Here is a 72,089-nt window from a genome sequence, read left to right as displayed (position 1 = left end):
TAAAGACTTGACCAGATGTGTCGGCCAAGCAAGGAAGGTGTGAATTTTCTGCCCCACTAAGGAAACCTCATCAATGGGTATAGGAACTAGAGCATCTGGATCTTTAACCTCCTCCACACCCACCTTTACTTGGCCAGGCAACAAAGGAGTGTTATGAACAACAATGGATCCCTCATAAACTCTCCCCAGGGCAACCAAGTGGGCAGGATTTTCTTCGATGTACAAGCCGCACCTATCTGAGTCACCCATCTCAGGATCGTTTCCTGAGGGATCAATACAACTCCCCTTTGTGCTTACTCGAGGATCTGAGGGACCAACCAGAGGTTCTGGAGGAAGTGCAAGTCCCTGAGATTGTATCTTGGACTAAAACTGAGACTGCATCTGGCTGAACGATGCCATGAGCTGCCGAGTCACTTTTTCTATGATCGACTCCTCTAACTGGTCCCTGATTTGTTGGGTCAGCTGCTGCAATTCTTCAAGAGGCAGCAAGGAAGAGCTGCGGGACGTCCGTGGAGCCGATCCGAAGTATTGCTTGATGGTGACACCGGCTCTAGTAGCACGGACACGTTCAAGGTGCTCTGGACGTCCAATAGCAGCGGTGAGAACATCCTGATGTCCATGGGGGATGAAGGATCCATGTGTCGCCTGCTCCTTAAAGGAATCCTGCACAGAAAAGACACAGTTTACATGGCATTCACAAAATATTGAAATATAATTTTAATGGTTAGTTGAAAATGACTTACGATCTTCTCAGCGATTTCCTTTGCGGCCTCAGTCGTCATCTCCCCTGTTTTGTTCGTGCGGGCCATCTTCCACTTCACGTGGCGTCTGACGGGGGATGGAGGGTCGATGATGCCATCAACGCTTCCTGACTGTGCAGTTTCATCCAGCTTCTTCTTCGTCTTCTCAGCCAGGAGCTTCTACTCCAAATATTCATAACCCCCACGAGACAAAACGTGGGGGGCAGTGTTCTATTTCTGGATGGCCTTTGCCTTTTTCCACACATCCTGCAAAAATAAAACAATAACGTTTCAAATTGCTAGAATGAATTATAACAAGTTAATGTTTTTTTAAAAACAACTTAAATGGCAAGGTACATACGTCCCAAGAAAGGTCTCTGTGAGTCTGGCAAAACTGGGCCCATTTTGTGTAAAATGAATACTTGTTTATGTCGTATCCTTGCCAAGTTATAACATTTCTTTTAGGCCCGTCAGCTAGTTTTCTTAAAGTTTCTAAAGCATTTTCATCTGCAAAGATTGTATCTTTAAACCAATCACAGAAAGTCTTGTTATGCTTTTTCAACACCCAATTCTTTGACATTTTTGGATTATTCTGTTTGACTAAAGCTTCATGCTTAAATATGTATGGCAAAACTTCATTACTGTTGTTCAAGACATACAAGTGAGCTTGTAACAAATCTTCTAGACTTGGAGTGATCACATGTAGTCCTCTTGAACCCTTACCACCCACTCTGTCATCATGCCAAGACTCAGGAAGGCCAACAGGTTTAGCCTTCTCAATGTATTCTAAACAAAATTCAATGGCTTCTTCTGCAATGTACCTCTCAACAATAGATGCTTCTAGATGATATAGATTCTTTGTATACCATTTTAAGATCTTCATGTATCACTCAACCGGGTACATCCACCACAAATAAACAGGACCACAACATTTGATTTCTCTGACCAGATGCACAATCAAGTGAATCATGATGTCAAAGAAAGCAGGGGGAAAATACATCTCCAACTGGAATAGTATAATTGTGGCCTCATTTTCCAGCTCATCAAACTTGACAGGATCAACGACTTTGCTACATATGGCATGGAAGAAAAAATGCAGGCGAGTTATGGCTAACCTGACTTTGTTTGGCAAGATATCTTGTATAGCCACAGCTAACAATTGTTGCATCAACACATGACAATTGTGAGACTTTAACCCTACAAGCTTAAGCTCCTTCAACTGCACAAGGCTCTTAATATTTGAAGAGTATCCTTGTGGAACCTTCACCCAACGAAGACACTGACAAAAACTTATCTTCTCCTTTTTGGATAAAGTATGACAAGCTGAGGGCAAGTAAATTTTCTTCCCATCAGACCTTGGATGCAACTGTGGTCATATCCCCATCTCAGCTAGATCTTGACGGGTATTCAAGCCATCCTTCGTCTTGCCTTGAATGTTATGGAGCGTCTCAATCACGTTGTCACAAACATTTTTCTCCACATGCATAACATCAATACAATGTCTAACGTCTAGATCAGACCAGTACAGAAGATCAAAGAAAATTGACCTTTTCTTCCATATGCAAGTCTTACTTTTATCCTTCTTTTGGGTCTTTCCAAATACAGTATTCAGGTGTTGAACCCGCTGGTATACCTGCTCACTAGTCAATGGTATCGGTGCAATATCATGCTCTTGACTTTCATTAAAAGCTTTTTTCAATCGTCTGTAAGGATGATTGGGTGTTAGAAAACGGTGATGCCTACTGTACACTATTTTTCTTCCATGTTTTAGTTGTATGTAGCTTATGTTTTCTTCACAGATGGGGCATGCATGATGACCCTTAACATTGTAACTGTTGAGATTCCCATATGCTGGAAAGTCATTAATGGTACAAAAAAGCATTGCACGCATTTCAAACATCTCCTTGCGAAACGCATCAAACACTAACACCCCCTCACCCCACAACTTTCTCAGGTCTTAAACCAACGAACTTAGATAAACATCAATGTCATTTCCTGGCTGTCTTGGGCCCGATATCATCATAGACAACATCATGTATTTTCGCTTCATGCACAATAGAGGCAAATTGTAAATTACTAGCAGAACTGGCCATGAACTGTGTTGAGTGCTTAATATGCCATATGGATTCATTCCATCACTGGCTAGTCCAAGTCTAATATTTCTTGGCTCTTTCCCAAAATCTAAATACAAACCATCAATCTTTTTCCACTGCGAGCAATCAGCTGGATGACAGACCATTCCATCAGAAATCCTTCCATTTGCATGTCATATAAGGTCTTTCGCGTCATCCTCGTTAGCAAAAAGACACTTAAACCTTGGAATGATTGGAAGATACCACAAAACCTTCGCTGAAGGGCCCTTCTTTGAGTTTTCATCATAACTGCTTCCCTTTTCATCCTTCACTTTGTACCGTGAAGTCCCATAGATAGGGCATTTGGACATTTCTTGGAATTCATGCCTGTACAGTATGTAATCATTGGGGCAAGCATGAATCTTCTGATACTCCATACCCATCGGACACAGTATCTTTTTTGCCTTATAGTAAGTTTTAGGCAGCGTGTTATCCTCTAGAAGCAGATTGTGCACTACCTCAAGCAATGAGGTAAAACTTTTGTCACTCCACCCATACCTGGCCTTCACATTAACCAAACTTAATACCGCATACAGCAGGGTTAAGGAATTCTTGCACCCCGTATACAAAGGCTTCTTTGAATCACTCTGCAATCCTTCATACACAGGGGCGTGTGCTTGTTGAAAAGACTCTTGTCCAAGGTCACCAATCATGTCCTCCAAGCGATCTCCCATTTCTACATCAAATGGTTCATATTGGGACCCACTCTGCATGTCTGTCACTTCACCATGCCATATCCACATCGTGTAATTCTTCTTAATCCCATCACACAATATATGCTCTCGTATGTCGTCTAGTAGTTGTCGTTTTCTGTTCAAACAGTTGATGCAAGGACAATAATATTTTCCTTCTTCATTCGGTTGACCTCTTTCTAAAGCAAATTGCAAGAACAGCTCAACTCCATCCTCATATTCTAGGCTCATGCGACTTTGATTCATCCAACTTCGATCCATCTAAGCAATTCCATGCATGAAAATCTCACTTTTTTATTTGTAGGTGTGGCCCTATCCCATTTAGGAAGGTTGTCTTTTATGTTAGCTTCAAACGTCAAGGTTAGCATTATTTTGAAAATTTTGACTAAATTTCTGTAGCATTTCAGATTGGCCTCCAAGTACACGACATGACATCAGTGAAATTAATTTCCCGATAATCAAGTATGCACTCAGAGAACAACTTGAAATGCATTGTACCAAAATTTCATCAAATTAGTCAAAATAATAATAACCTTAACGAATGAATCTAACATAAAAATACCAGTCTCCCCAAACTGTCCAAACCAAAAATTCAAGACTAAATACAATGACTAATGCAAACTGTCTGCAAGAATCATTGCATTCAGTCTCAAACGAAAATCTAAGGTTCACTCAGCATGAACAACAGTTGTTTATATAGCAAATTACATTGATGACATACAAGAACATACACAATCTAAATTTCGATTACAGACTAAGTGTGTGTGTGTGTGTGTGTGTGTGTGTGTGTGTGTGTGATGAGGGTGATGAGGGTGTGTGTGTGTGTGTGTGTGATTAGGAATTCATCACTCTCTCACTAGTAGCAAGAAAAACACATAGGGGAGAGAAAATGAATGAGACAAAGCTAAGGAGTATTGGTTTAATATGGGACAAAGTGAGGTTGACTAGGTCGGAAGTGAGGTTGAATAAGTGTGTGTGTGTGTGTGTGTGTGTGTGATTAGGGTTTGTGTGTGTGTGTTTGTGATGAGGGTGTGTGTCTGTGTGTGTGTGTCATAAGGGTGTGTGTCTATGTGGGGGGGGGGGGGGATCATTCGAGGGTAGCAAAGGATCATCATATTCTAAACATCATTAGCCACACCATGCACTCATATATTGCTGGCATACAGAGATTCCTAGAGAGAGAAACAGTCGCTACAATCGCTAAAATTAGGCCTTACAATCCCTATGCACAAACAACATATTCATCCCCTAAGGCCTTCACGACAATAGCATATTCATAAAAGGAATTTGTTTATCAACATTTCCCAAGAGGCTGATGTAGATAAAATTGTTACTACTCATTTCATTCTGCAATTTTAATGTACATTAGTTTTGATTGTTTTGGGCAGGGAAAACAGCTGAAGAAGGCAATTAGTAATATCGTGTACATAGAAGGCAATTATTTTGAAGCTGATGTTACTACTGCTGCTTCATATTTTAAATTATGAGAGTAATATTTGTTGTTCTATAAGTTGTATTTGGTTTGGACAAACTAGTGTCTATTGTCTTTTCCTCTGCAGGATTCAAGATATGAAGCAGGTTATTAGTAGCTATTATTAAAAGCAGGCTTTAGTTTTTTATGTGCTCTCTATTAGGCTGTTGGTATAAATCATAGACTTCTACAACTATACAATTAATGCTTACAAAAACAATTTCAAAGTATTTTTCGAATCAAAGATATAAATACCTGAGTTGGAGGCTTAAGCACACTTGACTTTCCAGCAATTAGCGCAGGAGCACTTTTGGAAACAGCAATGAGCACAGGATCAACAATGGCTAAAATCACTCCTAGTGGAATGTGAAAATTAAATGACAGTAGGACTTATAATCAATTAACATAGGTAATAAGTGAGGTTGTTATGCATACAGGCAGAAGACAATGAGGTTGTTAACCATACTTGTAATATATGTTTTTAAAATATGCTCCTAGTTGTAAGGGACCTCCTAAGAATAAGAAGAAGGATATGAGGATAATAATTTTATGCTTATCAGTTAACCAACTTCACCATTAATTAAATTTAGCTACACTCTCAAAGTTTTGGTAGAGGAGAATTTTGCCACAAGTTGAGACAGGTTTGACCTTTTAAGACAAGAAGCACAAAGTTGAAACTTGCACTTGACTAGGAATAACTCACTAGCGGGTTAGAGTGACTCGAGATTCTTGCCAATGGCTGAATAGAAGCCAGCCAGCGCACGATCAAAACAATTTTCGGTATCTGTTTGATCTCTTAATGATTGGGATGCCGTAAAAGTGGATACAAATGTCTCTCCCCAAACAAAATGGAAGAAGAAAGAGGTGCACAACCCAGTCCATAATGAGGAAATTTGCATAACCAAAATGGAGAAAATTTTCTAAAATGTTGTAGCACAGAATTAAATTAGTGATTTTTTATTCTTTTATAAGAAAATAGCCACGAAAATGCAACAGAATAAGCCTACTTCCTAGCATTTAAAAGGGCAAAATTCAAATGCACTTGAGCTATTCTTGGTAGCCTATGTATGTAGATATTTAAAACAAATAAGAAGGAAATGAATAATTGAATTTAGAGAACAAGAGTGATGAGGTGTTCAGATGGATGTGTTAACATGAATGAAAGTTGTTGGTCTTTAGCATAATTAATCAAATTAAGTGTGATGAGGTGTTCATATGGATGTGTTGGGGGAGTGCCCGTCTTCTACCAATAATTGGAGCTTCTAAGACTTAGTTTATTTCAGTTTAATTAAGGCACCAATGATGAAACTTAATCTAGTGGAAACCTATCTTTACACGTATGAAAAAGAAGGGCATGGGTTCTAAGGCATGGAAGCATGTTTGGTGTCCCCATTAAGCATCCCAATGTCTTATTCAAAATAAGCACTTTGAGTGGATTCCAACTCCTCCTCAACCATTTATAAGATTCACAAAGTAGTGGGTTTCCCTTTCACACACCTAACCCTTTGAAAACAACCCATTAAACTAAAAATCAGATCTCTTCCATTTTATAATATATTACTATTTTCAAAATCTGCTTTGATGATATTTGATTGAGGTGGGGCTCTAACAAATCTGGGTGCCTAGTGGTTTAGTACACCATCTCTTTGTGAAAAAATTAAAGGTTCTATTTCAGTTCAATATCCTAATTAAACAAAGGGTGGGGCTTCCAATTGTTAATAGTAAGGGATCAATGTTGGGAATTATAGTCTATATCAGCCCTCTGCCGTATTAAGTGTTTCTTTTAATTAGTTTATTAATGTCCCAGATCTTCACTTTATATCAGCCCTCTGCCGTAATAAGTGCTTCTTTTTTTCTACAAAACACAATGCACATTTGGACCCATGTGGCAAATTAGGATAAAGAGACCCACATAGAGAGAAACCCAATTTTCACCAAACAATATCTTATTTTTGGTTCAAGTTTCAAAATTTCAGGTCATGAAAGTGTTAATTATTGAAAATAACCAAAGACCTAGTAGATGTGAGAATTATTAACTGGGTGTTGAAGTGGCCTTCTAATTCTAATACTAATATTAGCTAAAAGTGAGCAAAGCAAGCAGAGATTTTTGACACAAATGTGGCTACTTAGCAGAGAAATGGCACCCAGTTTTTCCAGTGAGAAAAAGTAATAGTAAAAGCATATAGGTATAGTCAACAAACTTGCGGATAGTCAACAAACTTCCAGTGAGAAAAAGTAATAGTAAAAGTGCAATATACATCACAGAATAGCCATAATAGAACTAGACCAACATCATTGGTGAGAAGAGTAGCTTGGGTAGTTTATTGACAATGTGGAGCATCTAAGTGTAACTGAAATCAACAGTTTTGCTAGCTTGAGCATTGGGTTTATGTGGCCTTGTGCTGGGTATGGGATACACACAGAAAAAAATAGAGACAAATCAACAGAAGTAGCAACTTAGCATAAAAAACTATAAAACATGAACACCCACTCAAACTTAGCATACTTCTACCATCGTGCAATAACCACATCACTCCTTCCAAACTTAGCATACTTCTACCATCGTGCACACATGTACAACAACCCACAAAGAAGACAAAGTTAACCTACGTATCTCGCGGTGAAAGCTTTGAGCTTTGAGCACCCACCAGTGTTTCAGCACCCTACTAAGATCAACTCCTTAACATCGGTTTTGTCAAAACTGATGTTAACTCTATGAAGTTAACATCGGTTTTGCCAAAACCGATGTTAACATATTCATCTTAACATCATGTTAACATCAGTTATTTAAATAACCGATGTTAACATGAAGTACTTAACATCAGTATTTTTAAAACCGATGTTAATTGAGCGATGTAGAAAGCCTTTTTTTTTAGTAGTGCTTTGTCGTGATATCACATGCAGATGAAGTACCACCAGCTGCATTGATCTAATTAATTATCTATTGCCGATGAGCATCTTATTATATAAACATCATAATTAGCTTTTAAGATGACAATACAAAAATTGGATATATTGAAAATATTTCATATTATTGCAATAGGAAAAAAATGATAATAAATAAGCAGAGAATATCACATAAATGGTGTGAACACTTATGGTTGTACTACAGAATTTCTTCAAGTTGAACACAATATTCAATCAGTAATATTGGTAATATTAAAAATATAATGTCCTATTCCTAGAAATGTCACTAACTAGGAGAGAAGTTGATAACAAATAAACAAATGTTAGTTCATTACTGCTTCCATGAAGTAGCCATATGCATGTAGTTTCCTAAAAGGTACACAGGCTACTTAGTATGATTGTTCTTGTATAAAAGGGCTCTTATGAATGCTCAAAGTGTGTTATATCCTATGATACTATCTCAGAAGTATTTACTGACAGAAGCTCAAATAATGTTCCTAGTACCAAAACTAAAAAAATTGCTTCCAATTAGCATACTTCCAATTACAAACTGCCAATTGAATTCCTTATTTTCCTTGCTCATTTTTTATGTTGCTTGCTATGGCCAAAATGAACTGAACAAATGTCTCCTCATAAAGACTAATTTGTACTTAGAACAAAGACCATGTTCTCATGACCTACAGGACTGCTAATAATACTTTAAGACTCCCTTGATACCTACCCATGGCGTTAGCAATTAATATCAATTGTGTTCCAATCTCTTTTATCTCTCTTTCTCCCTTTACATCAAAAATCTCATAATTTCAATAATATGAACTCAAATTTTCTCAATATACAATAAGTAGAGACTATTATCAAATGAGTCTACAAGCAGTGAACAATAACCTTGGTTGTAATACAAAATTCCATGTGTTGGATCAAGTGGCCTCGGAATAATTAAGAAAGGGGGGTTGAATTAATTATTAATGAACCTTTACTAATTAAAATTTTATCCTTCTTAATGTTACTAAAATCAATTAGGCTTTTACTATAATGTTAAGAAAGTAAAGAATAGAAATAGAAACTTAACCAAAAGTAAAAGCGATAATTAAAGTGCACAACGGAAATTAAAAGTGTAGGGAAGAAGAAGACAAACACAAGAGTTTTATACTGGTTTGGCAACAACCCGTGCCTACATCCAGTCCCCAAGCGACCTGCGGTCCTTGAGATTTCTTTTCAACCTTGTAAAATCCTTTACAAGCAAAGATCCATAAGGGATGTACCCTCCACTTGAACTGATCCACAAGAGATGTACCCTCTCTTGTTCTCAATCACAACAACCCAAGTAGATGTACCCTCTACTTGTACCACAAAGGATGTACCCTCCAATGTGTTAAGACAAAGTTCTCAGGCGGTTAGTCCTTTGAAACTTTGTGAAGGGGAAACAAAAGATATCTCAGGCGATTAGTCCTTTGAAATCTTTTGTTTATGGGAAAGGGAAGAATCAAAAGAATTCTCAGACTGTGTCATTTTGAATTCTTTGACAAGGGAAAAGGGAGACACAAAAGAATTCAGGCGGTTAGTCCTTTGTTCTTTTGGAAAAGGGAGAAGAGAGACACAAAAAGAATTCAGGTGGTTAGTCCTTGACGAATTCTTTTTGGCAAAGGGAGAAGAGAATAAAAAAGATGAATAGCACACTTTTGTTTTCTGTGAAAGAACAAAGTTTGGAAACCAGAAAACTCAGAAAGCTTTTGGCAAAGGAAGAAGAAGAAGAAGTTCAAGAAGATGTTCAAAGAGATTCAAAGGTTGTAAAAGAAAATATGAAAAAGTTGTAAGTAATTGTTTTTTTTAATGCAAGTCAAGGTCTTGCTTTTATAGACTCTTCATGTTTGATCAAGAAAACCATTAGAAAAGTTATAACCTTTAGAAAAATCTGAAAATCATTGGAAGAGTTATATCTCTTGATTTTTATTCAAAACTTGTCACTGTAATCCATTACCAAAACCATGTAATCGATTACTCAAAGCTTTTTATGAAAGGATATGACTCTTCATAATTGAGTTTGAATTTCAACGTTCAGATACACTGGTAATCGATTACCAATATCTTGTAATCGATTACACCATTTTGAAATCAATTGGAACGTTGCAAATTCAGTTAAAAGCTTTTGAAATTAAACTTTGCCACTGGTAATCGATTACAAGAAACTGGTAATCGATTACCGGAGAGTAAAAACTCTGGTAACTTAGAAAATTTTGAGAAAAATTCTTTTGTAAAACAAAACTGTGCTATGTTTGTTTTTTGAAAAATCTTTTCAATACTTCCCTTGTGAAGTCTTCTTGATTTCTTCTCTTGAATCTTGAAATCAAACTTCTCTTGATTCTTGAATCTTCTTGATTTCTTCTTGTTGACTTAATCTTGAAATCATTCTTTAGGCTTTTTGTCATCATCTTTGTCATTATCAAAACTACTTGAATCAACTTGATTCATCATCATGAAGCTTGCTTCTACACCATGTTCATAGCCTAAGCTGTCCCAATATTCTCCAAGGGCAAATACAGGATTTGATGCTTCAATATACTCTTTTACATATGTACCAGAGAAGCCTCTGCAGGCAGCAAATAAGGAGTTATTAAATTTTACGTTAGAATATAGCAAACATAGAGAGACACCAAAAAAGTTAGCAAGCATAGACTACTAAAACATTTTAGATGTTAGGCTCCTTGGAACACATCTTATTATTCACTCATGAGACCGTTGATATGAGATATGAAGGTAGAGCTTTCGTATTAACAATTTTTATTATTTAGCTAAACTATTTTTGTGTACAAACTAAAATTATAACAATTTTCTAGAAAGAAAGTTCCCCTAAAGACAAATAAATACTTCAGAGAAATGAGTCTTCTTTATACTATGATGAGCATGTTGCTAGCAACTATTACAAACTCTAGTTTAGCATTTTCCGATGGCTTCTTTTTGTCAAGGAAATACTTACCTCAAAGCTTAACAAAGAATGGTTTTTACAACCTTAGCATGCAACCTCTACTTGATAGATCATCCATTGGGCTTGAAATGTAATTGACCTACTTAAACTAAAGGCTACTTTAATTTGTTAGGCAGAAAATTTAGCAAGAGCAGCAAAGATCGAATCCTAGACCACTTGATTTATTGCTTTGCTCTCCCACTACATTGCTGCAGTGACTACAAAGGAATTGATCCTTATAAAATGCATTATAGTAGCAAAACAAAGTTTGCTATCATGAAGCAATATACACAAAAACATGGACTTGTAACATACATCGCAAGTGCGGAGAATGGAGATGGTTATGCCAAATGATTGGTTTTACTTAGGAATTCCTTCTAATTTTTTTTGTTTACTCCAGAATATATAAAGTGATAAAAGAGCATTAATAGGACTTAATGAGTAAAGACGCCATCCATCAAAATCTATATCATTGTGAAGCCAGTTCAACTACCCCTTGATATCTTTCCTTACAAAGTCCTGAGAATGATCAGTATTGGGTGCAGCATGGAAGATATCACCTACATATAGCATTAAAAAAGTCTAGATAAGTAAAACCTCCAAGTATTATATGGTAGAAGGATCTAGTAAAGTGTTGTGTAGTCTTATATTGACACAAGAAGAGTGTACTCTTTTTAGGACCACATCAACCTTGGTTCAAAAAAGGCAAAACACTCAGACTAATTACAAAATAATGGGTTTTAGAGATTCTTCATTTTATTTACTATTACTAATATGATTAAGCTTCAGTTTAGTTGTAATGACAAGAAACAGCCTCAGAATGTCTCATGTAAATTACATATTAAAAAGACAAGATTAAACTAGTGCATCATCTGTATAGGATATATAAATATACCACTTGAAGGATTCCCACGCCCCTGATAATTTGGATCATCACATACAATGGCTTCAAGTCCCCAAGCAAGCTTGCCATAAAAAATGTTCTAAACACTTTAACATTCCATTTTTCATAAAATAAATTAAAAATAATTTTAATTAAAAATAAATAGTTATATGAAAATAATGAGGTTTTGTAATTAAATAAATAGAAAGAAATAGTTTTATTAATTAAAATAATAATTCTAAAGTAAATAAAATAAATATATGTTCTTGTAAAATAAAAAAAATATTTTATCTATTCATTTGATAAGGAGTAAAATATAGAAATTTTTTATAAAATAATAAAATAAAAAATAGAGTAAATAATAAGTTCAGAGTACCCCAACTATAAATAGAGACATACTAGGTCAGTTTTACATTTACGATATGTTTTTACGCTCTTTAATACTCCCAATTCCTTTTTCCTTTTCCCTTTTCTAAAACTTTCTCTTTTTTATATACACTCAAACCTGTTCCATTAAAACTATGATTCTGGACTTGTTAACCGTTAGATCATCGTAAAATTTGAACACTAGGTTTAGAACTCAATTTTACCCATCTCAACCATTGGGATTTGCGATAAAGGGTCTAAGGTGAGAGAAATGCCCCTCGCATCGTAGCTTTCTTTTTCCCGCATACACCCAAACCTATTCCCGTAAAACTATAATCTTCGATTCGTTAACCGTTGGATCATTGTGAAATTTGAATATCCGAATTAGAACTCACTTGGACAAAATCTTGATTATGAGTTGATTTTAGTTTTGGTTTCACTTGGTTATTCTCCAACCCATTAAAAGAGAACTTTCAAAGTAAATGACCGGTTGAAACTTATTTTTTTGATGATTAACTGAGGTTATAACACAAACGATCGGTCGAAATTCATTTTAACATTGATTAAGTGAGATTAAGGCTAAGGGTAGAAGAATGAAGATGAAGATGAAGACATGCAAAGCAAGGATGGACCCCTAAGGGTGCATAGAATGAATTCAAAGCTTCAAAATAGAAAACTAACCGATCGAAGTTCAAAGAACGATGAAGAACGGTCACGAAATTGATCATGAAAATGTTACGGAAGCGCCTTGGCCTTGATTTTTCTTCTTCGTTTTCCTTATTCTCACTAATTTCAGTGAAAATTTCTTATAAATGATGCTAAACCCCTTCCCTTCAGCCCCTCACGCCTATTTATAGGATAATGAGGGGAGGAGGTTTCATGACAACTCGCCTAGGCAAGCTAGTTGCTTCCTCCAGAAGTAACTTGCTCGCCCAGGAGAGCTTAGCTCACCCAAAAGAGCTGATTGCTTCACCTTTAAGTTTTCTAATGTGATGCAATCCTACCCCCCAAGGGCATTGGATAGAAGACTCGAAGAAGATTGGACCAAAGATGCAAGAGAAGGCCCTAGGGTTCTCATGAGCCTTAGGGTAGATTTCGGGCCCATGGGCTAAGTATGAGCCTACTTATCTTTGTACATATTAGATTAAGGTTTCATTAATTTTGGGCCTTGTATTTAGGGCTCCATAATGTAGTTAGGGTACCCTAGAAATGTAGGATTTTTCAGTCCTTGTATTTTAGGGCACCTAGACTAGTTTTTGTATTAGGGGTAGTTTTGTAATTTCACATGCACTAAGTGAATATTTGATGTGTGTAGTTGGAAATAAATTTAATTGAATTGGTTGAAGCCCAATCCAATTAAATTTTAGAGGGGGAGGTGAGCATTTGCTTACTACACCTCATTGCCACATCATATAATCACACTTTGTGCATGTCTTTCATGCTTTACATGCCTCATGACACCTAAGCACACTTAGTGAAGAATCTTGGAATTGATCTTGGATTAGTGGGCTGAACCATAACTAAAATTCACTAATCATAATTAGTGAAACTTTGGCTCCACAAATTCAATTTCAAATTCAAGTGAAATTTGAATTGAAATTCAAATTCCACTCCAATTTTGTGTGACACTTAGGCTATAAATAGAGGTCATGTGTGTGCATTTTTTTCGACTTTGATCATTTGAATATTAAACTTCAGATTTCAGAGATCTTTTAGAGCATAAAATTTCGTGCTCTTCTCTTCCTCTCCCTTCATTCATCTCCTTCTTCCTCCAAGCTCTTATTCATGGCCTCCTATGGTGGTGAGCTTCTTCTAGACTCATCTTCTCCTTGAATTGGCGTCTCCTCTATCTCTCTTCCTTCTCCATTCCACTGCCATTCATCTTCCAAGAAGCAAAGGAATCCATTGATGAAGAAGATCCTAGGCCTACAAGCTCCAATGGAGCTTACATCATGTGGTATCAAGAGCATCTTCATCTAGGTGATGTTCTTTTGCTTCCTCTATCTTTTTGTTCGGTGAATTCTCTTTAATTCCTTGTTCTTCATCTTATTCTCCATGTATATCCTCCATTGTCTTGTGGTTTGGTTCTGTTTAGAGTAGATTAAAAAAAATAAACTGATTAAATCTTAGATCTACACTTGTTCTTGCATTTCTATGGTTCAAATTTTGTAGATCTACTCTTGAATCATGTTTTTGTGTTGATTTTAGGTTCTATCATTTTTCATTCATAATATTCTTGTGATGAACCTTAGATCTAAATTTCTTCCAAAATATTGATTAGAAAAAAAACACAAAAATCTAAGTGTAAATCACTTAATCCATGTTGTCTTGTTTAGTCATAGTAATTGTCACATTATGTTCTAAGTTTGTGTTGAATTTTGATTTTGTTGATTGAATTATAGATACATTTGTTCATGTATTCTTGTCATTCTTAGCCTATCTTTTGAATTTTGAGTCTAATTCATGCATGTTATTTATTTAATAACATGTTCTAAATCAATTCCTAGAAGTCTTGTTGTTGAACTCTTGTTTTTTTTTTCTAAGTTTCCTACATGATGCCTATGATGAAGTTGAGTTGTGGTGCTGAGTTGTGGCTGGATTTGTGAATCAAAATAAGTCTAAAGCTCTCTTGAATTGTGTTATTCAAGATAATTGAGCATAAGCAAACACAAATTGTAATTATCCAAGCCTTAAGAAACATAAACACTACTCTTGATTTCTAGGTTGAAATTGTTGGTGCTGGCAGCTTGAACATACGAACTTGTATAAATTACTGGGAATTGGTCAGTACGTGTTTTGAGCTGAAACTTTTACTGAATTTTCTAGACATCTGGACCAAAATTATGAAAAAAGAACCAAGCGATTATCAGATTTCAGAGCTCTTTTAGAGCACAAAATTTCGTGTTCTTCTCTTCCTCTCCCTTCATTCATCTCCTTCTTCCACCAAGCTCTTATCCATGGCCTCCTATGGTGGTGAGCTTCTTCTAGACTCATCTTCTCCTTGAAGTGGTGTCTCCTATCTCTCTTCCTTCTTCATTCCGCCGCCATTCATCTTCCAAGAAGCAAAGGAATCCATTGATGAAGAAGATCCTAGGCCTACAAGCTCCAATAGAGCTTACATCATAATGGAACCAGGTGGGCCCAGGGGCTATAAAATGTCCCCAAAGTGACCATTTTTCCCTTCTTTTGAATATTTTACACATTTCCTTCCGAAACGTCACAAAACCCTTTGGATTGCACAGCGATTAGTGTTAAGCAGCTCAATTCGGCCGGCAAGAATCCAAATATTAACCAACGATCATCCCCGAATGAAATTAGGGTATGAAAGTTGCCCCTCTTTACTTATCTTTTATTGGAGATAAAAAGGAAGTAAAGATAAAAACACTAATTTCGTTCGAGCGATCGCACCACCCGATCGACCACTAGCCCGATCAGCGAAACCTGCCAAAAGAAAGAGCATGAGAGGCATCAGGTATATCAACAAAAGACCTTGAAGTCTTGCAAAGTAAGGGAGACATCAAAGTCTCAACAAAGGACTCTAGTAGCCTGTGAAAAAGATAAAGAGCGGAAGACATTGATAGTCTCTGCATGCCAACGAACTTGCTTGTCTCTGGAAGGCAAAGAGGACAGAAATAATCTTGAAAATAATAAAAGCGAATGACCACGATGGTCCCTGCATGCCATCGGACTCGATTGTCTTTGGATGACAAAGGGAGACTACAATAATCTTGAAAACAATAAAAGCGAATGACCATGATGGTCTTTGCATGCCATTGAACTCGATTGTCTCTGGATGACAAAGGAGACTAAAATAGTCTTGAAAAAAATAAAAGTGAATGACCATGATGGTCTCCGCATGCCATCGGACTCGATTTTCTCTGGATGACAAAGGAGACTAAAATAGTCTTGAAAACAATAAAAGCGAATGACCATGATGGTCTCCGCATGCCATCGGACTCGATTGTCTCTGGATGACAAAAGAGACTAAAATAGTCTCGGTCGAAAGACATTGAGTCTCCAACAAAAGGGAAGATGACCATATTTCTCTTTGCATGCCATTGGACTTGATTGTCTCTGGATGGGAAAGGAGACTGTAATAGTCTCATTCGAAAGACATTGAGTCTCCGACAAAAGGGCACATGACCATATTTGTCTCTGCGTGCAATCAGACTTGATTGTCTCTGGAGGGGAAAGGAGACTGTAATAGTCTCGGTCAAAAGACATTGAGTCTCCAACAAAATGGCAAGTGACCATATTTATCTCAACGTGCCATCGGACTTGATTGTCTCTAGATGGGAAAGGAGACTGTAATAGTCTCAGTCGAAATGCATTGAGTCTCCGACAAAAGGGCAGATGACCATATTTGTCTTTGTGTGCCATCGGACTTTGTTGTCTCTGGAAGGCAAAAAGAGACTATAATTGTCTCTTGACTATTTCACTAAAATGCAAACACGCTTAGCAAACAAACAAACCTCCAAACCGATCAGAGCAACATATATTTTTGAAGAAAAACAATGTGTCTACTAAGGGAATGAAAGAATGCAGATAGAATTGCTCATCACCAAAATGAGATTCAAGACATTAGCATTTCGTCTCTAAAAGAGCATTTAGAAGAAACACTGGGTCCAATTAAAAATAGAGGAAAACCGCTCAAAGTGTATAAAGTCTCACACAGGCAAGTGTTTCATCCTAATTCCAAACCCCAAACATGTCATGATTTAACTTCGTAAGTCATTTCCCATCAAATAAAAAATGATATGCGTAATCATGGATCAATAGGATTCTTTAGGAGGTTGAATTCGGGTGGGGAAATTTGGCTTTTGGGTGTTTTGGCCTTTTCCTTTTCCATTTTTCCCTCTTCTTTTTGGTTTGACGTGGAGCAAGAGCGGACCCAAAGATTTGGTTGGTAACTAAGAAGGTGATTGCTTCATGAATCCCTCAGGTTTTAACCAAGCTACCATTACTATTTTCTTTCTTTTGCTCTTGACAATTCCACACATTGTCCAGACATTGTCTGGTCCAAAGAAACTTTCTGTATTTTTTTCTTTCTTATTTTTCTTTTGCTTTCCTCCAATCTTTGATTGGTTGATTTCCTTTTTCTTTTCTTTCCTTTCCTTTTGACGCATATTTATAACCCAAGGTAAAAGAAGTTTCTTTTGGGAAGATCCTTCCATTCTCTCTTCCATGGGTAAGGTTGGAAATTTCCATCCTAGGTCAAGGTTATGGCCAAAAAGTTGAGGTTTGGCTCAAAAGGCCCACGAATGGCAGGACATGATGTATGTCAGGATATTTGCTTAACCAATGGCTCAGGAATAAGGGAATGCCCTAAATCATTTCCATGACACGCATATGATAACGATGATTAGAAAATTCATGCAAAATTGATCATAGCACACATCCATGTGGACACTCAAACATAAAGCTTTGTGGCCATGTAATTACTAAGGATTAGGGTTCGTTTCCCCCCGTTCAAACAACTCAATGTTTCCAAAAAATGCTCTTTTATCAAGTCATGCACACATCCGAGTCCATTTAGGCATTCGGGAAAAATCTTTCATTGCATTCACCCTTCAGGCGCACACATTTTTCTTTCAAAAATCCTTTTAAGTTCTGACCCATGAATTTTCCAAAGAAAACTGGAGGCCATTTTCTATAGAAAGCGTATTGGCCTCTTTTTTTAGCTTTTTTTTTCTTCCAATTTCTTTCAAGCAAAAAATTTAGAAAAGGTTCATAACCCGGGCAACGTTGGTAACCGAAATTACACTTTATCGAAAGAAATAAAAGGGCGTGTGAATAAAAATACACAAGACCCCTTATTTTTTTGCGTTTCAAACAAACCATCACAAAGTACATACGACAATACGCTAGAAGCGGTAAAATTAGTCAAAATGAGATAACAAATGACTAAAAGCAATAATATCAAGTTCAGTTTCACCACAATGAAATAACAAAATAACAACTGAAAGCAATAACACCAAGTTCAGTTTTACCACAATGAAATTACAAAATAACAATTGAAAGAAATAACACCAAGTTCAGTTTTACCATAATGAAATAACAAAGTAACAACTGAAAGCAATAACATCAAATAAAAACAAAATCACAGTTTTCGGCATACTGGCTATGCAACTCTGCCTCATCAAGTGAAGAAATCCAACATGTCAGCCATGTCGTCATCCTCCTGAGCTCCTCCGCCATCCCCAAGGGCCCCCGCGGGTCTTGCCCGTGTCTCAAATCGGTCTCGTCTCCAAGCCAGGCCACTGTGGCCCTGAACTGCTCGGGGGTAGGCTAAGGGCAAGGACTGGGGTCCTGACTCTGTTAGTGCACATTGTACCGGTATAACGTCTCATTCAGCTGCACCTGCCATCTGTGATTAGCCATCTGCTAGCTAGTCATGTGCTGCATGTACCTGTGCATCTGGAGTTCTATCCTCCACAGGTGATCAGAGATGGACCTCAGAGATGGTACCTCCTCTAGAGGCGATGGTGGCGCATCTGCAGCTGGCTGCTGCTGGGGCACCTGACCCTGCACCTGCCTGGGCATGCAGTACTTCTCAATGAAAGCCCTATTGATGGGAGGCTGGATGAGCTTGTTGGGGGTGACCGGCACTCCGTAGAACTGGCAGAGGCCTATGGTCATAGCAGGGAATCCCAGGGCCCTGTTGGACTTCTCTGGGTCCACTGGATGTCTGGGAGGCGTAATCCCTACAAATTGGTAAATAGCATTAGAGATCAGCAGGGCGACATGGACACTCACCTGAGTCAGGATGGCGTAAACCAACTGACACTTTGGCAAGGGGAGGTCCGAGTTATGGTCACTGGGGAGAATGTTGCTAAGCAGCAATGCCATTCAGATCTGCGTGAGAGTGGTCACGTTGGTGCACATGATCCATACCCTTCTACCCACTACGGTCCGGGCAAAGTCCTGCCCCGAAATGCATAGCAACTGGCTGATAGCCTCCTTATCAAAGCCCGAGGCCTGACTCCTCCCCTGGCTAAACTCGCATTGCTGGCCTTCCTCCAAGACCAGTTGTCGCAACCTACCCTTTTGCGGGCAAGCGAGGCGAGGCTCACGGGTGCGTCTTCCAAAGGAGGAAAATGCGCGGAGTCGCCACCAACGTTTATTTGTGGAAATTTTCAGAAAAACCGAAGGAAACCGGTCATGAAAAATATTCCAGATTTGCGAGTTGTATTTACGCTTGAGGAAGGTATTAGCACCTCTCACGTTTGTCCCAAAGGACAACAGCCTTAAATTATAATTGTGTAAAATTGTGTACCTAAACTTTTATTTCTTTTTTATTTTTGAGGTCGACAAAAGCGGGGCTTTTGCTCCTACGTACCCTCCATCGAAGAGGAAATTAGACCTACGTAGTTCTTTCTAAAGGGCGAATCAAGCGATTCTATTTACTTGGACGGTGGTCCTTTTAAGGCGTTGGACCATAAAATGATCCATTTTACTTGATGAGAAAACCTGAGGTATCGAACCTTAAAATCCTTTTTAGTGATTTTTTGCGGGAGCTTGACTTTGCGAGTTGATTTTAGCCTTAGTTTCACTTTAGTTATTAGTCAATTCAATTAAGAAAGAGAAATCCCAAAGAGAAACGTCCGATTGATTTTTTTTGGTTTATTTGACTAAAAGATATTTTTTTGATTATTTTATTATTATTTTTCAGGATATTTTGATTATTTTATTATTATTTTGCCTTTTTTTGGTTTAACCGTGGTTACAACGTGAACGATTGATTAGATTTTGTTTTAACAGTGATTAAACGAGATTACAACACAAATGATCGGTTGAAATTCATTTAATCATTTATTAGGTGAGAAAACGGCTTAAATAAACGGTTAAAGCACGTTAAAAATGGAATAAAAGAAAACTGAAAGTAAACGAAATTAAAGTGAAAGTACACAAAACAAGAAATGAATTGAAAGTCTTGGATTCGAAAACTTACCCGTTGAAGAACGAAGAACGAACGAAGAACGGTGAAGAACGACGAAGAACGATGAAGAATTTCCACATAATCGCTTGCGAAAGCGTTACGGAAGCACTTCGACTCGATTTTTCTTCACGAAAACATGTTTTTTGCCCAAAATAGCCGAAACCTTTCACCATTGTTAAGTGGAATATGCTTACCCCAGGTTTTCGGAAATTTTACGGAATCATTACGGAAGCCACGGAAGCCCCGGAAACCATTTTTCAAAAACGTGGAGGAGCTTGCCGCCCAGTTGCTTCCTCCTTAAGCAACCCAACTTCCAAAATGTTCGAGAAGGGCCTAGACTCAAATTGCTATTTACACCCCTATCTTGATAAGTTCACCCCTCCTTCTTTGTTGATTCTTTTTCCGTAACGTTACGAAACCTTACGGATTACGTAACGATACTTGTTTTCTTTCTGTAATATCACGAAACTTTACAGATTACGCAACCACCCCCTCTTTGGCTTCTGGAATGTTATGTAACTTTATGGATTGCGTAATAATGTTTCCTTTCGACTCCCGACATGTCGCGGAACTTCACAGATTGCTTAACGATGGGTGTCAAGTTCCTCGAAGCGGTCAAGCGAAGGTTGCATGCCATCAAAAAATGGTCCCCGGACGAAATTAGGGTATGACAGTTGCCCCTCTTTACTTACCTTTTATCGGAGATAGGAGGAAAGTAAAGATAAGACAATGATGTCGTCCGTCTTAGCCTTTTCCATAATTAATCTATGATGATTCCTGAAGGCCATCCTTTGCCCATCATGGGGATTTAATTGATCCCAATCACAATAGTTCTAACCCAAACGATTTGAAATAATTGACTCCCGTCTCTCATTCTTCTTTCCTTGCACAACACAAACAAAAGACACCAATAACATAATATATATGTATACACATGTTTGGCGAAGGAACCGATCGGAAAAATAACAAAAAATCATATTTTCCAATCACCGAAGGCTCCGTGCTTGATAACGGAGGACGCATGAACAGCGCTAGGCAATCAATTCATGGGGCTCTGGATAAGATTTAAGGGTGGAGGATAGAAGAATAGCGCTAGGCAATCAACTCGTGGAGCTCCAGACTCGATGGTAGAGGATGCATGAATAACAAGCAATTCATGGGGCTCCGGATAAGATTTGAGGGTGGAGGATAAACGAACAGCGCGAGGCAATCAATTCGTGGGGCTCCAGACTCGATGGTGGAGGATGCATGAATGACAACCAATTCATGGGGCTCCGGATAAGATTTGAGGGTGGAGGATAGACGAACAATGCTAAGCAATCAATTTGTGGGGCTCCAGACTCGATGGTGGAGGATGCATGAATGACAAGCAATTCATGGGGCTCCAGATAAGATTTGAGGGTGGAGGATAGACGAACAGCACTAGGCAATCAATTCGTGGGGATCAAGACTCGATGGTGGAGAATGCATGAATGACAACCAATTCATGGGGCTCCGAATAAGATTTGAGGGTGGAGGATAGACGAATAGCGCTAGCCAATCAATTCGTGGGGCTCCAGACTCGATGGTGGAGGATGCATGAATGACAAGCAATTCATGGGGCTCCGGATAAGATTTAAGGGTGGAGGATACACGAACAGCGCTAGGCAATCAATTCGTGGGGCTCTAGACTCGATGGTGGAGGATGCATGAATGACAAGCAATTCATGGGGCTCCGGATAAGATTTGAGGGTGGAGCATAGACGAACAGCGCTAGGCAATCAATTCGTGGGGCTCCAAACTCGATGGTGGAGGATGCATGAATGACAAGTAATTCATGGGGCTCCGGATAAGATTTTAGGGTGAAGGATAGACGAACAGGGCTAAGCAATCAATTCGTGGGGCTCCAGACTCGATGGTTGAGGATCCATGAATGACAAGCAATTCATGGGGCTCCGAATAAGATTTGAGGGTGGAGGATAGACGAACAGCGCTAGGCAATCAATTCGTGGGGCTCCAGACTCGATGGTGGAGGAATGCATGAATGACAAGCAATTCATGGGGCTCCGAATAAGATTTGAGGGTGGAGGATAGACGAACAGCGCTAGGCAATCAATTCGTGGGGATCCAGACTCGATGGTGGAGGATGCATGAATGACAAGCAATTCATGGGGCTCCGGATAAGATTTGAGGGTGGAGGATAGACAAACAGCGCTAGGCAATCAATTCGTGGGGCTCTAGACTCGATGGTGGAGGATGCATGAATGACAAGAAATTCATGGGGCTCTGGATAAGATTTGATGGTGGAGGATAGACGAACAGCTCTAGGCAATCAATTCGTGGGGCTCCAGACTCGATGGTGGAGGATGCATGAATGACAAGCAATTCATGGGTCTCCGGATAAGATTTGAGGGTGGAGGATAGACGAACAGCGCTAGGCAATCAATTCGTGGGGCTCCAGACTCGATGGTGGAGGATGCATGAATGACAAGCAATTCATGGGTCTCCGGATAAGATTTGAGGGTGGAGGATAGACGAACAGCGCTAGGCAATCAGTTCGTGGGGCTCCAGACTCGATTGTGGAGGATGCATGAATGAAAAGCAATTCATGGGGCTCCGGATAAGATTTGAGGGTGGAAGATAGATGAACAGCGCTAGGCAATCAATTCGTGGGGCTCCAGACTCGATGGTGGAAGATGCATGAATGACAAGCAATTCATGGGGCTCTAGATAAGATTTGTTTGCTGGACCGAATGGTGCACGGGTTCTTTCACCTAAAAAGGCGAACATGCTTTAGCAAGGAAAAATAAATCATTCACGAGAGCACCATATTTTAGAGAAACAATATACCCATGCCAAAAGTAATTTTCCTTGTAACCGAAAATGAAGGGCAAGATGTCAACATTTAGCTTTTAAATGAACATTCAGGGGAAACGTCGGCTCAAATTGAAAATGGGAATAAAATCACTCATAGTGTATAAAAACTCACACAGGTAAGTGTTTTACCCTAATCTCAAACCATAGCTGCACCATGACTTTATTTTGCACATGATTTCCTATCGAACCAACAGATCACACGCACGATCACGGATCAATAGGATTTTCTCGAGGGTAGTGTTTTTTGGAGAGGAAGCTGGGTGTTTCGGTCTTTTCCTCTTTGTTTATGTGGGGCGGGATATCGCCAGTCGTGAGCGACTTTGAATGGCAATCCCAAAGGATGAACTACTTCAAAAATGGGTTTTCCTTTGTCGGCAGTCATTTACCCTGCCAAAAATCTATCTGGTCAGAAGATCTTCTGTTCTCTTTCTTGGTTTCCTATATTGATCAGGAATTATTCTGTTTTTCCTTCGATCTTTTTCTTTTTACTTTCTTCCGATCTTCGATCGGGAATCCTTCTTTTCCTTTTCTTTTCTTTCTTTTCATTTCTTCCTTTCCGATCTTTGATTGGGAATTCAGATTTTAGCATTCGTTATTCGCTCTCCCTTGAGGAGATTCTGCTGTCCTTTTCTTCAGGGGAAAGGATGAGGATTCTTTTCAAGGGCCAAGGTTCAAAGTAGCTTAAGGTTGTGTCTCAACATGGTCTATTCATCGTGCGAGCCCGATTTTGATATCTGGGGCAAAACCAATTCGTGTGTCAAGGTGTCGGTCTCGGGTTGAATTTCCATATTATTTCCACGAGGCACGCGTAACAATGATGATTTGGAAACAATGTGCAAAATTAGTCATACTCAAGCATCCAATTTATGGCATTATGATACTAAGGCTTGGGATTTACACAAGTAGACCCAACATTTCCAAATTATGTTCTTTCATCGGTTCAATGAATCCATCCATTCTCATCTCGGTTATTCTGGAAAACAAACTCTTAGCGTCAGTCTCTTGTTTCCAAAAGATATGTTTGCTCTCTACGAATGATTTATGCTTCCTATGACCATAACATGCCGGCCTTCGAGGTCTTTCTGTCTTTTTCTTTTTGTTTTATTTTTTATGTTTACAAAAACTATACATCTATCGTTATCTATGAGAAAAACTTTTTCTTTATACACCTACATTCCTATACACGACAAACTTTTTCTGTATACACACGCATTAAAAACTCTTTCTCTTTATATCAACACGGTCTACATAAAAACTCTATTCTTGTTCAAAGATTTCTTTTTCGTTTTTCAACATACACTCGTGGTTTATACAAAAATTTCTTTATATACACTCATTGCTCACACACAAGAATTTCTTTTCACACATTATTTACACACACAAAAAATCTTTCCATACACTTTTTACATATAAAAAACTCTTTTCTTTTCTTTATATATAGACACGACATTTGTTCACAATGCCTCTTTCTTTTTCTATTCTTGGTGTTATCATTATTTTTGTTCGTTTTACTTTTAGGACGACGTTCCTAAAGGAAAACTCTACGAGGTTCCAGAATTTCAACAAATATTATCGGCAATAACGAAGTAAGCACTAACGCAACAGTCCAAACAAAATGTATGCACAAAACAAAAGACAATCGAAAAACAAAACAAATGTTAGTCCCTCAAGTCATAGAAACAAGATAACATACAAATGATAAATGATGGAACATAGGAATTTGGGGATCCCACGGTCATGTGGCTCAGCATGCCACCGGACTCTTGGGTCACGGTAACAAAAGGTGGTGTAGTCGACAAAAGCAGGGCTTTTACTCCTACATATCCTCAATTTGTGATGAGGAACTCAGACCTACGTAGTTCTTGATAACTGTGAGACTAAAAATAGTCTCGGTGTTTTCTTCACTAAAATGTGAACATGCTTTAGTAAAGAGACAAAACTTTCAACTGATCAGAGCAACATATGCTTTTTTTTTATGAAAAATGATGTGTTTATCGGGGAAGGAGAGTATGCTGATGAAATTTTCTCATAACCATAAATGAGATTTTGGATGTTAGCATTTCGTTTCTAAACGACCATTTAGAGGAAACATTGGGTCCAACAAAAATAGGAGAAAATCACTCAAAGTGTATCAATCTCACACAGGTAAGTGTTTTATCCTAATTCCTAACCATAGATATGTCATGACTTGATTTTGCAAATCATTTCCTATCAAATCAAAGATTACATGCGTGATCATGGATCAATAGGACTTATTTTGGGAATGGTTTTTAGGTGGGGAATTTGGCTTTGAGTGTTTTTGTCTTTTCCTCTTCTGTTTTTGTTTAGTGCGTGGTGAGAAAGTCGCTAGCGCACAGGATTTTGTCGGCAATCAAAGGGAGAGGACCACTTTAGGTCGTGGTTTCCTTTTTCTTGTTCACTTGGTGACAATTTTGTATTGTTCAGATATTGTCTGGTCCAAAGACCTTTCTGGATGTTTCTTCTGTTTTCTTCCGATCCATGATCGGGAATTTTCTTTCCTTTTTTGCTTTCTCCCACTCTTTGATTGGGAATTTTCTTTCTTTTTTGCTTTCTCCCACTCTTTTGATTGGGAATTTTCCTTTTTTTTGTTGTTTTCCGAGGGCAAGGATTGACATTCTCACCCTGGGTCAAGGTTTATGATAAGTTGGGATTTTGGCTCAAGGCTTGTAGAACGGCTGGTCATGATATATGTCAAGGTTTGGCCAGCGGTTCGGGGATAAAGGGGATGTCCTACATTATTTCCATGATACACATGCAACAATGATAATTAGGAAATTTTATGCAAAACTGGTCATGCATGCACCCCTGTGGACACTCAAGCATCAAGTTTTTATGGTCATGTGACACTAGGGCTCAAGATTCATTTTCCCTATTTTAAGTCAACCCAGTGTTTCCAAAATATGTTCTTTTATCAAATCATGGGTTCATCCGAGTCCATTTTGGGCATTCGGGAAAATTTTCACAGCATTCACCCTTCAGGTGTATACACATTTTTTCAAAAAATGGTTAAGATCAGTAAAATCTTTTAAAGAAAAGTTGGAAATTATCTCTTTTCACAAGCATGTTGTTTTTTAGCTAGACAACTTTTTATTTTTTTATTTTATTTTTATTTTAGTTTTTTATTTTCTTTTTTTCTTCCTTCTTTTTCTTTTCTTGCTCGCTCTTTTTGCTCTCTTTTTTTTCCATGAGGTATTTTGCTACCTAAATACACGTATATTTTTGTGAGCTATTTTGCTATATACATGCGTGTCCAAGGTATCTTGCTACCTAAACGTACATATATATGTTTTGTGAGATATTTTTGCTATATACATGCATATCCAAGGTATCTTGCTACCTAAACATACATATATATTTTGTGAATTATTTTTGCTACATACATGCATATCCAAGGTATCTTTCTACCTAAACATACATATATATATTTTGTGAAGTATTTTTTGCTACATACATGCATATCCAAGGTATCTTTCTACCTAAACATACATATATATATATATATATATATATATATATATATATATATATATATATATTTTGTGAAGTATATTTTTTTTTTTTTACATACATGCATATCTAAGGTATCTTTCTACCTAAACATACATATATATATTTTGTGAAGTATTTTTTTTTGTTTACATACATGCATATCTAAGGTATTTTCACTACCTAAACATACATATATATATTTTGTGAGGTATGACTACCTTCCGAGCTTGTGCTTGTTTTATTTAAATTCCTAGGATCATGAGCAACTAGGTGTGTCCTGCTATGACTTGAGAAACAAAAGTGATCAAATAACAAGCAGAGATTTAAAAGGTACTAGGTTTCCTCCTAGTAGCGCTTCTTTAACGTCTTGAGCTGGACGCCTTATGACTTGTCGGTCACGGACCTAGTACTTTGCTTACCTTTGGCTTTGGACTTGGTCGCCTATTGGTCGGCCATGTGCCGTAGGCAACGCTCTAACCTTTTTGTGGATGAGCTGAGATGAACTCTAGAGGTGGTGGCGGTGCGTTTGTTACCCGTTGCAGGCCATCCCCAGGCTGCTGGGGTGTTTCGCCCTGCGCCTGCCTGGGGGCGCAGTACTTCTTGATGAAAGCTCGATTAGTAGGGGGCCTGATGACCTTGCTAGGGGCAACAGGCACCCCGTAGAACCGACAAAGGCCCGTAATCAGAGCTGGCAACTCCAAGACCCTGTAGGACTTCTCCGGGTCCACAGGGTGTCTTGCAGGCGTGATCCCTACAGACAATAGATGACATCAGAAATCAGTTGAGAGATGTGCCTACTTACCTATGTCACGATGGCATGAACTTGCTAGGGGGACGGGCACCCTGTAGGACTGACAAAGGCCCATAATCAGAGCTGGAAGCCCCAGGGCCCTGTTGGACTTCTTCGGGTCCACTGAGTGTCTTGCGGGCGCGATCCCTGCAAACAATAGATGACATCAGAAATCAGTTTAGCCACATGCATACTTACCTATGTCGGAACGACGCAGACCAACTGATACTTCCACAGGGGGAGATCGACATTGCGGTCGTTGGGCAGAATGTTGCTAAGTAGCAACGTCATCTATATCTGTGTAAGAGTGGTCATGTTGGTGTGCATGATCCACACTCGTCTCTTTGCTGCGGCACGGGTGAAATCTTGCCCCGGTATGTATAGTAGCTGCGTGATAGCCTCCCTCTCTGGTTGTGCTCGCACAGTTGGTCGCCCTCCAATATCAGGGGGTGGCCCAGGAACTAATAAAAGGAAACTACTGGCCCCTTAACCGGGAGCGCAAGTCTCGGTTAAGCATCTAAGGGCAAAGGACCCTAAATTCTCTTAAGGTGTGGATATGGAACACACTGAAAATGAGGATGCGTAGCCCTCTAAAGGCGAGGGTACTAGTACCCAAGGGTCCGCCCTTATGAGAAAGCAAGAGATTGACTCATTGAGAGGGCCGGTCATTCCAAATTCAAAAGATTGGACATTAGATGTAGGAAATCTATGTAGTTAACATGAATTTTAGGGATGCAGATGCATGCAACCTTTGTCGTGAAATTTGGTAAATGCGGACTTTATATGAAACAATGCAATGTAATGGAAAGTTGTACAATGTTCATGACATTCTTTCCCTATTTTGTGATTTTGATTTTGATTTTTTTTTTTTGGAAAACACAGATTGACTGTCCTTTTGAAAGAGGCGATAATTCATGCAACCTTATCCTATCTTTGCAAATCTCTCCGGGAACTCCCTCAGAGTGTTTGTTCTGTTTGATTTAGTCACTTGACCATTTTGGAGTGACGGCAATGGAGCCGTTTGACGTTTAATCAATCCATTGAAATTCCAGGGTTTGTCCCCCCCCCCCCCCCTTTTTTTGTTTAAAAAAACATCGACGGGTGAGAACTTTTGATCTGCCCCTATGTTCACTTGAGGCTCATGCACGATGCCCCTCATTGCCCCAGTGTAGGGCTTTGAGGTACCAATCGATGTCTTTTGTCATGACCTTGTAGCAGGGAACCTATTAGGTGGGAACTTCTAATTTGCCTCTAGGTTTGCTTGAGGTTCATGCACGGTGCCCTTCATTGCCCCAGTGTAAGGCTTTGAGGTAACCATCGTTGTCTTGTTTTCACAACCTCGTAGTGGGGAAGAACGAAAGAAGCAGAATATTCTTGCAAAAAGAATTTTCCAAGGACGAGCAATAGTTGAAGGATTTTTTTCAGTTGATGGATTAAGTCAAATGACTCCTATGTAGAAGCAAGATGTTTTGATGTTTTGATGATGCCAAAGGATCAAGTGCTTCTAAGACAAGAATCCAAGAATCCAAGAAAATCAAGATATATGATCAAGTTGATCTCTAGAATCTTAGGAAGAAGTTTCCAAAGCAAAAGGTTTGGCCAAAGAATACTATCTAAATCATTTTAAATTGAGATTTACTCTCTGGTAATCCATTACCAGCAGCTGAAAATGTTTATCACAGTCACTAGAAATTTGAATTCAAAATTTATAATGTGTAATTGATTACGCATGGATAGTAATTGATTACTAGCAGTTTATTGAACGTTTTAATTCAAATTTTAAAGCCTGTAATCGATTACACAAGTCTTGTAATCGATTACCAGAAGGGATTTTCAAAAAATAATTTCCAAGAGTCACATCTATTCAAATGTTTTATGAATGGCCATCAAAGGTGACTTGGAAACACGAATTTAAAGAGAGTTTTCATTGCCCAAAAAGTTTTATCCTCTCAAAAGATTAAGAGTTTTTCTGAACCGAAATGTTTTATCCTCTCAAGAAGATTCCTTGGTCAACCACTTGCATATTCAATAAGGAATTTTGATTGATCTTCATTGTACAATCTATCTCTTTTAAGAGAGATTTCTTATTCTCTTCTTCTTATTTTTGAAAAGGGATTAAGAGACCGTGGGTCTCTTGTTGTAGAGGATTCCTGAACACAAGGGAAGGGTTGTCCCTGTGTGGTTCAGACTTTGTAAAAGGAGTTTTACAAAGAGAGTGGAAAATCTCAAGTGGGTTGCTTGAGGACTGGACGTAGACACGGGAAGTGGCCAAACCAGTATAAATCAAGTTTGCATTCCTCTCTTCCCTTAAACTTCTTTTAGATTTTCAAACGTGTTTGGCAGTAGTGAAGCAATGATGTAACACGATCCATCTTTTGCCCCAATTTTTGCAAGATGGTTACTTCCATACTTCAACTTGACTCGATGAACCTTTTCATAAAAGCATGAGCTTGGTTCAACCCCATAACCCAGGGAATGGCAATTTTGATCGCCAATACTTCAACAACATTTCATAGGGATGAAAGACTCGGGAATACGCATGCTATGCATGGAAAATGTAATTATGAGATTGAGATGCCCGAAGAGACATCCATTCTTAGTTAACCACGCATTAGGTACCATGCTCAATCATTTTGTTTTGTTGTTTGTGTTTTTTTTTTATTTTAGAAATGGGTTTATGATCCCAACATGGTTGGCTCATGGTACCTAACACATGCAACTAAGAATGCATCATGAATTTTCATGCTTCCCTTTTTTTTGTTTTTGTTTTGTAGAGGAAAACACAAGGATCATGTATGAGCAAACATGTAGAACAAAAAGTATGTTGAATGCATATGCATGATGATGCAATGACTCATGCAAAATGTGAGGCTGGAATGTGATAACGGACAAATGCAGCAACGATATGTTCATATGATGCTGAAGAGATGTTTATGCGATGCATGATATGAATGCATTTACGGACACGAGAGCCCGGAAAATCATATCTCCTTACTTGTGCATTTGGGAGCGCAGTGCCCCATGTGTGCAATTAAGAAGACGATATGGATCTTTCGACTTCCCACGACAAAAGACGAGACCCACATACAACGCATGTGTGATGGCATGATGCAGATGCGCAAAAGTGCAACAGGGGGATTTACACAGCATGGCAATATCCTCAAATAATCATACAACAAAGGCATACATGACATTTAGGTTATATGCATGACAATGTTTAAAAGGCATGCAGCGTGTTCGCTTCGTGCCCCTATTTTAGGGACCTATAGGATAATATCTAGGGGTCTCTAATAACTACTCCCAACGATCCATATCTCACATGGCTGTTTTCTAGAGGTATCATCACTCAAGATAATAATATTGTGGTGGTATGGAATACCAGCGACAACACATTATAAAGAGAGAAAGCTCTAGACGAGGTTTCACTATTATCAAGCAAGTCGAAGACCTAGCATGACCATAGATTCACCTCCACTCCTTAAATTCCCATGGACCCGGGTATAGGGCCCTTTTTTTACTCAAACCCGTGGGTGCTTAGAATGCAGTGTAAAAATGTGGAAGAGACAGCATTTATTATATTTACACAATTCAAAAAATGCACACACAAAGTTTCACAATTCCACAATTTCCTAAAATAGGCCTAATTCACAAAAACAGTCCCCAATGGAGTCGCCAACTGTAACAACCTACCCTTTTGCGGGCGAGCGAGGCGAGGCTCACGGGTGCGTCTTCCAAAGGAGGAAAATGTGTGGAGTCGCCACCAATGTTTATTTGTGGAAAATGTCAGAAAAACCGAAGGAAATCGGTCATGAAGAATATTCCAGATTCGGGAGTTGTATTTACGCTTGAGGAAGGTATTAGCACCTCTCACGTTTGTCCCAAAGGACAACAGCCTTAAATTAGAATTGTGTGAAATTGTGTACCTAAACTTTTATTTCTTTTTTATTTTTGAGGTCGACAAAAGCGAGGTTCTTGCTCCTACGTACCCTCCATCGAAGAGGAAATTAGACCTACGTAGTTCTTTCTAAAGGGTGAATCAAGCGATTCTTTTTACTTGGACAGTGGTCATTTTAAGGCGTTGGACCTTAAAATGATCCATTTTACTTGATGAGAAAAAATGAGGTATCGAACCTTAAAATCCTTTTTTAGTGATTTTTTGCGGACAAGCTTGACTTTGCGAGTTGATTTTAGCCTTAGTTTCACTTTAGTTATTAGTCAATTCAATTAAGAAAGAGAAATCCCAAAGAGAAACGTCCGATTGATTTTTTTTGGTTTATTTTACTAAAAGATATTTTTTTGATTATTTTATTAATATTTTTCAGGATATTTTGATTATTTTATTATTATTTTACCTTTTTTGGTTTAACCGTGGTTACAACGAGAACGATCGGTTAGATTTTGTTTTAACAGTGATTAAACGAGATTACAACACAAATGATCGGTTGAAATTCCTTTTATCATTTATTAGGTGAGAAAATGACTTAAATAAACGGTTAAAGCACGTTAAAAACGGAATAAAAGAAAACTGAAAGTAAGCGAAATTAAAGTGAAAGTACACAAAACAAGAAATGAATTGAAAGTCACGGATTCGAAAACTTACCCATTGAAGAACGAAGAATGAACGAAGAACGGATGAAGAACGGTGAAGAACGACGAAGAACGATGAAGAATTTCCACAGAATCGCTTACGGAAGCGTTACGAAAGCACTTCGACTCGATTTTTCTTCACGAAAACATGTTTTTTGCCCAAAATAGCCGAAATGCATAGCCAAGGGGTCTTGAACATTTTGAAACAGCTCCCCCCCTCCCTTATTTATAGGAAAAAAAGGAGGTGCTTGCCGCCCAGAGACTTAATGAAGAAGATTTCTAAGCGCACCCGAATTACTAAGTTCACCCCCTTTTCGTATTTTACGGACAAGTTACGGAAGCCTTACCGAAGTGTTTCGGATTTGATTTTCATCTATTTTATCTTCCCTTTTCACCAATGTTAAGTGGAATATGCTTACCCAAGGTTTTCAGAAATTTTACGGAAGCATTAAGGAAGCCCCGGAAGCCATTTTTCAAAAACGTGGAGGAGCTTGCCGCCCAGTTGCTTCCTCCTTAAGCAACCCAACTTCCAAAATGTTCCAGAAGGGCCTAGACTCAAATTTCTATTTACACCCCTATCTTGATAAGTCCACCCCCCCTTCTTTGCTGATTCTTTTTCTGTAACGTTACGGAACCTTACGGATTACATAACGATACTTGGTTTCTTTCTGTAATGTCACGAAACTTTACGGATTACGCAACCACCCCCTCTTCGGCTTCTGGAATGTTACGGAACTTTACGGATTGCGCAATAATGTTTCCTTTCGACTCCCGACATGTCGTGGAACTTCACGGATTGCTTAACGATGGGTATCAAGTTCCTCGAAGCGGTCAAGCGAAGGTTACATGCCATCAAACAATGGTCCCCGGACGAAATTAGGTTATGACACCAGTGGATGCCCCAGAAACTAACTGATGGCATCCCTGTCGAAGGGAATCCACTGGCCCCTCACCCAGGAGTGCATGTCTCTAACTCCTTCCTCGGTAGGCCAGGCATTAGCATAAAACTCCATAACTATCTCAGGATCAAACTTAGCCATGGGTGATACGAGCTGAGCCTATTGCCTCCGGACTATCTCATCTTGGAACTCAACATACTCTTTGTCCTTCAGCTGGACTCGCCTCTCTCTGAGGAATGACTAGCCTTTGATGACCTCAAACCGTTGTTGGTGCTTCGTACTCCGGAACCTATGTCCATCAAAGTCCACATCCACCTGCGAGGCTGCACTGGAACCCTCTCCAGTTGCATCCTTCCCGGACCTCTTGGCTGGGAGCTTTCTCGAAGCCATCTCCTGCGAGGACACAATTGTAAAGTTAGTTTACAAGAAAAACCAATGTATCACAATAAAGGCCAATCAAACTAAAATGGTGCACACTTGCACACTTCTTTCTAACAATGCGAACATCAACGTGTACTTGGAAAAAGACTTACACGTTGATGCGTGGGCTATTTATACATTTGTATACATGCATATACGTATATTTTGGTGAAAGGCATTTTATGACATACACCTACATTTTTTAAAAGAATTTTATGCTACATATCCACATACATATGCACACATTTCTTTGCATTTTCATGATACATATTCATAGACACATACGTTTTGTAAGGCATTTTCATGATTCATATACATACATTTTGCAAGGCATTTTTTTGCTACCTATCTAACATATACATATTGGCAACGTATTTGCTACCTATCTACTCCATTTTGAGTGGCATTTTTTTTGCTATATGTCCACATTTTATTCACATATATGTACATACACTTGAGAGGCAACTTCATGCTATATATTCACACATATTCACATTCATTTGAAGAGAAATTTCATGTTATATATTCATATTTTGAGAAGCATCTTCGTGTTATATTCAACATATATACACATTTTGCAAAGCACCTGGCTACCTATTCAACATATGTACACTTCATTTGAAAGGTATTTTTCTCTTGCTACCTATTCTATATATATATATGTGTGTGTGTGTGTGTGTGTGTGTGTGTGTGTGTGTGTGTGTGTGTGTGTGTGTGTGTGTGTGTGTGCATTGTGAAAAACATTTTCACACCATCTAAGTGCAAAATATTCACCATGATGCAGCCCAAACCAAGTGCTGGTCTAAAGGGAAACCTCACCAACATGCTCTCATTTTCATGCATTCTCTCATTCAAAACCAAAAAGCTGGGGTTCCTAGGCCTAAGTCACATTTTGGCAGTTTATTCTAGCTCCTACAAATTGTCCACACACTCAAAATGGCAGTCACATGTGTACAAATTCGTTCCACAAGTTAAGTTTCACAAAACCACACGAAAATGCCATTGAGGCATTTCACCGAACACTTGGTGGGCATATGTTTAGACATGAAAAGTGGGGAATGGGGGCAATGTGACATGCTCATTCATCTCAGAATCAAAGATAGGCCTATGGCCATCCCCTACAACCCCCCAATTCAACAAATCAAAGCATGAATTCATCATGAATTGCTTCACGAATTTTGCCAAACATAGATAATTAGAGCACTAAAGTACATCAATGGAGAGCATAAGAATCAAGGGACAATGCACTTACTTGTAAGGAGTGAACCAAAACGTGAAAAGGAAAGCAAAAACTCAACAATGGAGCCTTGGGGCTGCTAGAACCAAACCTTCCCCGTAGCTGCTGCATTTTTTTGAATGTCGGGGAAGATTTAGGGGTAAAGAAAAATTCACCCCACCCTTTCTTAAGCTTTCTGGTGCAGACATGCTTGCCCAGGTGAGCCAACTCGCCCAGGTGAGCCAGCTCGCCCAGGCGAGCTAACCTCCCTTTTTTTTTGCAAAATTTCTTTTCAAATATTTAAATATCCCCTTGTTATGCTTGTATATTTTCTTAATTCCCAGGATTGCAAATAAACTAGGCATATTCAAATATAACTTAAGAAAATAAACGAATGAATAAAAAGCAAAATTTTAAAGGTATTAGGCTGCCTCCTAGTAGCGCTTCTTTAACGTCTTGAGCCGGACGCGGGATGATGGTTGATTGATCGTGGGCCTAGCACTGGCTCGTACTTGCCCCTAAGCTTTGAATAAAGGAAATGGCATCACGTAGTAAAATGTGAAACAACACCACAAAATACTGATATCACCTTTCGCTTACCTTTGTCTTGATTTTGGTGTGACCATGGTCACTACTCAAAACGAACCTTCATTTATCCCCCAATTCGCAGGATGACAAGATGCAAAATGCATGCATGCTTATGATTAGGCAGTTTAAGTGCAACAAATAAACAAGTGTTATTATGTTCAATTTTACTTAAACGCTTAACGGCACCCCATAGATTGAGCCAAAAGGCTCCGGATTTAAGATCGAGAGTGTGCACTCTAAACAAATAAAAGACACAGCACAAGAAGTTGAAATGCAAATCATCAATCCAATGTTTATTAATGTTGTGATCATGGTTTACAAGGGATTGGGAGACTTTGGGGATCCCAATGAGTCTTTGGGGAACAAATATGCATTGACTCCTCTAGCTGCCCCAAGTACTAAGCATAACATCGTTTAATGATATCGGAATTCACGGGCGAAGGAAATTCTTCATCGTCCATGCTAGCAAGCACCAATGCTCCTCCCGAAAATTCTTTCTTTACGACAAAAGGTCCTTCATAATTTGGAGCCCATTTTCCCCTATGGTCCTTTTGAGCGTGGGATACTTTCTTCAAGACAAGATCCCCTTCATTGAACTTGCGTGGGTGTAACTTCTTGTCGAAAGCGTTCTTCACCCATCTTTGATATAATCGCCCATGGCTCATGGTGGCCAATCTCTTACCTTCTATAAGATTCAGTTGATCAAAGCGTGCTTGGGCCCATTCTGACTCTTTCTACCCTGACTCGACCAGAATTCTCAAAGAGGGGACCTCTACTTCAAATGGCAACATAGCCTCCATCTCGTACACCAAAGAAAACGGAGTTGCCCTAGTTGATGTGCGTACTGAGGTTTGATAACCATGCAGCGCAAAAAGGAGCATCTCATGCCAATCTTTGTATGACACGGTCATTTTCTGAATGATCTTCTTGATGTTCTTGTTTGCAGCCTCAACTGCCCCATTCATCCTGGGCCTATGAGGCATAATTGTGATGTTGGATCTTGAAATCCTCTCACATTTCTTTTATCATTTTCTTGTTCAGATTGGTGGCATTGTCAGTGATAATCTTCCTAGGCAACCCGTACCAGCAAATTATCTCTTTCTTGATGAACCTAACCACCACGCTCCTTGTCACACTGGCATATGAAGCCGCTTCAACCCATTTGGTGAAGTAGTCAATGGTGACCAAGATGAAGTGATGTCCATTTAAAGCCTTGGGCTCAATAGCTCCAATCACATTTATTCCCCACATAGAGAAAGGCCATGGCGTTGCTAATACGTTCAAAGGCATGGGTGGAGGATTTACATTATCCGCGAATGCCTGACACTTGTGGCATTTTCTCATATGGATACAACAGTTGTTTTCCATGGTGAGCTAGTAATATCCCGCCCTTAGAATCTTCCGGGCCATGGCATGTCCATTGGCGTGTGTCCCGAAGGATCCCTCATGCACCTCTACGAGCATTTGCTCAGCCTCCCTAGCATCCACACATCGGAGCAGTACCATATAATGGTTTCTCTTATACAATATGCCTCCGCTTAGGAAGAAACTGGCTGCTAACCTTCTCAATGTCCACCTGTCATTGTCGGAAGCCCCCTGTGGGTACTCCTTGTCTTCGATGTATCGCTTGATGTCAAAGTACCAAGGTTTACCATTTTGCTCTTCTTCTATTACGCAACAATGTGCGGGCTTGCCGCGACATCTGAACTCAATGTACGGCAAGTCCCTATGCGGGGTCAGCTGAAACATGGATGCCAAAGTGGCAAGTGCATCGGCCATTTGATTCTCCTCCCTAGGAATGTGATGGAAGGAAATGTCGGCGAAGAACTCTCTCAGCTTCTTGATGTAGGCCTGGTAGGGTATCAACTTATGATCCCTAGTCTCCCATTCTCCTCTCAATTGGTGAATCACCAAGGCTGAGTCTCCATATACTTTGAGCAGCTTGACCTTGAAGTTGATTGCTGCTTGGATCCCAAAGGCGTATTCCTCATACTCAGCCATGTTATTCGTGCAGTCAAAGCCTAACCTAGCCGTGAAGGGTATGCATTGATTTTCAGGGGTAAGCAACACCGCCCCTACTCCATGGCCCAGTGCGTTGGATGCACCGTTGAACCACACTATCCATTTGTTCCTATCTTCATCCTCCACCTCCTCCTCGAACAAGGTCATGATGTCCTCATCTGGGAACTTCAGATGCATAGGCTGGTAATCATTAATGGGTTGTTGAGCTAGGTAATCCGCCAAGGCGCTTCCCTTTATCGCCTTTTGGGTGACATAAACAATGTCAAACTTTGACAGCAGAACCTGCCACTGGGCGATCCGTCCGGTGAGAGCGGGCTTTTCGAAAATGTACTTGACTGGGTCCATCTTGGATACCAACCAGGTGGTATGGCTTAGCATGTACTGTCTTAGACGATGGGCTGCCCACACCAAGGCACAGCATGTCCTTTCAACCAGAGAGTAATTCATCTCACATGCGGTGAACTTCTTGCTCAAATAGTAGACGGCTTGTTCCCTCTTTTCGGACTCGCCATGCTGCCCCAGCATACACCCCATTGAGTCATCCAACACAGCCATGTATAGGATAAGGGGTCTCCTGGGCACCGGTGGCATAAGCATATGGGGACTCATAAGTCATTGCTTGATCCTTCCGAATGCTACTTGACAGATGATATTCCACTGGACAGACTGGTTCTTGCGCAGAAACTTGAAGAAAGGCTCACAAGTGGCGGTGAGCTGCAATATGAACCTCGCTATATAATTCAGGTGTCCCAAGAAACCTTGGACTTGCTTTTCAGTGCGTGGCTCAGGCATTTCAAGGATGGCCTTCACCTTGTCGGGGTTCACCTCTATCCCTTTCTGGCTTACGATGAAGCCGAGCAATTTTCTTGACTTAACCCCGAAAGTGCACTTGGCGGGATTCAATCTTAACGGGTACTTCCGCAATCTCTCAAACAACTTCCACAAGTTGACGAGATGTTCCTCCTCGGTTTTAGACTTGGCAATCATGTCATCCATGTAGACTTCAATTTCTTTGTGCATCATATCATGGAATAATGCTACCATAGCCCGTTGGTAGATTGCCCCATCATTTTTTAGCCCAAATGACATCACCTTGTAGCAGAACGTTCCCCAAAGGGTGACGAATGTCGTTTTCTCCATGTCCTCCGGCGCCATCTTTATTTGGTTAGCCTGAGAACCCATCCACGAAAGAAAACAAAGCAAAATTGGTAGTGTTATCCACAAGGACATCGATGTGCGGTAAGGGAAAATTATCCTTCGGATTGGCTCGGTTTAGATCCTGATAGTCCACGCATATTTGCACCTTCCCATCCTTCTTGGGGACTGAAACAATGTTGGCTACCCATTCAGGGTATCAAGCCATAGCCAAAAAGCTAGTGTCGAATTGCTTTTTCACCTCTTCCTTTATCTTTAAGGACATCTCGGGCTTCATCCTTCTTAGTTTTTGTTTCACCGGGGAACAAACGGGATTCAGTGGCAACCGATGTTGTACAATGCCAGGGCTCAAGCCGGGCTTATCTTGGTACGACCAAGTAAAGACATCTTGGTAGTCTCGTAGCAAAGCCACCAATTCATCTCAGACAGGTGTGGTCATGCCCGTGTTGACCTTTACCTCTTTCTTGTCCTCGTTCGCACCCAAGTTTATGATTTTCGTCTCTTCTTGGTGTGGCTTCATTTCTCGGTCATCCTGCTCGACCATTCTTTTTAGTTCTAGGGGGAAGCCACCAATCTTCATCTTCTTCATCCTTAGCTTGGTTTACTAGCTGGTCAAAATCGGCATATGGGTCCTCGGTATTAGTACCTCACAGGACTCACTATCAGATCTGTATTGTTTAATCGCAACAAAAATAAACATGCAGACGAATGAGATTGGACCAAGGTGCAAGAACAAATGAAGAAAATCCATATTCATATATATTTGATATTGAAAGACAAAGCCCAACAGGGAGGAAATCCTAAAGCCTAGGCCTAGCTATAGGGTTAGGGCTAACAAATTACATTATGTTTGCCATAGAAACTCCGGGTTGCTCGACAATTTGCCAATTCCCTAACTCAAACTCAGGAAGGCACGTCCGTACCCAGTTCGATTGTTCTTAAGGGACTTCATTGTGGACCATGGCAACCCGTCCTTCACACATCTAACCCGAGCTGACAAAACTCTTGTTGATGTGACTTAAGGGAGTCCCTTTCTCTTGTGGTCCTCGCAGTGAGCCCATGCTCCTACCCTTCCTTTCTAGGGCACTTCTCCTTACATCAGCACGTGTAGGCTTATATCCTAGCCTGAACCTTCCGCGGTTCTCCTTGAACTCTACTAAGCTCGCCACGCCATCTCCATTTTGACCCAAACCCATTTTGGGCTCGTACCCATGCCCTAACATCACACCGGCTACCATCAACGCGACACTGGATGAACGTGGTTGCACCGGGGGGAGCTTGACATAGGCGTTGCTCACCACCTCCAACGCTTGAAAGTTCATCTCTAAGGACTCCTCTGTGGCTTCAACATATGGCGTAGAAGAAGGACAACTTACCAGAATGTCTTTTTCCCCCGAGACGATGATTAACTACCCCTCCACCACAAACTTCAACCTTTGGTGGAGCGTTGAAGGGACTACCCCGACTGAGTGAATCCAAGGCCGGCCTAAAAGGCAGCTATAGGCCTGGGAAGTGATCTAACACACATGGGGTCCAATCTGAATTGGGAGATCAATCTTTCCTCTCACGTCCCGGCGGCTGCTGTCAAAATCCCATACCACCATGGAGCTCGGCCTCAGGTGTGACGCATTGAAAGGCAGTTTTTCCAATGTACTTTTGGGCATGACATTCAGCGATGAGTCATTGTCGACGAGCACCTTGGCCACGACGTGGTCCAAACACTTGACGGACACATGTAAGGCCCTATTGTGTCCCCACCCCTTGACGGGTATCTCCTCATTGGCAAAGGTGAGGTAATTATTGGCAGTAATATTGTTGACGATGCCCTCAAAGCCCTCCACAAATATGTCTTGGGCCACATGGGCTTCATTCAATATTTTGACCAAAAGTGCTCGATGAGGCTTGGAATTCATTTGCTTCCTCAATGAGTAGTTCCAACAGGGAGACCCTAGCTGGGGTCTTATTGAGCTATTCAATCACCTTGAACTCACTCTATTGAATGATCCGAAGGAACTCATTTTCATACTCGGTGGATATCTTCTTCCCGCCAAAGTCTCCGTCTTTCTTAGCCAATCTCCCGACCGGGATTTCCTCATCCAGAAATGGGCTTGCCTCGTCGCTCTCTTTCGTGCCCATTTTCGCCTTTCCCTTTGCGGCCTTGGACCGCACCAACAGGTCCGGTGCTATGAAGACACGCCCACTATAGGTCACATCACTCATGCCAAAGATGTTAGTAACTTTAGCAGAGGATAGGTCATCTTCGATGGCCTCGTCCTTCTTTTCGTTGGGCTTTTGAGGGAATGGGAAAGGCTTCTTACCCGGGATAGGTTGGGAGCCTTGTGGTTTTTGGGAGGCAACATCTCTGGTGAAGTGGATCACCAAAGGTTCGGGTTTGCTTGGGCTTTTTTTTGCCGATTGCATGCACACATGTTGCTCTCCCTTGCTTGCGTCACCAATTTCAAACTGGCCTTGGTCCATCATTCCTTATAACAGCTCCTCTGCCATTGATCATGTTTCCATGTCATGTGACGCACCCGAATACATCAAACAAGAATCCCCCTTGTGCCCAACAAAGGAAATCATGCCCACCTCTTGCAGCGCCTCAAATATGAACCTCCTAGAAGTTACCATGTCTTTTATTTGCTTTGGCCTTTGAAGTCTGCACTCCTCTATTGCATTAACTGCCGACCTCCCATGATTGGAAACCGGATTTGTCTTTACATTTGGGTCATCTTCTTGGAATGTTAGCCACCCCGCGTCGATCAAACTTTGGACCTCATGCTTGAGGGCCACACACTATTCTATCGAATGCCCCGGGGTACCCGCCAGATAAGCATAGGTAGCGTTGGGGTTGTAACACCGAGGGAAATGAGACTGGTAAATCCTTCTAAGGGTCACCATCGCCATTTGGTTGGCGATCAAAGATGGCAACAAATCTGTGTACGACAACAGAATCAGGGCAAACTCCAGAAGCTTCTTCACTGGAGGGTTGGAAATGCCAGCGAGGCGAGGTTGTGTAGTAGCCGGGTTTTGAGCGGGGGCCCTTTGTGGTTGAGCGGGTGCCCCTTGCTGGCTAAGTTTCGGGTTGGAAGGGTTTCCGACGTGGGCTGAAAAGCTTGGTTGATGTTGGGCATTTTGGTAGGTGTTGTTAAGGGTTTGCTGGGGTTTCGGCCAAGTAGGAGCCAAAGTCACGGCGTGGGCATCCCCTTCCTTCTTCTTTGCCCCACTTGCTCTGAATCTTCTATTAATTGTACCAGCAGGGGTGACATAGTCAAACTTCCCTCTTTTCAGGCCTACTTCAATCCTCTTGCCCGAAAATACTAGATCCGCAAAGCTAGAAGGCATGTAGCCCACCAACTTTTTGTAGTAGAAAACCGGCAGCATGTCCACTATCATTGTGGTGATCTCTCTTTCCACCATGGATGGTGCCACCTATGTTGCCAAATCCCTCCACCGTTTGGCGTACTCCTTAAATGACTCATGCTCCCGCTTGCTCATATTTTACAGCTGGATTTTGTCGGGAGCCATGTCAGTATTGTATCGGTACTACCTAATGAAGGCAGTAATTAAGTCTTTCCATGAGCAGATGCGAGAAACCTCCAGATTGGTATACTAAATGACCGCTGCTCCGGCCAAACTATCTTGGAAGAAATGCATCAACAGCTTCTCGTCCCTAGAGTACGCCCCCATTTTCTGGCAATACATCTTCAGGTAATTTTTGGGGCAAGTAGTCCCCTTGTATTTATCAAAATCTGGCACCTTGAATTTTGGAAGGACGACAACATCAGGTACAAAACACAATTTGGTCATGTCGCTGAAAGGGTAATCACCAAACCCTTCGACGGCTCTTAATCTATCTTTCATGAGATATAGTTTCTTTCTCCCTTCCATTGCTGGAGGTGGCCCCCCTACTGAGACTTGCAATGGTTGCAAAGGGTGGGGTTGAGGAGCTCCCGCGGTGTTAGACTGAGGCATAGCATTATGTGCTGGTCATTCGGTGGTGAAAGTGGGATATGGGTCAAAGTCACCTTAAGCACGCTCCTGAGGTTCTTTGCGGGCGCCTCCTTTAGGTTGGGGTTGCTGACCCTCAAAGGTAACGGGAACGGCATGATCAACGTTCTCGTTAGACACGTGCTTGATGGGCGGCATATAATTGGGTGGGTAAGCCATAGGGGTAAGCATTCCTATTATACCCCATGTGTGGATTGTTAGCGCTTCCCAACACTTCTCCTCCTTGTCCCACCATGTCTAGGACGGGTTGATGCACTTGATTTACGGCAGATGGATGGGTAGGATCTGCCTCAGCGGCAGCGCTGGCGGCGGAACCTGTGGCCGCATTACTTTCCATCATTCTCTTCATGCTTAAACATGGCTTCTATCATGGAAGCCATTTGATCTTTCAAGGCCACCATATCGGCCTTGATCTGTTTTTGCACCTCTTCTATTTCGCCCATGACTCTAGTCTTCAAATGGGTTCGGTAAGGGTGCCTTAAAGTGTGTTTAGTTATGGTGTTTTCTCCTAAAAGAACCAAAATGTAGTGAGTAATGCGAGAAAGAACTAAACATGAATGCATGCTAAAGAAAAGTTATCGAAGTATTGGATTCGCACAGAATCTTGAGCAAAGGCATAGGATTGAACCAAACTCATTTTTATTAAGGAACAAAATGTTCAGCTTGTCAAAATTAAAGCGAAAATAAAAACGCCTTAGTGATTCTTAATTATGTGGGCCATCAAATCGATCATATGCTGACAATAATCGAGGAGCCCATGAACTTCCTTGGGGGTCGAGTATACGTCCACCATTGCTTTTGCTTTGGCTAACAGTCTTGGAAGCTCTTGACTCCCATTCAAGGTGAAAGCGAACCTATCCATCCACATCATTGCTTCTCTATGCAATGAATTGATCACTCTTTCCCTCGCTTCCCTTTCTGCTTATAGGACTGATACCTTTGCGTACTAGTCCTCTAGCCTTTGTTCATGGGTTAAAGCTAAATTTAGCTTCTCTTTGTATTGGTAAATGATGGCCCACATGTTTTCTTCGGTCTTGCTCAATTGCTCGGACAAACTCATTTTGGACCTTTGATAAGCCTTCAACTTATCTTCCAATATCATGTTTTCGACTCTAGACTGGTCTTTCCCAGCCCTTCGAAGCTTAAGCTCGTTGTTGCTACCCCACAAAGCCCCTTGGAACTTGTTTCGGCCCCATTCTTCCTTTCGGTCCCTCTTTGATTCCCGTTCCAATGCTTCGGCTGTGGCCACATTGATGTCTCTTAGTTTGTCGCACTCTTTTCGGACCTTGATGGCCGTTGTCTTGAACCTTTCCTTGGCTGCTTGCACCTTTCCAAGTTTCGCCTTTAAGGCTTGTACCTCCTCACTCTCCTCCAAGGTTTCAACCTCTTCCTCACTTGAGACCTTTAGCTTCAGGAGCCAATCTAACTCTTGCATCCAAGCCTTCAACCACTTATGATATCTGCCAATGATCCCGTTGCTGCTTCCCCTAAGTTCCTTATCCTTTCTTTGCACCGCGTTCCATTCCATTCAGACCCTTTGAAATATCCTTGCATTGGGGTCACTAAAATCCCGTGCGATGAAGGGCATGGTACTTTCTTCAGATGGCACTCCTCTCATGGGGTAGCCAAGTTGTAGTATGGCAAGGATGGGATTATAATTGATACAACCCCTCGTCCCCATCAAGGGGATGTTTGAGAACCCCTTGCATGAGGACGAAACTCTGGCTCTTCCTTCCTTCCATCGGGGGAACCAATTAATGGATGTCCCCACCATACTAGCCAAGAGTTGCTCCCAATTGGCCTTCCCTTTCTCGGTGCATGTGTGGTGACCTTGCAGGGGACAGATGGGTCTACTTTCATGATGAAAGAGGTGAGAGACCAGTCATCCATAAAGAGTAGGTGTGCAACAGACGATTCTTGCACCGCTCTTTTCGCATCTTCGGTCAAATGTGTCATAGCATCAGCCAAAATAGCAATGATCAGACTTTCCTTGCTATGGTGATAAGCAAGGAAGGCATCGATCGCCACTAAGTCCACTAGCCCATCCACATTTGGAAAGAGGACAACTTGAAATACCAATAGCTCCAAGATGTCAATGAACAAAGCCCATTTACCTTGATCCGCTAAAGCCTTCGCTTTCTCCTCCAAGTGCTTCCTCGGTATTCTGACCACCCCATTTCTATTTTGCTTTACTCGGTCCAATTCTTGTGCCGAGATTTTGACTACCTTGGCTATTCTCGCCAGGAGGGATAGAACCTAGAAAAAAGGTATGGCTTTCTTCCTCCTAGCGGGCATCCCAAGATCTCTTCAAACTCTTCCACGGTTGGTACTAGCTGAAAGTCCCCAAACTTGAAGCACCTTAACGGTTGATCGTAATACTGGGTAAGGGCTACAATGGCCTCAATAGAGACTTCTATCATAGCTAGATCCCATATTTTTTTGTATGTCTTGCAGAAAGCTTGACGTTGGAGTTGACCCATCAATTGCCCCAATTCTTGCATACTAGCAACCTCTAGGCTTTTAATTTTGATGTGATAGAACCTTTTCTTAAGCAAGGGTGCTTGATTCAATCTCATGTTTTTCTAGAACAAAAAATTATGTTTGATCAATACTTCGACACCCTATCATGGAGGAAATATGATGAATGCATGAAAGGATGCTTATGCTATGCATGACACAAATTCCTTTTATAGACACGAGAGTCTGGACAATCATCTCTTCTTTAAGGCATTGAGCATCATGGTTCATTTACAGTCATTACCATGGTGCCCCATGCATGCATTCAAGAAGGTGATGCGAACCTCCCGACTTCCCGTGACAAAATGACGAAACAAAGGCAATATAGAGTGACGACACAATACGAGTACACATGCGTGAGGGCACGTGGTCGATAGTAAAAAAAGAAACATTCTAGACAAACAAGCATGGTAATTCCATCGAACAACACAACCAGCACAGGAGAGACGCACACAAACATGACATTTATAAAGATATGCATGGCAATGTCACGTAGCGTGTTTGCTCCGTGCCCCTATTTCAGAGACCTGATGGGGGCGGAACTAAAAAGGCTCGCTATTTAGTGATAATTTCAAAGGTGGTTGCATCTAGCTTTGAAAGGTTTCTAGAGATATCATCACCTTTGATATCAAACATTGTGGTAGTAGGGACTACCAGCGACAACGTATCATCAAAGAGAAAAAATCTAGATGAGGTTTCACTGTCATCAAGCAAGTCGGAGACTTAGCATGACCACAGATTCACCTCCACTTCCTATGTTCCCATGGACCGGGTATAGGGCCCTTAACAACTCACAGTGTGTTCAAAAAGTGTTGGTATCGTGCGTGCATCAAATGAACAAATATTTATCAATGCATACATTAAAATAAACAACTACACAAAATACAAAAGCATCAAAGGAGTTATATACATACAGGAACATAAGGGAAATAAAGAACAAAGAGAAAGTTATGATAAAGAATGCACACAAATTAAATGGCCTAACTCTTTAAAAATGGTCCCCAGTGGATTCGCCAACTGTCGCAACCTACCCTTCGGCGGGAGGGCGACGTGAGGTTCACGGGTGCGTCTTCCAAGGAAGGAAAAACGTACAAAGTCACCACCAACGTTTATTTGAGGAAAATGTTAGAAAAAAACAAAAGCGGGTCTACGAATTTTAAGAAATAAAGGTTTGGGAGTTGTTTACACACGGGTCCCACGCGTCTGTCGCAAGGGACGGCAACCTTTAATCAAATGTGCAGAATCATGACTTCAAATTTATTTTATTTTTCCCTTTTGCTCCTACGTAGGTTCTATCCCTTTTTATCTTTTTAGGGTCGACAAGAGCGGGGCTCTTGCTCCTACGTATCCTCAATTGTGATGAGGAACTCAGATCTAGGTAGTTCTTTGAAAAGCAAGAAAGTTATGTGGAGTGTTGATTTTAGACTTTTAAACGGTTCGTTTTAACCAATATAAGTAAAAAGATTGTTTAAGGCGTTGGACCTTTGAACAAATTCAAGGGATTTTCTTGTGGACAAAAGCTTGATTCTGAGTTGATTTTAGTTTTGTTTTCACTTGGTTATTCTCCAACCCATTAAAATAGAACTTTCAAAGTAAATGACCGGTTGAAACTTTTTTTTTTTTATGATTAACCGAGGTTAAAACACAAACGATCGGTTGAATTCTTTTTTAATGGTGATTAAACAAGATTACAACACAAACGATCAGTCGAAATTCATTTTAACATTGATTAAGTGAGATTACGGCTTAAACGATCGGTCAAAACTCGCTTAAAACAAAGAAAAAGATCACCGATGGTAGAAGAATGAAGATGAAGACATGCAAAGCAAGGATGGACCCCTAAGGGTGCATAGAATGAATTCAAAGCTTCAAAATAGAAAACTAATTGGTCGAAGATCAAAGAATGACGAAGAACGGATGAAGAATGATGAAGAACGTTCACGGAAATATTACGAAAGCGTTACAGAAGCGCCTCGGCCTTGATTTTTCTCCTTCTTTCTCCTTCTTCTCACTAATTTCAGTGAAAACTTCTTATAAATGATGTTGAACCCCTTCCCTTCAGCCCCTCACACCTATTTATAGGAAAATGAGGGGAGTAGGTTGCATGATAGCTCGCCTCGGCGAGCTGGTAGCTTCCTCCATAAGTAACTTGCTCGCCCAAGCCAGCTCAGCTCGCCCAGGCGAGCTGGTTGCTTCACCTTTAAGTTTTCTAATGGGCCCAGGGGTTGGAAAATATCCCAAAGTGACCATTTTGCCCCTCTTTTGAACATTTTACACATTTCCTTCTGAAACGTCACAAAACCCTTCGGATTGCACGATGATTAGTGTTAAGCAGTTCAATTCCACCAGCAAGAATCCAAATATTAACCAACGATCATCCCCGGACGAAAATAGGGTATGACAGTCCACAGTAATTAATTAATTGGAATTATAAAATTTCTAACAATTAATCGTTATAGGTTATTCCACTTCAGATGCAATTACACTGTCTAACTTGAGCTTAGGTTGAAGGTAAAGGTTCATTTCTTTTTGGTTGGTGTTTATGTGTTTTACCTATTCAGTGTCACTTCTATGGATTTTGTAAGCATTACTACTTAAAAATGCATGTTGTTTCTGTCTTAGATTTTGCTAGATCAAGAAATTCAACATTATTCTAAAGCGGTGAAAACTGAAAAGAGGAAATAAGAAACAATCCTTAAACAATGTATATATGATAGTTTTTTTTCTTTAGCTCCTGTCAGTAAGAAGGACATGAAGTCACCTTTGGCTCAAATTTCAGCAAAACATAGCCATTGGAAACTCTATTTTTACCGTCTCACATGATGTGAACTAATTGCCTTTTACTTCAGTGACTTTCACACTACTAGAAAAGAGGCCTTCTACGACACCGTTTTTATGACGGTTATATGAAAACCGATGTAGTTAGTAAAGTGGTGGCATTTTTGTAAATAATTATAGCTTTTTAAAGACGGTTATCTCAAAATCGGCTTTAAAAATACTTTACAGCATCGGTTTTAAAAAATCTTCTTTGAAAACATGTGTTTTCCCACTCTTTGATGCTGACGTGACATGTTTTAATTGGGTTAGCTTAGAAAATCCTACATCTTAGTTTTTCTTCTACCTTCACTCTTGCATTCTCATTGCCGTCATAGAGAACGAGGAGGAGAGAAAAGAAACAATGAAGTTTAACCCTAGGGTTTCCTTAAGCCCTCGCAAGAGCCACAAGGCTCACTTCATTGTTCTGTTGAGCGTGCGCTACGTCTTGATGAGGGCGCCTTTCTCCATTGATCTCCAATCGAAGTACAACGTGTGGTCCATTTTGGTTCACAAGGACGACAAGGTTAACGACTCTAGGTCTATCACCGCAAGTGGGTCATCCGCATTGACCACATCACCCGTGAGAAGGTTAACGTTAACGTTGGCATTCACCCTTCCAAGATTGTCGTCACTAAGCTTTGAATGTACAAGGACCACAAATCCTTGCTCAATCGGAAGGCCAAGGGTCGTGCCGCTGCCATCAAGGAAAAGGGTACCAAGTTCTCTCCTGAGGATATCAAGCAATCCGTCTATTAGTTTCTCTCTTTTTTTTACCCTCGCTATACTTTTTATTTAATTTTTTTGTTGTCGCTACTATTTGGAACTTGGATTTGGATATTTTTAGTGTTTCTTATGTTTTTTTATTTGGTATTTTCAAGGTCTTGTGGTTTGGATCTTAAGGTAGGACGAAATTGAATTACATCAGGAGGCATCTTTGCTCTTTTCTTTTTCCCCTCACTCTCTTCGATTATTATTAGTTTCAATGTTACAATGTTACATTATATGCTTCTAATAGTTGTTGTGGGTGCATCGTATTAAGTAGGCAGGAAGGGATGCTTTAACCTTTTTGTTTCAGGTGTTACCTTTTTTTTATTTCAACTGCTGCTTGTTACCTCGCTGTTGTGGTTGCCTTAGCGTAAATGAGCAGTAGAAGGAATTAAACTGGGTGTGCCTCAATAAGGTTCTTCCTTATTGTTTTTTAATTTTTTCTGGGTTGTTGACATGGATCTTGAAGATTGGTTCTTTGTCAAAATTTCTCTTTGGTGCTTGTTTGGTGATTGAGTAAGCTTGAAGAATGTTTGAGGGAGGTTAGTGTGTCTTTTTCAAACTTCAATTCACATCACTCTCATTTCATATTTTATTGGTGTGCTTTTTGATTGATGATTAGTTTTATTTTTCTCTTTTCTAATATTAGATTTTTGCATTAAATAATGTTTTTAGTGCAATAGACACCTGGAGAGAATCATATAAACAAGAGAGAAGTTTATATATATAATAAATATCTGGTATGATAGAAAAAAATATATCAAAAAATAAAAAGAATAATAATATTTTTTCTGATCAGATACAAAAAGAATAATAATACAACTTTGTTAGAGGAGTATGAGAATATATTTGATGTAAGAAACTCTTAATCAATTTGTATTCTTTTGATTAATTGCTTTCTGGTTTGTGGATGCTTACAATTAGGAAAAGTAACTCCAAGTTGCATAACCTTCGTTTATGTTCCATTTTCATCCCCTAGCAGACCACTAGAACCCCCATTTTCATCCCTTAGCAGAGCTTGCATATCTCTAGCTATTCTATTTTCATATAGCAGACTGTTTTGATGACTATTAAATCTCAAGTATCATCAATTCAAGTTGCCATTCAATTTGATTTATAAATATATTTTAATTTGATCGTTTTGATTTTCTAAGTTACAACTTAATTCTTAAAAGTCTATCTTTTGTTATTTTTTGCTCTGTATGTTAACCATGGAGGGCTCATTAGCACAAAAGGGCATCCTCAAAAGTCCAGCACTCCTTAAGGTAATTAAATTAAGCTCCAGGAGCTATTATTGTTTGATTTTGAAAGGGTTGTTGCAGCCACAAATAAATTCCACCTGTCCAACAAACTTGGGCAGGGCAGTTTTGGTCTGGTGTACAAGGTACCTTAAAACAAAGATATTATCATATTTGAATCCAATGTTTATAGTTGTCCTCTTAATATTTCTTTTCCCAAAGGAAATTGCCAGATGGACAGGAAATAGTAGTTAAAAGACTTTCTAGAGCCTCTGGACAAGGTCCAGAAGAATTCATGAATGAAGTAATGGCGATTTCCAAGCATCAACATCGTAATCTTGTAAAACTTTTTGGCTGTTGTGCTGAAGGTGATGAAAAGATGTTGATATATGAATATGTGCTAAACAAAAGTTTGGATGTGTTTATCTTTGGTTAGTTCTTTGGATTCCTCCTCTAGTATTTGTCTCATATCGAATTCCAAACTTTTATGATTCTCTTTATTTAGCATATGCAAAAATATTTAAGAAATAAATTAAACAATCATTTCATAACTATTGAGTTTTCCTGAATGCACTCTAGTCAGGGGATTTAAATGACTTATTTTTGTAAGTGACTCTTCTAATATTATGTTCACAATAGTATAATGCTACCCTTAATATGTACTTTTTAGATCCATCAAAAAATAAACTCCTAGATTGGAGGAAGCACTATGGCATAATAGAAGGAATAGCTTGAGGATTGCTTTATCTTCATAGAGACTCCAAGCTAAGAATCATACACAGAGATTTGAAGGAAAGTAATATCTTGTTAGATGAAGTGTTGAATCCAAAAATACCAGACTTTGGTATGGCTAGAATCTTTGGAGGAACTGAAGATCAGGCCAATACTAACAGGGTTGTTGGAACATAGTGAGTATACTTTTTTGTTGTCCAATGTTATAGTCCAAATGTAGAATACTTGGAGAGTTACATTTGAATGTCGTGGCTATATGTCCCCTGAATATGCAATGAAAGGACTATTTTCAGAGAAATCAGATGTCTTTAGTTTTGGTGTTTTGGTAATAGAGATTGTTAGTGGAAGAAGGAACTCAAAATTTTATGACGACAACAATGCTCTTAGCCTTTTAGGATTTGTAAGTCTCAACAATTTATTTTTGAGTCTCTGACTCTTCAACAAGAACTTTTACCTTATGTTGCTGAATGATACAACTATCAAAAGTTAATTTTTTTTTCTTTATTGCATTTCAAGCATGGATACAATGGAGGGAAGGCAACATATTATCTATAATAGATCCAGAAATATATGATGCTACTCATCATAAAGATATTTTAAGGTGTATACCCATAGGACTTCTATGTGTACAAGAACATGTTGTAGACAAACCCATAATGGCTGCAGTAATTTCTAGTTAGTTAATATCATGCACATTTTCAATTTTATAGTATAAAACTAATTATTAACATTTTAAATGGTTATCTTGAGTCACAGACAAGGTTAGTTGAAGGCAAAGCTCCTCAGAAACAAGTAGTTATCCATATGAGCACAAACAACTAAAGCAACTCAAAGAGACCACCGAACAAAAGTACCAAAAAAATATGTAAGTTAACTGAATACAACAGTTTTTAATTCCTGTCTATTTGAACTTTGAATTTTCATCTTTATTAAGGTATGATAATATATAAAATAAAATCGAGTTAACTTATTTTGTTGATATAGTATATTAGAAATTATTATTGTGAAGGGTTTATCATTTATATATATGTCAGTAGGGGTTATTTGTTGAGTATTCCAGCGGAGGAAGCGCAGTTCATATCAATGTTGCTTAAAATCCTGAATGCGAAGAAAACACTCGAAATTGGAGTAATCATTGGCTATTCTCTTCTTGCCACAACTCTTGCTCTGCCTCTTGATGACACAGTACTTTTTCTTTTTCTTTTTGTTATGCATATACTCCAAAGGATAGAAAAAAAATGAATCAAAATTAAATTATTATTTTTTAAAATACTTTATTAAAGAATAAAAGCAACATAAAAGAAAACATTGAACAAGCATATATAATGATGATGGACTAAAGAATAGGTTCTGGTGGCAAGCTTCTGGGAAAATAAAAACTAAAAAGTTATTTGTAAAAACAAGAACAAGAGTTACTCAATCATAATATAGAGTTAGAAAAAAAGAAATACTGAGAAATTTATCAATTTTTCACAAGTGATAATTACTTCTTTGTATGAGCAAGAAAACAAGTGTAATGACTTTGTTTGGCTACATAATAAGGCTATATCATCTAAAAATTTCCCTTTGAAAGAATTGTTGATGTGGAACATACATTTTGAATGAATAGCATGATTTATATGATTAAAGAAATCAAATCCTTGGCATTTAATGCATGATTGGACTAGAAAAGAAAATTCGCAAATAATGTTGTTATCTTGCAGCTTGAAAGTTCTATTATTCATATTCAATTGTATATTTAATTATGATTTAATTTATAATATGAGAAGATATATAAATAAAGGAAGAATAAAAAGAAACAAATTGTTTTATAAAATAATTTATGAAGCAAAAAAAATAGCCAGAGGAATTGAATATGTTGTATGATTTTTTAATTGGAGAAACCGTCTTATAATCCTAAAATTATTTTAATTTTTTCTTGTTTTTTAAAAATATATTCTAAGATGGTCCTCTAAAAAATACCGTCTTAGATTGTAGATATTTTAAGAAAATTTTTCAAAAAATCGTCTTAGAATCCTAAAATTATTTTAAATTTTTAAAAAATATATATATTCTAAGACGGTTGTTAGAGAACCGTCTTAGAATGTGATCTGAGAACCGTCTTAGAATGTGCAGTTTTTCTAAAATGGTTTTTTAAGAACTGTCGTAGAAAGTTAAAACTTTCTACGACGTTGACTACAAAGAAGGTTTGAAACCGTCTTTAAAAGTATCATAGAACCGATGTAGGATCATCTTTTTGTAGTAGTGAATCTTCTGGTCCATGTGTAATATCAATCTATTGTCTTATGTATGATCTTGTAAGCCAATTAAGGGATACTATATATGATTGTAAAATACAACACATAACTAATAAGGATAAATTACCGATGTTTGACATGTGGTGGGATGATTAGTCTTCTTTAGATGCAAAGTCTTTCCTTCAATTATAATATATGAAAATATCACATTTTATAATATTTTAAATTGTTTTTTAATTTTAGTTTTCAGATTTAGTTTTTCTAATGTAAAAAAATTATAATGTAAAAAGGTGAGGTTTTCTTAAAGATAGAAATAACATATAAAATAAAAAATGAAATTTATTTTTAAAGCAAATAAGAAAATCTATACTTAATTTACGGAGATGAATATTTCAACTGAAGGTAAAAATTATATATTTAAATATAAAATATTAAGGTGACTTTTTCTAATTTTAATCCTCCAATTCATCAAAGGAAATGTGCCTTGACTAATTTGGAGTTCAACTAAGGTAAATGAAGTCTGATCGGAAATTATCTTCACGAACTCAAATACTATTCTAAAGATGATTTTTAAAAAAGCAAGTAACAAAAAATACGCTTAATTGAAGGGGAGTAACTTTTTTACTAAAGATAAAAAATAAATATAAAATATAAAGATGATTTTTAAAAGCAAGCAATAATATCATTACTTAATATACGATAATAATTTTTTTGCCAAAGATAGAAATTATATGTAAAATACAAATGACGAAAACGATTTTTTTAAAAGAAAATATAAAAACAATTATATTTTATTTGTGAGGTGTAAATTTTTTTCTAATTAATATATATTTAACTACAAAAGTAAGAGAAATTTGAATTGAAATTATGATAATATAAATGTTTTTTCTTTTTTCTTTAGCTTAACTAATTTTTCGAATACTTCGTGTTATGTATTATAGAGAATATGAATAAAATATAATGAATGAGAATTGTTTAAATAATTTTTTTTCTTCCTTATTATCTTATCACTTAACTAATTTATTGAATATCTTATTTTATTTAACGTAAAAAGTATAAATAAAATTAATATCTAAAATCAAATTATAGGCAAATGATGTATTTTTTATTTATTATCTCCTTACTCATATAAGTTCTTTTTTTTACTTAACTGATTTTTTAAATACTTTGTTTTACTTAATATAGAGAATATAGATAAATTGTTTTTTTAAGGAAGAATATTAATAAAATATAGCTAATGAGATTAATGTAAATGTTTTTTTGGTTTATTTCTTGCTTACTTTCTTTTCACTTAACTAATTCATGGAATATTTTATTGTATTTAAAATACCAAGCATGAGTAAAATTTATATGTAAAATTATAAGGTGGGACCTTTCTTTTCTCTTCTTCTCCTAGTGAATTATGTAAAAAAATATGAAAATGATATTTTTAAGACAAATAACAAAATCTAAACTTAATTTGTGGAGATGAACATTTTTCTTAAAGATAGAAATAAAATATACGACAAAAATATGAAATTATGTTTAAAGCAAGTAAAACAATTTATACTTACAGGGAGGAATATGTCAACTATAGATACAATTTTCATAGTACGGAATATGAAATGCAACCTCAACAATGAGATTAACTTTGGTCTTCAATTGGTAAATTATATTACTCATGTATTAGTACTTCAATTATTCAAAATAGTTTTACACAGATTGAACTATTATTTTGCACTTTTGGAGTATAAGCATAAATTTTGTAAAACAAGTTAATACAGCAACTGAATTTGTATGTAATTTGTACAAAGAAGATTAAATTAAAGCTAATATATCAAATATCAGATCAAATAACAAGAAGATCATGGTACCTATAGTCCATGCAATATTTCTGGCATTGGAAGCTCAAGAAAATGTGCAAGATCAACAAACCCAACTCCTTAGTCCTCTTAGCAACACCCTTTGTAAACAGATCAAGTTTAAAAGAAAAAATGTTATTCTATATAGCTGCAACACAATAGTATCAAAGAAACATATTTTTGAAGCAAGGTTAGTAGTCTCGACTGCAATACAACAATATAGTGTAAAATTATTTTTTATTTAAATTGAATCATATAATAATTACAATTCGTGATAGTTTACAGTAAATCAGTATGCTAGTGCATTGCATGAGCTCTAATACTAGTAATTGAAAAAGTCAAATTATATGGTCATAATTCACAAACATTAACCAAAAACACATCAAAAGTCAATTAGATTTTCACAATAATTACTTGTAATAAATGAGAGCAAAAATTGTGAGAAAATTAAAATAAAAAATATACTTTTCACGAGTATTTTTTTTAAAAACAATTCTATTCAGAATATTGTCTAGCATTAAATATAGAAACATCTCTCAATAAAAATTTCACCCTTAATTAATCACGTAGGTGGAAGACTAGCCCTAAAAAACATTTATTTTGCTTTCCCTAGGCCAGTTTATGTAGAATCTATGCCCTATGACTATCTTTTGTTCCCAAATTACATAGCTAACACTGAATCATGAAGGGCCAAAGTCAAATCACATAGTGCACCAAAACAAAGATCATATTCCTTCGAGAGGCAACCGAGCCCGAGAAGAGCTTCAGTTAAGGGAAGAAATGTCCCAAGGCCAGTGAGGATGCAAAGATCTTCTTCACATATGGATGCCACTGCCCATAACTACCATTATCCTTGGTCAATCAAGCTTGATCAATCTGTAGTTTCACTCAAAGATAGTGAATGTGGCTCTGCAAGTACAGTGCTCACTAACACTAATTATTGCAGATCACTTGTTGCATATGACGTGAGTACTTACTGTAACAACCCACCTCGTTGCTACGATATCACCACTCTAATAACTCGAGAAATTAAATTCTTCTTTTATATTTTTTTATGAAAACTCCGTTAATTTGCTTATGAAAATTATAATAAATTTGAATTTCACGATATATATATATATATATATATATATATATATATATATATATATATATATATATATTCATAAACAACGCACCATTACTTAACCGATACATATATATTAGTATAGTAACTCAGTACACATCATTCACATAATGAAAGTAAACTTGTTCATACATATAATTAAATTTGTGATTTACATCTTCAATTAACAAAAAAAGTTATGGAACTAGCTATGGAGGAGTTGATTAACAAAACACAACTCTCTCCCAAAGTAACCCCAACGTCATCATGTCAGCTCAGCAGCTCCACAAAAGAATCTCACTTCCTGTACTCTACCGTTGTCATTCTGCTCCCACGAACAAGGGTTCACGATCATCACAGGTACCAACCACACGATACAAAAATTGCAAGGATGAGTTCATTATAAAAAGAATTAATACAAAGATCAAATAACCACAACTAGAAGAAAACATTAACAAATATCATAAGCGTACACAAACATTTACTAGTCCAACACACACTCAACAAACAATCATCATCAGTCCATAGTTCCAATCAATCATGCTCAGAATGATGCATGCACCTGACCTCAACTCTCAAATGCAATGTGGTACCATCCCCAAGGAAATAGCCTAAGCGTGTCCACATGACACTCTCACTTAGGAAAACTAGGCAGTAAATATCGAGGCCACCCTGTCGTACACAGGCAACTCCCCCCCCCCCCCTCATGGTGATCAGCCTGAGTCTCAAGGGAGTTCCAAACCAAGTGACACACCCCCTAGTACAAGTGTTCCTCCTCACGAGAAACTACAAGTACTTTTACTGACAAAGTTTATACTATTTTTGTGTCATATAAAGTATGAAACATGGGCATCATCAAGTGCACTGACTGTGGATAATTAAAGGTTCTAAGCCATCCCCCTCCAGAGATGCTTAAAACTCTTCCCCCACCGAGATATCCACAAGGTCACTGCACCCCCCCCCCATGAACATACCCATCATACAACGTATGAAACATGGGCACCATCAAGTGCACTGACCATGGATAAATTAAAGATCCTAAGTCATCCCCTCCAGAGATGCTTAAACTCTTTAACCACTCTATTTCCCCCACCAGGGGCATCCGACAAGGTCATTGCACCACCCCCCCCCCCATGAACTTACACAACACACAACGTATGAGACACAGGCATTATCAAGTGCACTGACCATGGATAAATTAAAGATTCTAAGTCATCCCCTTCTAGAGATGCTTAAACTCTTTAACCACTCTATTTCCCCCACCAGGGACATCCGACAAGGTCACTACACCCCCACATGTACATACACAACATGCAACATATGAAACATGGCACCATCAAATGCACTGACCGTGGATAATTAAATATTCTAAGCCATCCCCCTCCAGAGATGCTTAAACTCTTTGACCACTCTATTTCACCCACCAAGGGCATCTGACAAGGTCACTGCACCCCCATGTACATACGCAACATGCATCATCACAATGTATTCTCAATATCACTCTCAACATCAATATCGTCTCATCTCAATGACTTTATCAACAACAACAACATCATCTTACATTAACATAATTATCAATAATAACATCACCTCATATCGACATAATCATGAAATACATCATCTCGTATCAATATCATCACAAATGTCAACCTCACCTCATATCAATTAATGTCATCAATAGCAACATCAACAGTAAGTCACATTCCGCACACACACACACACACACACACACACACACACACACACACACATATATATATATATATCATGCCTGAGATTCACACTCCTCAGGTCTTCAGACAACACAAGTCTAATGAAAACAATAATGTTATTCATCAATAATAGATATATTGCATCCCATTAGTCAAAAACATTATTTTTCTTGAAAATCAGCATGCAACAGGGACAGGCATACATCCCCATAGTTAGGTTCCCTGACCCCAACTATGGTATCAAAAAAAGTAAATTATAATAAACTCCCCTTACTTATCGTGAGCTCTCCATCAGTTCCTCATTATGTCACTCAGAGGTCTCTCTCATTCACGTTTGTCAGTCCAAACGCAAGTCTCTATATGCCAAATTGAAGGAAATTTAATAAAGTAATGACAAACATTCGGAGTCAAATACCCCTGTCAAAACATAAAGGGTTGAGGGGTGTTTCGGATTCTACAAAAAGGAAACATCATTTTGAAATTCTGATCACGCCAATGTGACCGGAGTTTAGTAAAGGTCACGAAAATAACACTCATTTCATAAAAAGATAACTTTTACAATGTCTCTTTCTCTAGGGTTTTTCATAGGAAGTGTAAAAGCATCCAATGACGATTCCCAAGTCAGAAAAGATGTAAAGATAGGCTTAAACTACCAAGGAGTAGGCTTAGAATCACGGTTACCTCGAAGAAAACCACGAAGGTAGGATTGGAGGCTTCGTTCTCTACCGAATCCTTGAGATGAGTTTTGAAGATTCTGCTCCGATTAAAGTGTTCCTCTTGGTGTGGGGGTTCAACGGCAAATAACGGCAGCTCCCGGCGGCCACCGGTGGTCGTGGGTGGTGCAGAAGAAGGTTGGGGGTGTTGGGAAGGGTTTAGGGAAAGAGAAAGAGGAAGAAGTGGTTGTTTTCCACTGCTGCACGAAATACAAAGCTTGCAACACTCAAATTTTTTTCTGCTTTGGTAAACGAATCATGTCTCACACTCCAGATGTCATATCGTAAATCACAACAATCAAACTGTGGACAGCTGTCTTATAAACCTCCAGAAAAAGTTTTAAGATGATCCAACGGTTAACGAATCCAAGAGGGAGATTTTACCGAAATAGGTTTTGGTAGCTTCCTTGAGAAGCTTCCTTGAAAGGCTTCTTTGAGAAGCTTCCTTGAGAAACTTCTTTGAGAAGCTAGAGTTTAGCTACACTCACACCCTTCTAATAACTAAGCTCACCTCCTTGAGAAGCTTCCTTCATAAGCTTCCGTGAAATTAAACATGGATAAAATAACACAATAAATAAAATTAAACATCAATTTATAATTAATAATATTTCAGGACCGACTCTTTTAAGAATTTGGAAAGGACCGATAAAGCGAGGTGTGAGTTTTGGGATTTCAATGCTCGACCAACCCCAATCCACGGGGTGACTCTGAAGAATACATGATCACCAACCTCGAATTCTAGGTCTTTCCTCCTCTTATACTGATAACTTTTCTGCCTACTCTAAGTAGTTCTCATCCTTTCTTGGATCAACTTGACCTTCTCGGTGGTTTGTTGTACCACTTCAGGTCCTAAGGTAAGGTCTTCTCTAGGCTCTAGCCAACATAGGGGTGTCCTACACCTTCTACCATACAAAGCTTCATAGGGAGCTATGTCAATGGTAGAGTGAAAACTATTGTTATAAGTGAACTCTATCAACGGAAGAAAACTCACCCAACTTCCCTTTTGCTCTAAGACACACGCCCTCAAAAGGTCCTCCAGTGACTAAATGGTCCATTCAGTTTGGCCATCAGTCTAAGGATGGTAGGCTGAACTTAGTCTAAGCTTGGTTCCTAACGCTTTGCTCAGGCTCTCCCAAAATCTAGAGGTAAACCTAGGATCTCTATCAAACACTATGCTAGATGGCACACCATGTAATCTGACAATCTCACTAATATACAGGGAGGTTAACTTCTCCAAGGAAAATCTGATATTAATGGGAATTAAATGCGCATACTTGGTCAGTCTGTCAACAATAACCCAGATAGAATCTAAACCTCTAGGTGTTCTAGGTAGTCCTACAAAAAAATCCATGGAAATATTTTCCCACTTCCACTAGGGTATCTCCAAGGGTTGTAACTTCCCTGAAGGTCTCTGATGTTCAATCTTATCCTTCTGACAGACTAGGCATGCATACACAAACTCACTAACCTCCCTCTTCATGTTGGGCCACCAAAACATCATCTTCAAATCCAAATACATCTTGGTAGCACCAGGATGGATGCTCAGTGTCGCAACCTACCCTTCAGCGGGAGGGCGATGCGTGACTCGCAGGATGTGTGTTCCACGAAAGGAATACGCGCGGAGTCGCCACCAACGTTTATTTGAGGAAAACGTCGGAAAAACCGGAAAAGACGCGATCTACGAACTTTTAGTGAAAGGTTCGGGAGTTGTATTTACGCACGGGGAAGGTATTAGCACCCCACACGTTCGTCCCAAGGGACGATAGCCTTTAATCAAATGTGCAAATATGACTTTGATTTTTACATTCCCTCTTTATGTCTTTATATCCTTTATACCCTTTTTATATTTTTTCTCTTTTTGTAGTCGACAAGGGTGTTTCCCTTTGCTCCTACGTATTCCTCAATTGCGATGAGGAAATCAGACCTACGTAGTTCTTTTTTATGCATGAATCAAGTGATTCTTTTTTACTTGAAAGGTGATCATTTTAAGGCGTTGGACCTTAAAAATGATCCATTTTACTTAGTAAGAAATTGAAGTGATAAACTTTCAAAAACCTATTTTTGTGGACGAGCTTGACTAGGCGAGTTGATTTTAGCCTTAGTTTCACTTTAGTTATTAGTCAATTCGATTAAGAATGAGAAATCCCAAAGAGAAAATGTCCAATTGATTTTTCGCTTTATTTTACTAAAGGGGTATTTTTTATTTTTATTATTATATTATTAACTACCTCTTTTTTTTGGTTTGCAACGTGGTTGCGGCACGACCGATCGGTTGGAATTCATTTCAACCAAAGTTACGGATAATACAATTCAAACAATCGGTGGAAATTTATTTTATTTTTAGGTTAAGCGAGAAATGACTTAAATAAAATGGCTTAAGCACGTCAAAAGGGGGTATAAAAAGTGAATGAAACGAGAATAAAAATACATGAAACCAAGTGTGGACCACCACGGGTACATAGAATGAATTGAAAAGCTTGGTTTGAGGTACTTACCCGTTGAAGACTGAAGAACGATGAAGAACGTCGAAGAACGGTCGAAAACCTTCGCGAAATCACTCACGGAAACGTTACGGAAGCGCCTCGGCTTGGATTTTCTTCACGGAAATAATTTTCCTAAGCAAATTCGAAAGAGAGAGAAGTGCCTAAGGGGTTGAACCCTTTTCTACTTCACTTCTCCCCCTATTTATAGAAAATTGGGGGAGAAGCTTGCCACCCAGCTCGCCCAGGCGAGCAGGGTTGCTTCCTCCAGAAGCAACAGCCTTCTGGAGGAAACTTCTGGAGGGCCCAAGTGGGCCTGGTTGCTGTTGGCACCCCCATTTTTACTAAGTACACCCCCTGCCTTTTTTGGTGATTCTTTTTTCGTAAAGTTACGGAAACTTACGAATTTCGTAACGATACTTGTTTTCTTTCCGTAATGTTACGGAACCTTGCGGATTACATAATCATCCCCTTTTTTTATTTACGGAATGTTACGGAACCTCACTAATTGTGCAACGATGCTTCCATTTGATTTCCGGTGTGTCACGGAACCTTACGGATTGTGCATCAATATTTTCTTTTGTTTTCCGGCATGTCCCGGAATTTCACAAATTGCCTAATGATGGGTGTCAAGCACCTCACAAGGACCAAACAAAAGTTGCATGTCATCAAGCAAAGGTCCCCGGACGAAATTAGGGTATGACAGTTGCCCCTCTTTACTTGTCTTTTATTGGAGATAAAAGGGAAGTAAAGATAAGACACTAATTTCATTCCTCTCGATTGACGAGAGTCGCGGGTGACCATAAAATACCTCTGCATGTAAATGACTTGATGTCCCCGGGGGAACAAAAGGTGCAGAAGACCATGTCAGTCTCTACATGCTATCAAGCGTTCTGTCTTACAGATAGCAAAAGAATGTTTATACGGATAACTACTCGGGTATTTCCGCCCGTCAGGGTGACTCAAATGTCAGTATGACAGATCTTGTGAGCGCGGAAGATGACGTAAATCTCCACGTGTCAACGGGCTTGTCGGCCACGATTGACGAAGGGCGCAGAATGACCATAATTTGTCTCTGCGTGCCATCGGACACAACTGTGTCTGAATGGCAAAAGGGTGTGCGCAATGACCATAATTTGTCTCCGCATGTCATCGGGCCCGCCGCCTCTGGATGACAAAAGGGCGCAGAATGACCATAATTTGTCTCTGCGTGCCATCGGACACAACTGTGTCTAAATGGCAAAAAGGTGTGCGGAATGACCATAATTTGTCTCCGCATGTCATCGGGCCCGCCGTCTCTGGATGACAAAAAGGCACAAAATGACCATAATTTGTCTCTGCGTGCCATCGGACACAACTGTGCCTGAATGGCAAAAGGGTGTGCGGAATGACCATAATTTGTCTCCGCATGTCATCGGGCCTGCCGCCTCTGGATGACAAAAGGGCGTAGAATGACCATAATTTGTCTCTGCGTGCCATCGGACACAACTGTGTCTGAATGGCAAAAGGGTGTGCGAAATGACCATAATTTGTCTCCGCATGTCATCGGGTCCGCCGCCTCTGGATGACAAAAGGGCGCAGAATGACCATAATTTGTCTCTGCGTGCCATCGGACACAACTGTGCCTGAATGGCAAAAGGGTGTGCGGAATGACCATAATTTGTCTCCGCATGTCATCGGGCCCGCCGCCTCTGGATGACAAAAGGGCGCAGAATGACCATAATTTGTCTCTGCGTGCCATCGGACACAACTGTGTCTGAATGGCAAAAAGGTGTGCGGAATGACCATAATTTGTCTCCGCATGTCATCGGGTCCGCCGCCTCTGGATGACAAAAGGGCGCAGAATGACCATAATTTGTCTCTACGTGCCATCGGACACAACTGTGTCTGAATGGCAAAAAGGTGTGCGGAATTACCATAATTTGTCTCCGCATGTCACATGACCTCAAGGTCAGTATGACAAAGATTGTGGGGCGGCCGACAAAAGCAAGGCTCTTGCTCCTATGTATCCTCAATGAGGAACTCAGACCTACGTAGTTCTAGATAACTTGTGAGAGTTGAAAAAGTCTCCACCGGAAAATGCTGACACCTCCGGAAAAGGCGCAGATGACCACATTGGCCTCCGCTCGTCAATCACACTAGGGGTCACTGAATGACGAGGTGCGGATAACCGTAAGGTGTCTCCGCGGGCTACCAGCTTTTGGGTCATGGTAACAAAAAGCGGTGCGGTCGACAAAAGCGAGGCTCCTGCTCCTACGTATCCTCCAATGAGGAACTCAGACCTACGTAGTTCTGGATAACTTGTGAGACTTGAAAAAGTCTCGGTGTTTTCTCCACTAATATGCAAACATGCTTTAGCAAAGAGACAAATATTCCAACTGATTAGAGCAACATATGCTTTTTTGAGTGAAAAACAATGCGTCTACCAGGGAAGGAGAGTATGCTGATGAAATTTTCTCATAACCATAAATGAGATTTTGGATGTTTAGCATTTCGTTTCTAAATGACCATTTAGAGGAAACACTGGGTTCGACAAAAATAGAAGAAATTCACTCAAAGTGTATCAATCTCGCACAGGTAAGTGTTTCATCCTAATTCCAAACCATAGATATGTCATGACTTGACTTTGCAAATTATTTCCTATCAAATCAAAAATTACATGCGTGATCATGGATCAATAGGACTTCCCTTGGGAATGGGTTCATTTGGTGGGTTTTTCGGCTTTTGTGTGTTTTTGGCTTTTTCCTTTTCTATTCTTGTTTGACGCGAGGCGAGCAAGTCACCGATTCACAGGATTTTGGTTGGTAATCAAAGGGAGAAGACCACTTTAGGTCATGGTTTCCTTTCCTTCCTTTTGTTCATTTGGTGACAATTCTGTATTGTTCAGATATTGTCTGGTCAAAAGACCTTTCTGCACATTTGTTCTAGTTTCTTTGATCAGGAACTTTCTTTCCTTCCTTTTTTACTTTCTCCCATTCTTTGGTTGGGAATTTCCTTTCCTTTCTTTTTGCTTTCTCTTTGATTGGAAATTTTCCTTCTTTTCTTTTTTTGCTTCCTCTTTGATTGGAAATTTTCCTTCTCTTCTTTTTTTGCTTTCTCTTTGATTGGAAATTTTCCTTCTCTTCTTTTTTGCTTCCGAGGGTAAGGATTGACATTCTCACCCTGGGTCAAGGTTTATGGTGAGTTAGGATTTTGGCTCAAGGCTTGTAGAATGGCTAGACATGATACATGTCAGGGTTTGGTTTGGTTCAAGGATAAAAAGGGATGCCCCACATTATTTCCATGACACAAATGCAAAAATGATGATTTGGAAACTTTATGCAAAACTGGTCATGCATGCACCTATGTGGACACTCAAGTGTCAAATTTTTATGGTCATGTGATGCTAGGGCTCAGGATTCATTTCCTCTATTTTAAATCAACCCAATGTTTCCAAAATATGTTCTTTTATCAATTTGTGCATTCATCCGAGTCCATTTTGGGCGTCCGGGAAAATTTTCACAGCATTCACCCTTCAGGTGTATACACATTTTTTAAAAACTAGTTATGATCAGTGAATTTTTTCAAAGAAAAGTTGGAAGTCATCTCTTTTCAAAAGCATGTTGGTTTTTCAGCTAGACAACTTATTTTTCTTTTTTCTCTTTACTTGCTCTCTCTTTCCTTTTCTTTTTATTATTTTTATCATGATTTTTGTTTGTTTTATTTTTTGGACGATGTTCCTAAACGAAAAACTCTACACGGTTCCAGAATTTCAAACATCATTGATAATAACGATATAAACACTAACGCAACAATCCAAACAAAAATGTATGCGCTGTACAAATGACAATCGAAACAACAAAAACAAACATTAGTCTCTCAAGTCAAAAAATAACACAACAAATGATAAAAGAAATATGAAAGAAAACATGAATCTGGGGATCTCCCAGTCATGTAGCTCCACTCCCTCCCAAGAAGTCAAGCAAATCGGCCATCTCCTCGTCCTCGTGGGCCTCCTCTCCATCGCCGGGAGCCTCTGGGGGCGCCTCTCCTGCTTGGGCCTCGGGCCAATCCCCGGGCCATGCGACCTCTGCCCTGAACTGGTCTGGAGTAGGGCATGAAAAAGAAGCGAAGCCCTGACTCTGCATGCTGAGGCTCAGCTGGTAAAGACAATCATGGGTCTGTACATGTGCCCGGTGGTTGGCTGCCTGCTGGCGAACCAAATGCCACAAATACCGCTCCGTATCAAACGATCCAGCCTGGCCAGCCTGATGAGGTGGCGGCACGTCTGCGGCCTGCGGAGCATCCCCCTGAGCCTGTCTCTGGGTGCAGTACTACTCAATAAAAGCCCGGGTGATGGGCGGCCGAATCACCTTAGTAGGTGCAACGGGGACTCCAAACGACTGGCAGAGTCATGTGATCAGCGCGGGAAATCCCAGGGCCCTGTTGGACTTATCTGGATCCAAAAGGTGCCTGGTAGGCGCCATACCTGCAAAAATATAGATGGCATCAGCGATTAACTAAGCCACATGGATGCTCATCCGAGTCAGGATGGCATACACCAGCTGACACTTCGGCATGGGGAGGTCGGAATTATGATCGGTGGGCAGGATGTTGCTGAGCAGCAAAGTCATCCATATCTGAGTCAGGGTGGTCATGTTGGTGCGCATGATCCGCACCCGTCTCCCGGCAGCAGTCCGGGCAAAATCTTGCCCCGGTATACATAGCAAATGGGCGATGGCCTCCTCATCGAACCCATCAGACTGGTTCCTCCTCTGGCCATACTCGCACTCCTGGCCCTCTTCCAACACTAACGGATACCCCAGGAGCTGGTCGATAGCATATGCATCAAACGGGATCCACTGACCCCTCATCCAGGACCTCATGTCATGCACGCCCTCCTCTGTTGGCCAAGCATTGGCATAAAATTCGAGGACTATTTCTGGATCGAACTTGGCCATGGGGGTAACCAGTGATGCCCACCGCCGGCGACCTATTTCTTCCTGGAAATCGGTATACTCATCGTCCCTGAGCTGGACGCGTCGCTCCCGGAGAAATGACCATCCCTTGATGGCCTCGAAGCGCTACTGGTGTACAGCGCTCCTAAAGCGGTGACTGTCATATTCATGAGCGGAACTAGTTCCTTCGGCCGCCTTATCCTTCCTGGACCTCTTTGAGGCAAGTTTCCTCGGGGCCATTTCCTGCAAAGGCAAACATTTGGAAAGTTAGTTTTACCAAGAAATGCTACTCTTAAAACAAAAATGGCATACAACCTCCTCCAATAAACACAAACATCAATGTAAATTTAGAGCAAACTCATGCACATACTTCCTTACGAACATTCACTCGCACAAGATATTCTTCTAACTAAGAAAAATGCACCCATGCACAATCAAGGCACCTTCGTTACCTAGATCACTTATATGTACTTCCAAGGCGTATTTGCTACCTACATCACATGCATTTCCTTTGCTAAATTTACATACATGCATACTCAAAGCACTTTGGCTATCAAAAATTGCATACGTGCACATTCTGGTATTTCTAATACCTATACATACACAAACTTCATGATGAATCTTGGCTACCTACACAATAAGGTGCTACATTTCATGCTTTATTCAAGTGTTTTCGCTACCTAAAGCCGCATGCAAATTCAAGTATATTTTCTTTTGTTGACTAAAATGGCATTCAAATTAAAAAGTATCTCTGTAAGGTATTTTCTTTACATAAAAAAGCAACATATATATATTTTTTGTGAGACATTTTGACTACCAAAAATTACATGTACATACATCCAAGTATTTTGCTACCACGCCCCAAAGTGTAAATTGCCAAAGGTATTTTGCTACCTATTCTAAACCTACACATTTATGATGAACCAAATTCCTAAACATCTAGGCATAGGGAAATTATTGTAGCGTGGCTCATAGCTGATTGCTGGCCAAAAAGGATAACTTTACCCAATATGCACCCACTCTTGTGTTCTCTTGCACAAAAAACTTTGGTTCCTAGGCCTAGTATATATGGGGGGGCAATTACTCTAGCCCTTACGAAACCGAATACATGCCCCCAAAAAATAGAAAACATGTGCAGACCTAATTGTCCCATAGGTTGTTTCCCTACAAAAATCACACGCTAATGCCATTGAGGCATTTCACCGAACACTTGGCGGGCGCGCGTTTAGGCATCAATAGCAAGAGAACGGGGACAATGTGGCATGTCCCATTGCTTCAAAATGCATTATAGGCCTAGGGCCATTTCATACAAACCCCCAATTCAACCCAATCGAGTAAGAAAACAAACCAAAATTGCCCCACATATTTGAGCACATTCCCACAATTTAGAGCACCAAAAGGAGATCAAAATACACCAATGAAAAGCTAGAAAGCTTAGGGATGGAATACTTACTTGTTGGTGATGAATAAAAGCGCAAAACGGAATCGAAAAATGCGAAAAGTAGAGATCCTAGGGCTCCAAACTCGTAAATTCCGTGGGTATGGCCTTTGAATGGGGGGAAAAGAAGTTTTTGAATGCAAAAACGTCCCCCTTTCTTCGTTTTTTATATTTTGGTGCAGGGGTTGCTCGCCCAGGCGAGCTAACCTGCTTTTTTTTTTTTTTCAGGGGAACATTAACCATGTCCCCTCCTTTTTCATGGGTTAGCGTCTCGCCTAACTTGAACTTATTTAAGTTAGAATTAGGCGTCGATTACTTATTTTAAAACAAACAAATAGTAAAAGAAAACTGCGAATACAAAGGATACTGGGCTGCCTTGCAGCGACGTTCTCTGCTTGTTTAGCGCAGAGAAGGGGCAACAATCGGTCGGTCGTGACCCCACCCCCACTCGCATTCGTCCCTATGTACCTGCAAGTAAGAAACAACCAGGTGTGGCCAATCTTGACCACGTCGTTGTCTTACCTTGATTGGTTTCTGCTGTTCATTCTTTGTCTCTACCCCAGAAGGTAGCTCAAGATGATCCTGCCCCTGTTTTACCACAACAATATGCATGCGTATGCGTATGTATGAATGTTTTCACACGCAACAAATTTTTTAGTGAAAGTTGGTTTAGGTTCAATTTAAATTAAGCGCTTGGGGCATCCCATGAACTAAGCGGAAAGGCTCAAGTGATCACAAATTAACGCAAGGTTTGAAACCAACGTGAGGACTTGATGCAATCCTACCCCCCAAGGGCATTGGATAGAAGACTCCAAGAAGATTGGGCCAAAGATGCAAGAGAAGGCCCTAGGGTTCTCATGAGCCTTAGGGTAGATTTGTGAGCCCATGGGCCAAGGTTGGGTCCAATTATCTTTGTACATATTAGACTAGGATGTCATTATATTTGGTCCTTGTATTTAGGGCTCCATATTGTAGATAGGGTATCCTAGAAATATAGGATTTTTCAGCCCTTGTATTTTAGGGCACCTAGACTAGTTTTTGTATTAGGGATAGTTTTGTAATTTCACATGCACTAAGTGGATATTTGATGTGTGTGGTTGCAAATAAATTTAATTGAATTGGTAGAAGCCCAATCCAATTAAATTTTAGAGGGGGAGGTGAGCATTTGCTTACTACACCCCATTGCCACATCATATAGTCACACTTTGTGCATGTCCTTCATGCTTTTCATGTCTCATGACACCTAAGCACACTTAGTGGACAATCTTGGAATTGATCTTGGATTAGTGGGCTGAACCATAACTAAAATTCACTAATCATAATTAGTGAAATTTTGGCTCCAAAGTTTGGCTCCACAAATTCAATTTCAAATTCAAGTGAAATTTGAATTTCCCTCCAATTTTGTGTGACACTTAGGCTATAAATAGAGGTCATGTGTGTGCATTTTTTTCAACTTTGATAATTTGAATATTAACTTCAGATTTCAGAGCTCTTTTTGAGCACAAAATTTCGTGCTCTTCTCTCCCTCTCCCTTCATTCATCTCCTTCTTCCTCCAAGCTCTTATCCATGGCCTCCTATGGTGGTGAGCTTCTTCTAGACTCATCTTCTCCTTGAAGTGGCGTCTCCTCTCTCTCTTCCTTCTCCATTCCGCTGCCATTTATCTTCCAAGAAGCAAAGGAATCCATTGATGAAGAAGATCCTAGGCCTACAAGCTCCAATGGAGCTTGCATCATGTGGTATCAGAGCATCTTCATCTAGGTGATGTTCTTTTGCTTCCTCTATCTTTTTGTTCGGTGAATTCTCTTTAATTCCTTGTTCCTCATATTATTCTCCATGTATATCCTCCATTGTCTTGTGGTTTGGTTCTGTTTAGAGTGGATTTAAAAAAAATAAACTGATTAAATCTTAGATCTACACTTGTTCTTGCATTTCTATGGTTCAAATTTTGTAGATCTACTCTTGAATCTTGTTTTTGTGTTGATTTTAGGTTCTATCAATTTTCATTCATAATATTCTTGTGCTGAACCTTTAGATCTAAATTTTTTTTCCAAAATATTGATTAGAAAAAAAAACACAAAAATCTAAGTGTAAATCACTTAATCCATGTTGTCTTAGAGTCATGTTTAGTCATAGTAATTGTCACATTATGCTCTAAGTTTGTGTTGAATTTTTATTTTTGTTGATTGAATTCTAGATACATTTGTTCATGTATTCTTGTCATTCTTAGCCTATCTTTTGAATTTTGAGTCTAATTCATGCATGTTATTTAGTTCATAACATGTTCTAAATCAATTCCTAGAAGTAGTCTTATTGTTGAACTCTTTTTTGTTTTCTAAGATTCCTACATGATGCCTATGATGAAGTTGAGTTGTGGTGCTGAGTTGTGGCTGGATTTGTGAATCAAATAAGTCTTAAGCTCTCTTGAATTGTGTTATTCAAGATAATTGAGCATAAGCAAACACAAATTGTAACTATCCAAGCCTTAAGCAACATTAACACTACTCTTGATTTCTAGGTTGAAATCGCTGGTGCTGGCAGCTTGAACATACGAACTTGTATAAATTACTGGGAATTGGTCACTACGTTTTTTGAGCTGAAACTTTTACTGAATTTTCTAGACATCTGGAAAAAAATTATAAAGAAATAACCAAGCGATTTGGATTAAAGGAAAAAATAAGAAAAATCGCACAAGTTGACAGAAAAATCAGTGTCCACGAAAAAAAAAAGGTGAAAGGAGAGTGTGCTTGTTGTTTTGGCTCAAAATTTGTTCTATAATTGGTGCCTATTTTATACCAATCCTAGTTCTGAAATTTCAATTGAAAATTATTGTGAAAACAAGTGCCAAAACTAGAGGTTTGTTGAGTCTTTTTTTTTAGATTTTTTCTACTCTACTCTAGAGCCATTCTAGGTTTCTCTTTGAGTCCTAGCTTGCTTTTTTGTGCTTTTCATTGCTTAATTGTTGAATAATCCTTGGAAATTTGTCTTGTTAAAACTCTATTGGTTTAGCTTTCATTTCATTTTTTTTTGGTCTTTGGTTATTGCTTGTCTCTTTGTTTCCTTGCTTGTGAGTTGCCATATAGGGAATTGGAAAGGAGGATTGGTGCCATATCTTGAAGAATTTGAGTCAAGAAGCAAGGGGCCAACCACCTTAAGAGCTATTGGACTAAGAAGCACTCCAAATTGAGTGAAATACTAAAGAGAGAATAGCCACCACAATTGAGGACTTTTTTTTTGTAATTTTGTAATTGGCAATTTGTTTTGCTTTCAAATTTTGTAACAAAAAGGCCTTTCATTGGAAGTAAGTTGCGAGCCTCCAATAGGTCACCCTACTTCCATTTGTGTGTAATAATTTTAGGCAATTTTCCCTTAGGATAGTGAGTGTTTTGTTGGGAACCTTAAATTAGGTCATCCAAACACTCTTAGGATCCGCCTAGTTTGCATTTCTTGCACTTTAATTTCTTGCTTACTTTCATAGCTTATTTCCTTTACCCTCCATTGTCAAACCGTCTAGATAGCTTGCCTTTTACCAATTAGTTTTTACCTTATCTTTCAAACCTCTTTTAGTGTTTATTTTGGCTAGTTTCAACCATAGTTTCTTTTACCTTTCTTTCAAACCCCCAACAAGAAAGAACCATAACTTAGGAACCAACATGAGTCTTCATTCTTCATCTAGTGTTAATGGTGAGGGTTCTACTCCTAAGGACCCCTTGTATAAGATATTAGATGAGTTGAGATCCCTTAAGTTGTGGAAAGAAAAACAAGAGAGAAAAGAAAAAGGTAAAAAAAAGAGTGGAAGAAATAAGTCAAGATGAAAGAGAGAAAATAAGAGAGGAAGAAAGAAGAAAAATAATGAAAGAATTGAAAAGGGAAAAACATGCCTCCTATAGTAGTCATGACTCTTGCAAGAGTTTAAGTGAAGAACTTAGCGACTATTATAGAGGGCGTCATAGTTCACATACTAAACATCACTCCCAAAAAAGAGAAAAGGATAAAAGGCCTCAAGAGGTTAACATTAGCCTCCCATATTTCCATGGAAAAGATAATGTTGAGGCTTACTTAGATTGGGAAATGAAGGTTGAACAACTCTTTGCTTGCCATCATATTAGCGAAGAGAGAAAAGTTCCATTGGCTACCCTTAACTTTCAAGGGTATGCCCTCTATTGGTGGAATTCCCTTGTTAGGGAACGTAGGATTCATGGGGATCCTCCAGTAGAGTATTGGAATGATCTTAAGAGTGCCCTTAGGAAGAGGCGCATTCCCTCCTACTATGAAAGGGAGCTTATGGACAAGCTCCAAAGGCTTCGACAAGGGAGTATGAGTGTTGAAGAATATAGACAACAAATGGAACTACTCCTTTTAAGAGCTGGACTTATGGAAGAGGAAAGAACAAGCATAGCTAGGTTCCTTAGTGGACTTAATATGGAAGTGAGGGACAAGGTTGAACTCCTTCCATATAGGGACCTAGATGAGCTAGTCCAACTTTGTATAAGAGTGGAGCAACAACTTAAAAGAAAGCCTTCTTCAAAATCTTATGGCTCTCACTCTTATCCAAGGAAGGACCAAGCCCATGGAATTTTGGTGGCTGCACCTTCAAAACCTAAGGAAGATAAGGGTAAGACCATAGAAAAATACACCCCTAAGACTAGTTCCCAAGAAAGGACTAGCAATATTAAATGCTTCAAATGTCTTGGGAGAGGTCACATTGCCTCTCAATGCCCCACAAAGAAAACCATGATCATGAGGGGTCAAGACATTTATAGTAGTCAAGAGGAGACTACTTCTTGCCCTTCCTCTAGTGGAAGTGAAGATGAAGTAAGGGGTGAAGAGTCTAGTGAGGAAGTCTACCCCTATGAAGAAGGTGACCTCTTAATGGTTAGAAGGCTCCTTGGAGGTCAATCTTGTGATCTATCTCAATCCCAGAGAGAGAACATCTTTCATACAAGATGCAAAATTTTAGATAAAACTTGTTCTCTCATTGTGGATAGTGGATCTTGTTGCAATTGTTGTAGCACAAGATTAGTTTCCAAGTTGAACCTCACTATCATTCCCCACCCAAAACCTTATAAACTTCAATGGCTCAATGAGCAAGGGGAAATGATAGTTAACCAACAAGTGAAGGTACCTTTCTCCATTGGGACATATAAGGATGAAGTTAATTGTGATATAGTTCCCATGGAGGCAGGACATATTCTTTTAGGAAGGCCGTGGCAATTTGATAGGAAGATCATTTATAATGGCCTAACTAATGAAATTACCCTCACCCATCTTGGCACTAAATTTGTGTTGCATTCTCAAACACCTTCACAGGTGGCCAAAGATAAACTAACTATGAAAGATAAGAGGGATGAGGAAGAAAAACTTGGAAAACAAAAGAAAAAGAAGGATAGTAAGGCCTTGTCTTCAAAGGCCA

The 72,089-nt window shown here is 39.3% G+C and overlaps 1 protein-coding gene and 1 pseudogene across 1 annotated transcript; one reads left to right on the top strand and one right to left on the bottom strand.

Annotated features, from left to right (window-relative positions):
- Positions 1–36,332: 36,332 nt before the first annotated feature.
- LOC106798771 (uncharacterized) lies at positions 36,333–37,535 on the bottom strand. The gene has a single exon (XM_014775944.1). It carries the CDS (start codon positions 37,533–37,535, stop codon positions 36,333–36,335), a length of 1,203 nt encoding a protein of 400 aa, XP_014631430.1.
- A 10,306-nt stretch (positions 37,536–47,841) lies between these two features.
- LOC113001649 (60S ribosomal protein L26-1-like) lies at positions 47,842–48,833 on the top strand (annotated as a pseudogene).
- The last annotated feature ends 23,256 nt before the right edge of the window (positions 48,834–72,089 follow it).

The sequence above is a fragment of the Glycine max genome, chromosome 5 (assembly GCF_000004515.6).
Source record: "Glycine max cultivar Williams 82 chromosome 5, Glycine_max_v4.0, whole genome shotgun sequence".
Taxonomy (NCBI): domain Eukaryota; kingdom Viridiplantae; phylum Streptophyta; class Magnoliopsida; order Fabales; family Fabaceae; genus Glycine; species Glycine max.
This window is presented reverse-complemented; position numbering and strand designations above follow the sequence as displayed.

Coding starts and splice junctions, on each gene's coding strand:
- LOC106798771 (XM_014775944.1), bottom strand. CDS start 37,535: ATGGCTGTGTTGGATGACTCAATGGGGTGTATGCTGGGGCAGCATGGC.